Genomic DNA, 60,948 nt, shown 5'->3' on the forward strand with positions numbered 1-60,948 from the left:
GTCTATAATCTCAGCCTGTGAAAGCATGGACAGGACTCTGACACTGCTGTCACAGCAGAGTAAACTGAACCCATCAGTTTGACTTTGGCCTCCTTGGGTTTTTGAGACAGGGGACTGTTTGATTTTCACACCACAGCATCGCCTGGGCTCGGACGCGTCGGGTCTCCTTAGACTAATTTGCTGCTGTAATCCGCTGTCAGCGTGTTGCCCGAGGAGCAGAGCGGCTGTGCCTCACAACAGTGGATTAAAAAACTCGGGGAGGTGTGTGTGCCGAGTCCAAACACAGTCCACCACCCAAGTTGGGGAGAAAAACACACAGGTCGTCTGTTGACCGAGTGCCACTGAACGCCTCATGATTGGATCACAGCAGAGACCCATTGTTATGTCAAAATCTTAGACTGAAAAAAAAAAATAGGTCCAAATCAGATCACTTTGAGTTCATGAGTAGAGCTTGGTGTTGAGTGAGTGCGTTCCAGTACCAAAGAAAGTATGTATCAATATCTTTTTACAAATGTGTTTCATTTTACAAAAGAAACTAACGTTTTAAACACAAGAAGCAACCACTTTGTGCAAATAGAATACAGTCTAAAATTGGCACATTTTTGATTGAAGTCTGGAACTAGCAGATCAAAGTCAGTGCAAACATTTGGGTCTTGACAGTTTTCATACAGTGCTTCAGTCACATTTAGCTGAGTACCAAAAAAGTAAAGATGTTTGATACCCAGCTCGATTTTTGAGTCCAACAAATACAAAAAAAAAGGTGTAAAACTGTAATAACATGAAGCACTTTAAAGTTCTAAGTCTAATTTAGGAATGATGTCTAAAAATGAATTAAAAAAAAATGAAAAAAGGAAGATTAAAAAAGAATCCTACTATTTAGTTTGGGTTCAGGAACTTTGACCAACTCTAGATATGTTATTTTTTTTATCTCTCATTGAAATGGTTATATTTTTGGCTTTAAAACAAAATAATATCAGTCCATTTGTAGTGGATACATTTAATAAACTAACTAAACTAAGATCGCCACCCGTCATTGCCAGTGTTGTGACCAATTTGACCAAAATGTGCTATTTATTTATTTTTTTTTCATTTTATTTTTTTCGTGGTCTAAAGATTCAAAATGATTCAGAGACTCACAAGAAAAATGGCAACGAGTATCGGAAAGTCTGAACAAATGTGTAGAGCAGAAGTATCATTTTTCTGTTTAGCGTCTTGCGACCTCTCAGAGTAATCCTTTCGACTCCTTCTGGGGGTCCTCATCCATCGGTTGGGAACCACTATGGATCAGGTTTAGTTTTCAACAATCTTCACTAATGTGGAAGTTTTCAATAATTTGGCTAAAACCCCCCAAAATTGAGACTTGAAAAGCTAAAAGGAGATTTCACGTGAACGTTTAGAACATCTGATCTGAAAAAAAATTGTGTGATAAAAGATTCAACAAGAGAGCAAATGTGGTTATTTCAGCAGCTTGGATCAGGATTCAGATCCTGTTTATTTACCATCAATCTGTAAAAACAGACCAAACTCCTCATTATTTTACACCGAACCAAATCATAAAACCTGCTGATGCAGCTGAAGCTTTCCTCTGGCAGTGAGGCCTGCTTCAGGTGCACTTGCACCCGAGCGCCTCGACGAGGAATTGATCAGTATCGGCAGCCATATTGATGAGAAAGATATCTTGAGGAAACAATTAGGAGAGCAGTGTAATGATTAGAGAGATCATTACAGCCATTTAACCTCGCTGGCATCTGCTGATGAGATACAGACTGATCGCTGGGCCTCCTGGAGCTTTTTTTGTATGTTTTAATATGATATCACCTCTCCTCCTCCTCCTCCTGCTTCTTCTGTTGCCATAATGCCAATTTCTTTCTGAGTCCATCTTTTCTCATGAAATCACCCAACGTGAGGCACCTTTTCTCCTTGATTCAAAACTTGACGAAGCCTCTGCAGCATCACAGATGGACAAAATAAAACCGTGTAAATGTATTCAGGGTTGAATGTTGCAAAGAATTCAAGTTTGTGAACATTTAGGCTGTCCTCTCCTTTTTGGCAAATAACTCAAAAGAAAAGCAAAGAGTCATCTCTGTCTTCATCACCATGTCCAGGCGAAGGCTGGGGGGTGAGTGACTGAAGAGAAATGTGATTACAGACGTTAACGCAGCGCTAAAACGTTCAAAAACGCTTCCTCTTCTGGCTTCGGCCTCCATGTTGGACGCCGTCGAGCAGCTCTCGTCTTGCTGTTTTCTGCTCCGGGTCACTCACTTCCTCCTTCATGTTTCCTCTCCAAACCGCTCCTCCTCCGCCCACCCAACACCACCACCTCCACAGTCACATGACCCGGGCTGTGTCATCACTGTGACACACACACACACACACACACACACACACACACACACACACTGCTGCAGAGTAAAAAGCAGGGAGGATGGAGAAGATGAAGGGAAGGGACCGGATGTGGGCGGTGTGAGGAGGAGGAGGAGGAGGAGGGTGTATTGGAGCATCACAGAGGTGACGTCACATCACGACCTCCTTCCCAGCATCCCTCCTTCCCTCTTTCCCATCACACCCACAAACACATACACACACACACACACACACACACACACACACACACACACACACACACACACACACACACACACACACACACAGCAGCAGCATTTCACAGGCTTCTGTGAAACATGCAATATTCCTGAAGGTCTGTCGTTGGAAATGACCTCCTGACTCCACGAAAACATCGTCTTTTTTTTAGAGCCACGAGAAGAGGCCATTTGTATGTGTATGTATGTGTGTGTGTGTGTGTGTGTGTGTGTGTGTGTGTGTGTGTGTGTGTGTGTGTGTGCGCGCGTGCGCATGTTTGCATCCAGAATTCATGTGCATCCTCCACAGTCTGCAATGTCGGCTGTTAAAAGGTACAGTTGGAATTGCCACTGAGTGTTAGCTCAGCTGAGCTGGGTTAACGTTTTGAGGGTTGGGGGTGTGAGAGGGACTGCAGATGGTCCATATGATGTAGCACTCCCCCCTTCTCTTACTCCCCTACCTCCACACACACACATAGACACTCACTCCCCAAATCACACCATCATCACCGACCCCTCACCTCCTGCAAAATGTCACCGCCGCTGTGTTCGCCAGCCAGTTTGTTCTGCGGCAGAAACAAGAACGGGTGGCCACGTTTGACGCTCAAACCGGCAGAGCTGACAAATGGCTCCTTTACGACGACTTTAACGTGTGTGAGCGGGAGTTTACGTGCTTTTTTTGGGCTGCAATTTGTTCTTCCCTTTCGACACCAGCTACAGCCGTCTCTGAACCAGCCGCCATCATACCCTCATCACCCTTTTTATTGGTACCAAACAGCAGCCTGTACCCCCCCCCCCCCCACACACACACACACACACACACACACACACTGCACCACTGTTCAGTCCCAGCTGCAGACGCACAGCTGCGGTTCAGCAGGGGCGCGCTTACATCACCGCCTTCTCCCGGCCAATCATCTGCTTTGTTTATTTTAAGCAACACTCACTGTGTGGCCAGAGGAGGACATGTTGGAAGTTGCCATGTCTCCGTTATCATCAACAATTCCTACAACGAGGAGAGTCAACGCTTTAATAAAAAAACAATCATAAAGACACAGAAATAATTCTTTCCACACAGACAGTGAGTGTGCAGTCTTATGTTGTGGTGGAACATTTTGAACATTAGCACACACAGTAGCTAAGACTGGCCTGTGAGCAGCAGAAAGGCCAAACTGCGGTCAGTTCACTGCACTTTTTTCAATGATAATGTTTTTGTCTAAGGGAGTAAGGGTTCATAATAATGTTTAACTCTTTCAGTTAAGCACCTGTTTATCTTTTCTCAGACCTTGAATGTCGCTTGGCTTTTCGAGTGTAATGGTAGAGAATCAAGGCGACAATGAAGGACCTTTGTCTGAAAGATTATTGTCAACGTGCTGGTATTTTTACTTTCCGCCATTCTTTGTTTCATCTCGGGAACCAGAGTCTTTGAAATTGGTAAACCAGGATTGACAACATGTACATATACATGGTACAAACACACGGGTTCACTGTGGTGTGTGAATGTAAGTACTGTCTGCTATCTGCAGAAACAAGACAATTTACACACCACCCAGTTTTCTATAAAAGAGCTTTTATATTAGTGTTTTATAGTTACATACAGTATGTGTGCGTTTGTTTTTGTACTTCTGCTGTGTGTTATCTCATCCTGTCATATCATATCTTCTCATTCTTTTATTGTAGACATTGTGGACATGATAACTTTTTGACCACAACAGCAAAGCTTACTCCAGATGTGATGAAACATTGAGATATACTATATAGATTTTTTTTCTACCAGATATTAGAATCCTACTTTTGGCTTTCGACTTTTTAAACCATCGTAGAAGAATTACCTGCATGTAGAAGCATTTTGTTGGCTAGCCAAGCAACTTAAATGATATCTACTTTTTAAGAAGTGAACAGTGAGGTTGTAATCCCGCTTGTTCTGTGGGATCACAGAGTTGTGCAGAGCAGCTGCAGAGTTGCAGCTCCTCGTCTCTTTCAGCATTATTACCATAATTTGTGGTGGGAAAGGAATCGCTCATCAATCAGAAGTGTTGGGAAAAGTGACCACGCCAAAGACCCGGGGCCGCTGTTTGAGCAGCGGGCTCAGAGGGGTCAGCCGGGGTGCTCTGTGTTTGTGTATATGTGTGTTTTGTCATTAATCACTTTGGTTTGAAGAGAACGAGAGGCGTCACAGCCTTTATCCTCCCCTGCTCTTCACCCTCCTCCTTCACGGCCAGTGGCCTTCGCACCCCATCTGACCACCGCACAGAGGCCAAGGTCAGCTCCCCCCCCCCCCCAAACACCAGCTTCTCATCTCCCATCAGCCCTTTCCAGGAGCCACCCTTCACCCCCTCACTCAACCTCCCTCCCCGTCTCACATTCCCCCCACCGCGTCCCTTTTGTCCACCTGTTGTCCTGGAGACTCAATTGCCACTGAGACCACCCCTCTACTGTGTATGATGGCTGTGTGTGTGTGTGTGTGTGTGTGTGTGTGTGTCGGAGGTCAGAACAGAAGCTAAAATAACGGATAATCCCACAGAACACTGGTCAGGCCATTACAACATAAACAACAAACGTGAAGTAACGTCACAGAATTGAACATTATACACTCACAACATAATACACTGTCCCATGACATCCCACACAAGTAACTTCAAGTGACTACCAGAGAACATACCAGAGCTGTTACTTTAAATAAAACATTAAATGCCCCGATACCTCTTCAGTAAACTGACATCGCCGATTAATTCGCAGTAATATAAAATATGTCTTCGTAATACAAAGTGGAGCGAACTAGCCAACGTGTGATATGAAATTATCTGAGAAATAACATGTCGAAGCACTTTGAAATCAACAAAATAGTCATGGCTAATTATCATGGATAAAGGTAAGACAGCTGTCGTTAGACAATATTTAAGAGTATACAACTACAGTGGCAGTTCCGTGAAGCTGTACTTTGGCATTGGGGTGCATTGAGTTTAAAAGGATAATCCAGATTTTTTGAAGTGGGCTTGTATAAGGTGCTTATCCATAGACAGTGTGTTATGGTGTTCGACACAAACCAAGTTTGCAGAAACAAGCAGGAGTTCCGGCACGGAGGCTAAGCAATGTACTTTTGTGTTATAAAGGGCTAGTTCGGATTGCCAGACCTTCCTCCACAGCGCTGTGGAGGAGGGTCTGGCTAGTTCACACAGCATACCGGGATGAGAGAAAAACATGCTCTGGTTTATTGGCATTTCTTTAAACCAATCACAAGCGTCTTGGGCGGTGCTAAGCGTCGGACGGAGCAACGCTGCTGCTGCAATATAGCCTCGGGAAGGAACTTGTTTTGGTGGAACATGTGTACGTTCAAAAGTTGTTTTAGTCGTGCAACAGAAAACTCAGATTGGACAGATAGTCTAGCTAGCTGTCTGGATTTACCCTGCAGAGATCTGAGGAGTAACCATAGTCCTCATAAATCCACCGGAGTTTAAAATTACAACACAAAGAAAGCGGAAGGTAACGGACATCCAGCCGAAAAGAGCATGATCCGGCGGAATTTCCGTCACCAACGGAGCAATCCCAGAAGTGGAACATCGTGGATATAGACTACAAACAAGCTAATCAAACGTCAATGTGAGCCATAAATTGGGATTTCTGGATGGATTTCATTACATTTAGAAAGTTTTTGTGGGGTCAGTGGTTTTACAGCTCAGCCTCAGTGTTTGTTCTGGGGATGTAGTCGCTTCAGTTTATTTCAGATCATTAAAAGTCATAAAAAGATAAAAACATATTTTTGGCCTGGCATCGTCAGACTAATTCGCAAATGCATAATCTTGCAAAGTTGTCTGGGTCCCAGGCTATGACCTCACCCTCTAACAGATGACAACCGCTCTTCACACACCTGACCTGATTACCTGCCTACACACCTGCTCCTCAGCTAATCAGCTTCCCCAGTAGCCTATATATCCGGCCTCCCCTCAGGTCCATGTAAGATTGTCTAATGTGTGTATCGCCTCAGCATCCAGCCCTCCTGTTTGCTGTCTTTTTGGCCACTTTTCCCTGCCTACAGCCTCTTGCCATGTGCTTTGTTAGCCTGTTTTTTCAACTAACACACTAAAAGTGTTGCCTCTGAATCGAGCACTTGAGTCCACACTGAGGCTTTGCAACAATATCCACTCATGGCAACTAAAGCATGATTGACGCTTTTATGATACTCAAAACACTCAAAGGTTGGAAGAAAGAAAGATTGCAACAATTCTAACTGTTGTCGTAGTGGTGGATGAGCCTTTCATCGCAGACCTGCATTTAATGTTTTCCTGTTTACTTACCATAAGCACAATCTTTCAAGTGTTTTAAATGCCTAACCACAACCACAGTTTACTTGCCATAACCACAATGCTTCCCTAGCCTTAAAAATGGCACACTTGCCATGTGCAGATATTGTAGAAAGCAAGTCACTGAATGTAACCCACGGTTTTGTACTGTTGTCCAATATTGCCGTTGTTGTCTGGTGATGGCAAAAAGTCTACAAAAAATATAATGACATAGGTCGTTTATTCCTAGTCTCTAATACGACCCACGGGAGCATTTCATAAATTTGCGCCCATATCTGTGTCAGGAAATATGACCCACGGGAGCGTTTTCCGTCCTCTTATCTAATCCATAGTACGTAACGATCACGGTTTTAAACACATTAACGTTGTGAAACGGTTGCAGTAACTCCTTGGTTAAGTTTAGAAAAAGATTGTGGCTTGGGTTCAAATGTGACATAGAATGTGATGTAGCTCCGTTTGTTCCTTTTAGTTAAAAAAAACAACTACTCGGTATTTACTTTTATTTTCAAAAAAGCAAACATTTATTCGTATTTTCAGAGATTCTTTGCCACACTTGCAGCAGCATGGCTCTGTGAATGGCAATGTTGGTTTGTCGGCCAACAACTATGGGATAGATTGCCATTAAGATTTGTACAGACATTCATGATCTCAAGATAGATTTTCATATAACATCGTAGTTGCATTTCACCATACCAATATTGTAGTTTATAACTAAATACCTGCAAAACTAGTGCAAGTATTAGCATGCTAATAGGCTAAACTAAGATGGCAAACCTGGTAAATATTACCTGCTTAAAAAAGCAGAATGTTAGCATTGTCAGCATGTCAATTTGCGTATTACAAGATGGTGCATTACAAGCTGCACCAATGGTATAAAACGGTACACACTCCCTGTCTCCTAAACGTGCGTGGCCTCGTTTGAAAATGTCAAGAATGTCATGTGGATGAATGAAATGTTATATTTGCATACATTATTAATATTTCCTTTTGCTAACATTAAATATTGACACAGCTAAAGCCATATTGAGCATTACCAAAATTTGTTTTGTTACGGCGTTGGCGAACGTTAGAATGCGTCTGTTTACGTTCACTTATCCCGTGTGAATCAATACACTCAGGACCTGCCACTAGTCTCCTAAAAATGCGTGGCCGTGGAGAAACCCACATGACACAGACACAGGAAATTCCTCTAAGTTGGGGCGTCTCGCTTCTACAACGTTTCTCGGGCTGTGCCCTATAAGTTGCCACAGCCTCACAGAGCTGCTAGCATGGCTGTAGACTTTTAGTTTAATAAGCAGACAGGGTTGCAAATGCAGAACTCTCAAATTAAAATAAAACATCCAAAAAGCATCAACCTATTGCTGGAGCACCTGTTGTAATGGGGCCTCAATGTTGCATGCTATGGATTATAATGTTATGCTCTGTTATGCTATGCTAAGGGCCTCTGCACACATCCTTCTACACAACTTCTGCCTGTTGAGCTTTCACTCTGGTCATCCCTCCACCTCAGTCCCGTCCTCAGCTGCAGGAATGTGAGGCGAGAGCTGGGCCCGTCCCAACCGTCCCAAATGACTGCACACACAAAAAAGGATTTAACTCTTTGTCACGATTGTCCCCTCACACTCTGGCCTGCAAGGAAAAACAGCACAAGACTCCCTAAACCAACCCCCCTCCCTCCCCTCGCCACCCTCAACCCTGACCCACCCCCTCATTGTACCCACCCACCCCCTCCTCTCCTGCCCCTACCTTTCTCCTGACCCCGGCCGCGTGCATAAAAGACCCATCAGAAGTATCGCTGGCCACATTTACAAGTGAAAGAGGCCCAATAATGGAGCGGTTAGGGAGAAGAATGAGGAGACAGAGGGGCACTCACAGATGTGGAGGTAGGAGGGGAAATGGGGGATGAAGGAGCAGTGTCCCATTGTTGCCCCAATGAAGGGGAGGAAGAAGGGAGGGCTGGGAAGGGGTGAGGAGGTAGGAGGTGAAAGTGGCTTTTTACACACGATTTGTGATGGGGGAGCAGAGGGGAGAAAAGAGGGGGAAAGAGAGGGGATGAAGAGGAAAAGAGAGATGAAAGAGGGGGGGAAGTGAAACTACTGGAGAAGAAGAAGAAGATGAAGAAGAAGAAGAAGAAGAAGAAGAAGAAGAAGAAGAAGAAGAAGAAGAAGATGAAGAAGAAGATGAAGAAGAAGATGATGAAGAAGAATGTGAAAGGAAAGAAGAAAATAAAGTGGACAACCCTCCCTCAACTGTCCCTCTCTCTCTCTCTCTCTCTCTCTCTCTCTCTCTCTCTCCCTCTCTCTCTCTCTCTCTCCCTCTCCCTCTCTCTCTCTCTCTCTCTCTCTCCAATAAAAGAGGCTGCTCCAGCTGTTCCGCAGGGAGCGTGTGAAAACAGGCTCAGAGGTCATAAGAGGTGTGTGTGTGTGTGTGTGTGTGTGTGTGTGTGTGTGTGTGTGTGTGTGTGTGTGGGCGCGGTGGTCATCCCGGCATTATAATGTATGTATGTGTGTGTGTGTGTGTGTGTGTGTCTCATTGTCCAGGAGGATGGAGATTGCGATACAGCAGCTGGGGTGAAGAGGCCTCTAAGCTGACCTTCGAACCCCTCCTCTTCCTCACACAGCCTGTGGGTTGGGTTGGAGGGTGGGGGTAAATAAAGACATCACGGCAGGATCACGGAGAGATGTGGCATATATAGGAGGCAACGTTTCCGAAACGTTGGTTGTCACCTCCAGCAGGTAGCGAGTCAACATTTGGACGTCGACAAAGAAGAAGTAGTAGTAGTAGTAGTTGGTGATGTATAGTAACTTCAAAGGTGGTTAATGCCGGAAAGGTTTTGTTGATGTTTAGGGACGAACTTTAACTTTAAGGGACCAAACCAATGTGTTTTGGAGGGGAGCAAAAAGGTGACAGAAAATGATGAGAAAGAAAGAGATGATGGGAAACACAGATCTCTGGAAGGGCTGAACCTGGGATGTTGGTCAACGCCTTACATCTCTAGGCCATCCCCAAACCAGTGTTTCTGCATCATTAGCCTTTTTCCAGTAAGATTTACTCCACTTACTAGCTTTTTTCCAGAGCTTCATCAGCAGACTTTAACATTTCTGAAAGGAATAATGAGCAATAAAAGTAATAAGTAAAGTGTCACATCATCTCTGCTTTCTGTAGTATCTGCAGAGCGTTTCCCTAAACAGGCAGTGTATTATATAACTGGATTGGACCAGCACACTACCTAATCTTATGGATCAGGAGGAACGCAAAAATTGTTCAGAGAAAATTCCACCGTGACCCTTTAGGGCAGGGACGTCAAACTCAACTTCACTAAGGGCCACACTGGAAAATAAGAATCACATCAAGGGCCAGACATGTTTAGTTTATTGATGTGCTTTTATTTAATCGAAAAAGTCAAATATCTTTGACTGTGTTATTGCATGTGTCATATAGTCTTCTCACTTACAGTTTGGTCGACATAAAGTCCTAAAGAAGTCAAAGACAAAAACTTCGGCAAAAGTGACAACAACGTCGGAAAAAGTTACAAATCGTCAAAAAAAATGACAACAACGTCAGAAAGAAACGACAAAAACTAGGTGGGCGAAAATGTATTGTGAACCTAAATTGATATGCGGGCCGGATAATAATCTGCGAGGGGCCTGATTTGGCCCACGGGCCTTGAGTTTGACACGCAGCTAAAAAAAAAGAAAAACTAAACAAAAAACACCTAGATAATTTCAGAAACTGTTTATCGGTTTCTGCAGGTTTCATCACAAGTGGCCAAATCTCTCCCTGTTCCTAACCACTGAGGTTTCATCTTTCTGCAGCAATCAGACCTTTGAAGACAGTGGTGGAATGTAACTAAGTACATTTACTCAAGTACTCTACTTGCGTACAAATCTGAGGTACTTGTACTTTACTTGAGTATTTTCATTTAATATACCTTCTACTGCACTACATCTCAGAGGTAAATATTGTACTTTTTACTCCACTACATTTGGCTGACAGCTTTAGTTACTTTTCAGATGACAGTTTTTCATCCCCTTCATGTCCAGTGAAAACCGTGTCCATGTAACATCTCCAGATGTGTTGATGATGATGATAAACTGAAGGATGAAGGGTTCCTTTGTGTTGAGAAAATTCTCCTACTTCTTCTTCTTTTACTTATATATATATATATATAGATAGATATATATATATATCTATATCTATATATAGATATATATATATGTACTTTTGATATTTTATCAGGACCTAAAAGTGACATTGATGTCTGAAAAAATGGTGTAGTATTGATACATGTTGTTTTTACATATATATGTATCTTGCACAGAACAACATTTCAATATCAGCATGTCCAAAAAACACAGGAAAAGACTTTTTCAGAACCATCTTTATTCTGTGCAGACCAGCTGAAATGTCCTAACAACCCCCACTGTTCCCGCAATCCAAGTGGACTTCCAAGTGGACACACACACACACACACACACACACACACACACACAAACACATCAGTGGTATTGTCTAATGTATTGTAGTGGGCATACTGTACCACATATACTGTATATAAATATTTTTTCCTGGCTCAGAATGGGCCTTTGGAGGGGGGGTACACTTTTATGCACCAATTTATGGTGGGAATACCTTAATTTATCCTATGAGAAGGAAAACACAGATGACATTCAAAACATATCAAAAATATAATGGAATATAAAGCAGTAAGGGGGCTTTCACATCAAGGCCCTGTGCCTGGATCACAAAGGCCGACCCCAAAGCAATGAGGACAAAATAAAATAGGCTACTTATATTTGTCTTAAGTGGGCAGTGAAGGGAGGATACTGGAGTTAGTGTAGGCAGAGCATTTGGGCCCGGTCGCTACGGGGACACTACGCACTGCGCTCAGTGTGTCGATGAAAGATGAGAAAAGTCTCTCTGCATGTTCTGCAGTGTTAGTTTAGTTTGCTGTCACATTACTCGACCCCGTATTTGTTAATACAAATATCTGAAATGAAAGTTCTGTCACAAAACTATGTTGTTGCGTATCATTGCACATTTTTAAGTGGGTATATGGAAATCCTGGAGATTTCTTAGTAGGTATACTGTGTATACCTGGGTATCACGTAGACTACACCACTGACACACACACACACACACACACACACACACACACACACAATACTAAAGACCTCTGACACCTGTTCATTTCCGATGGAGAAACTATTAATTTCCTGCTGAAGGAGATAGTGGAGCTACGTCTCTGTCAGAGAGATCACATCTCCTCTGCTTCCTGTTCAGAGCTGACCAACAGCAGCTCCACTCATTCTCCATCAGTGACAGGTGGAAGAAAAACAACATGTATCAATACTACACCATTTTTTCAGACATCAATGTCACTTTTAGGTCCTGATAAAATATCAAAAGTCAGGCCGATGGAAAAGCTGGAAATGCTCAAGTGAAGTTCTAATACCTCAAAATTGTACATAAGTGAATGTATTTAGATACATTCCACCACTGGATTTGGTAATATAGGCCTGTACACCTTTATATGCTTTTTTCTTTTTTACATTGATCTTTGTGCAGTCCATATGTGCTGCATTTTAAACATAAAATCTGTGAGGCCACTATCTATATGTTGCTGAGACACCTCTCTGTGTTATCATTCATTTAGTAAGTAATCACAACCAAATATCCCACATTGGCTAAATAATGTTGAGTTAATGACTGAGAACAGCCATAAAAGAACATTTTCGCCATGTTTCTAATGTTGTAATTATAATTAAATGTTGTAATTATAAACCAGGCTATGAATGATACATAAATAACCCCCTCTGTAAGAACCTTCAGACTATAGATAGGAATGAAACTGTACGGTTTGGTGTCTGTTAGGGGTGTGAATCTTTACTGGTCTCACGATTGGATTACAATTATCCTGTCAATGATTCGAATCAATTTGATATCACAATGCATCACGATGCATCACCTCGTCAATATTATATATTGCTACACATGGTTTTCAACAAATTCAAACAGATATACACTTACCTAAAGGATTATTAGGAACACCTGTTCACTTTCTTGTTAATGCAATTATCTAATCAACCAATCACATGGCAGCTGCTTCAATGCATTTAGGGGTGTGGTCCAGGTCTAGACAATCTCCTGAACTCCAAACTGAATGTCAGAATGGGAAAGAAAGGTGATCTAAGCAACTTTGAGCGTGGCATGGCTGTTGGTGCCAGATGGGCTGGTTTGAGTATTTTCCAATCTGCTCAGTTACTGGGATTTTCACGCACAACCATTTCTAGGGTTTACAAAGAATGGTCTGGAAAAGGAAAAACATCCAGTATGCGGCAGTCCTGGGGGGCGAAAATGCCTTGTTGATTCTAGAGGTCAGAGGAGAATGGGCCGAGTGATTCATGCTGATAGAAAATCAACTTCGACTCAAATAAGCACTCGTTACAACCGAGGTATGCAGCAAAGCATTTGTGAAGCTACAACCACACACACGAGGCGGATGGGCTACACCAGCAGAAGACCCCCACTGGGTACCACTCATCTCCACTAAAAATAGGAAAATGAGGCTACAATTTGCACGAGCGCACCAAAATTGGACAGTTGAAGACTGGAAAAATGTTGCCTGGTCTGAGGAGTCTCGATTTCTGTTGAGACATTCAGATGGTAGAGTCAGACTTTGGCGTAAACAGAATGAGAACATGGATCCGTCATGCCTTGTTACCACTGGGCAGGCTGCTGGTGGTGGTGGTGTAATGGTGTGGGGGATCCCTTTCGCCTTCAGAACTGCCTTAATTCTTTGTGTCATTGATTCAACAAGGTGCTGGAAGCATTCTTTATAAATTTTGGCCCATATTGATATGATAGGGTCAAACACGGTATTAGTATGGTGTTCCTAATAATCCTTTAGGTGAGTGTATATGAACTTCCCTTTTTATTGCATCTGCTCCAAAAAAAAGACAATTCCTGAATGCAGCAAAGTCTGAACACAAGAGACAAAAGGCAAAAACAAAAAAGCAGCGAACGGAAAATCAACAAGTAACATCAGTAGGCAATAATGGATTATGGTCTGTCACTGCAACGATGCAGAATCGTCCAGGTCCGCATCGCGATGCAATGATTCATTTCAACACCCATAAGTGTCTGTAGGTGCTACTGAAGTAGCGCCCGGAATCTGAGAACAAACTCATTTTAAGAAAACAGCCTTTAAACTAATGGATTGTAAAATGGCATACATTTTTATTAGAAACCACAATTTCTAATAAAATCCTCAGCATGCTTTACCTTGTATCATATATAAATATATATACTTATATCCTATACCCTTAGGAGAAATCTACAGACACAAATAGACAAAGTGCAGTAAAATAAACACCTAAATGTGTATTTTGGATGTTTCCTTTCCACTACTCTAAAAGAAGATACGTTATGTAAGCAAAATAGACTGAAATCTAAAAATTAGGCATGGACCGATATGAGATTCTGACGGTATGATAACCTTCAGCAAAAATATCACGGTTTTACAATTACAACTATAAATGTATTCTTTTTTTAAATGTCTGGGTAAAAAACAACTTTTTTTTTCCATTGAACACAATGTATTTTATTTTGAAACACACTGCACAGTGGCAGGGAGATGGATTTCTAAACTGCACTTTCTGACCTTGAAGACTCATAAAAAACAGCTCATACTTTAGGAACGGTATGACAGAAAATGTAGTGGTTTTGAAACCGAGACTTTTTGAAACCGCAGTGTACCTTGAAACCGGTAACCGGCCCATGGCTACTAAAAATTGACCAGTGCGTTAAAAAAACAACGTGCCTGCCGTGTTTGGCCTTAAATGTTCTCATGTAATGTATGTGTTTTTGTTGCAATTTGCCAAGAAAGAAGTAGTCATCAATGTAAACAATGCAGGTTTTAAAATCTTTTCAAATGGCTTTGCAAATGTTTTGGAGGTGGATGAAATATGGAGAAATACTGTTACTATAGAAAAAGAGAACAAAGAAACCAAATGTATAAGATTACTTTAAAATGTGGTTTTAAAATGATCATTCCAACAAAGCAAAGTGCAGAGAAAATGTGTTCAAACAAAAATCACTAACGCAGCTGTTTTAGAGTGTAGACAGAAATGTTGTGTATTTAATGGATTTTTTTTTTTTCAATGTCTGAAAGAGAACAGAACAGTTTCGTTGTGCATTTAAATGCATTTATTGTTTTCATTACACTGTAGTACAAGAAGTTGTATTTGGCTTCAGTCACCAACATCCAGGCACTTCAATGGCTGACACAGGAACCTTAGTGGTCATGTAACAATAGAAGATGCCAGAATTGTCCAAAAAGACACAAACCACCCAACAAATTATGTCTGCTTCTGATTGTGATTGCTGTGGCTTAAAAGGAGAGATTATGTAGTGTATGTCTGATTACAACTGGTAATATTCTCCCTGTCTGGCCATAACAAAAACAACTGATACTTACATGGAGTCTGGTGGGAGTTTACAGGCTGTCTTCTCTGTGTACAATACAGGTTCAACAACGTTCAAGTCCCTGCAATTATTTAATTTAAAAAAAACAGAATAGAAAATAAAACAACTGAAACCAACAGCTGGCTGGAAGGAGCAAAAAACATTAAACTCATAAAACAGTAAAGATGGACTGTATGTTACAGACTTCTGATTATTATGGGTCAATATTAAGTATGTTACTGAGTCTTTGCTCCGATAAGATCATCCTCTTCATGTACTGCACTTGTAAATTCAATTAAGCATTATTTTCATGGCATTTAAATTGTCTTGCCTTGCTGCCGCAGATCTTCACACAGCCATCACGTAATACAACAAACCATTACAATGATTTCAAAAATTAAATCATGGCAATATTTCAGAATTAAAGTATGCATTTTGGCAGATGCAAACTGACTTCTCATCACACACTTTGCCTTCACAAAGGCAGAGTGAGACTATAATAATAATAATAATAATAATAATAATAATAATAATACATCAGGTCCATTTCATCCTCCAAAGAAGTAAATTGCACTTTGAGTGTGTTTGAAAACACACGCATAACTTTACAAAACATTTTACGGTAAAGAAACAAAATATAACTTAAACATAATTTTCTTGACAGTTCTCAACTGAATTAAAAAGCACTGAGCTGCAGGTGAACTCTGCATCACCTCTTCCACTCTTGGCAAAGTTAAGTATTTACTGCCCCCTGGTGGCCGAATGGTTGATGTGCTCTAAAACCATGACATCACTCACGCTGGACAGCAGCAAAGGAACAAAACTAGCTTCAAGTAAAATCCATTTTCTTTTTCAGATTTCTTCCTACATTTTTATTCAATAGACATGTCAGGATCTTGAGTCCCAATACAGCCTTCCAGAAGACAACGTACATTTTAAATACATAATGTATGTATACGATGCTGATAATTTAGAGGAAACCTAAACGTTGCTGAGTGAAGTCATGGAAGCTGATCATTTAATGATAATTGGGTTCTAATTAAGGAGTTTATTTGGTAGCAAAAGTTGTAATCATCGTATATTGTTTTATTATATATTTATTGGATTTGGTTGAATGCAAATGATGGCATGAGCCAAAACATCTGCCCTAAATGTCTTCCCTTAAAGCTCTGGTATATTTCTTAAATTTCTCAATCTCACATGGAATTACATAATCACTTAAAAACTTGTGAAAACTTGTATTTATGATTCTAGTGGTTGTTTTTTTTTACACTTTCACACACGTTGAGTGAGTTCATGAGTGCTCACTTGAGTGCTCGCTTACCAACTCTTTAAATAAAGCCAAATATGTATCCAAATCCAGCTAATATACCCATTTTCAAGCTCATGAAAAGTCAACATTTCGGAAATACAAGGTTGAGATTTCATCTCCCTGTTTAACTGCTGCATGCAGGAAATCTGAAAGCTCATTGTACCTGTAACTTTAGAGTTGATAAATTAACAGTAGAGTTGGGTTTGAGGTAGAGCGTGGCATGACTCCTGGTTTAGACACTGACTAACGTTTAGAGAATAAACTCATGTGCTCACAGTTAGTACCAAGGATGCCTTCATGGAACCTCTGCACTGACAGGACAAAGCTGCATTGAATTCGGGAGGCTGCGAGTTCAATTCCTCTTGATTCCAAGTGCAGGAGGCGTCCTTAATGCTGCTCTTACCTCCATGTGGAAGAAACAGCCTCGGGGATCTGTTTCTCTTCACTGACTCACCTCAGAAGGAGTTTCCCTTTTAGTCCTTGGAAAAAAAAAAATCAACAGTTCAGTCCCCCCCTCGGCTCACAGGAAGAGGTTGATTTTGGCGGGGACGGCCTTACAGCCGGTGCTGGAGAAGTATTGTCCCTGAGCGGGAGTGTAGATCATATCGCCCCCTACTGCCTCCACCACGTCACTGCGGCCGCAGATGCCCCGCTGGCAGAGCTGCGAGTGGACACAGCGCTCCACGTGGCGTCGGCTCAGCGGCAGGAATGGAACGTAGCGTGTGATGAGCTTCTGCTGGATGATGCTGGACTGGAAGAAGCCGCCTGGAGAGAGAAATTCACATCAGTTTCCTTTCGTCTGACAGTAATGTAACAGTAACTGGGAAAATGAGCTTGTTTGATTAACTGAACAAAGACGAGGAGCTGTTTCATCTCAGCGTGTCCAACATTCAGCTCATTGCTGTGCACTGAGGAGGCTTTAATCCTCTCCAAAACATTGTTATATTGTGTGTTGAAAAGCAGCAACTTTCTTCATAATTAGGATTAATTAGTGGCTCTATATAAGGAATTTCAAACATCACATGTAAATAACGGAGCTCTTACAATATTCTCTGAATAATCCTGACACAGTTATTAATTGGCCCATGTTTGTTTTTTCTCCAATATATATACTTTGTGAATGTACTGTACATAAATACACAATTTCTTTTGAATAGCTTTGCGCACTGTGTTCCACAGAGTAAGATGTACTGGTGACTGCACACAAAAACATAAGCCCAATTAAACCACAAATATTGGCAGAAGGAACGGCTGGTGAAGTGCTGAGCAACATGTGAATTTAAAAATAGGAAAATAAAGTGCCGTGTCAAATATACGGTCTGTACTTATCGCTGAATATTTTCAAGATAAATTACAAAAGACACTCACTTGTTGTGCTGTTGTAAACCGCCCGTGCGATGGCTTCCTCCAACTCGGCCAACTTGATCTCCTCCCTGTCCCGTCCGGCCTGCCGGCTCTCCAGAGCCAATTTTTTAATCACCTCTTCTCCTGTGGTGCTGCAGGGAAAACACACAAAACACATTCAGAGTCCACATTAACTGTTCAATGCTGCCATTTTTTATTTGAAAGTTGTGTTGAGAGTTTGAACCCCAAAAGTATATTCACTTTTGATAAAATTATCACACATTGAAAATATAGTTTCACATGGAGGCAGGTCTGTAGTACTTGAGTCCGGTCTCGGACTACAGTCCGGACTTGAGACGCTTTTGTTTAATTCAAAATCCATCTAGAATGGGCATCAAGACTGGTAGCCTTGTATATGCCTGGCTGCATCATATACCTCAATCATCAGGTATCAATTATTTTCATTTTGGCCACAGACACAATGTCATAAGTTCCAGAATGGGAACATTTCCATTTCATATTTTAACTATATATATAGTATAGCCTAATTTGATCATATAGTGTGTTACTCTGCACTTGCTTTTTGATTATTACAAATAATAAAGCAAAATGATCATCTCAAAGTAGAAGATATACTGTCTCTCACATCACATAAATTATGAACAGGTAAGTGAGTGGTCTTGAAGAGGATTCTTTTTTTTTTTTTCTGTCTCGGTATTGACCGTTTCTCTCTTAACGTGGACTTATGGAGGTGACAGGATAAGGACTACATTCTAAAAAAACTCTTGATTTATGTCATAGTTTTAATATTTACTTATTTAGGTTATCCTCTGTTTTCAAGTCATGGTGGCTGATACATTTTGGTTTGGTTTTTCCACAGGCGTGTTCAGACTGACATTAGAATTGCGTAAAGAAATTGAGTGTGTGTGCGTACCCGATGAAGATGTAGATAGCCTTGCGGTAGTTAGTGCGAAACACAATGTGGGAAGGACCCAGGAAGGGCTCCAATACGTCGATCAGACCCGGAGGCATCTTCTCCATCTCCTCGAAAAAGAAGACGGAGCGAGCGCACTCCGTCAAGTTCCCCTGCACCCAGCTCTTCAACTCCTTCTGCAAACCAAAGGAGGGGAATTCAGTCGTGACATGAGCTCCAAAGGATGCCAATAATTAGCACACTTCTCTTCCACCCACCACCGTTTTCTTTCTGCAAGTTAGCTAAATTAAGCATTAGGTAAAACGGAACAATTGCTGCATCTCATTTTATCTCCAGAAACATTTAATCTGTTCTTTGTCTCTCATTTTAGATTTAGTCACAAACTTAAACTCCTGCTTAAATCAAGATTAACATTGCCCTACATACTGATCCCTAACTTACCCTGTACTCCTTGACCCGGTCAGGTAAGGAGAAGTGCAGCGTGGGAACAAACTGGTGGACATACGGGCTGCTCATCGCCGAGCCGTACAGGTGATTTCCCAGCATGGAGCTGACGAGTGTCTTTCCTGTCCCAGAGGAGCCATGGAAGGACAGCACCAGGGGCCGCTCAGGGCTTTTATTTTGAAGGAACCTGGCCACCTCCTCTGACACAATTTCCTGGGCCAGATGTTGTCCGTAAACATTCTTGTAGAGATCCCACTCCAGGTCTGGTTGTCAGGAAATAAAGACACCTGTGATGTTAATGTTACCAACCATCCTCAACACCTATTTGACTGACTTGACTTAAAACTTGAGTCCCTTGTCAATCAAATTGGTTCAGGAACTAAGGAGCCACAGATACACTAAACACTCCAGTACAAGTAAAAGTTATGCATTCAAAACCTGACTTGAATATGTGTACTGTAAGTATTGTCAGCATAATGTAATTAAAGTACTTAAAGTAAAAGTATTGATTGTGCAGTAAAATGTTCCCTGCCAGTGTCCTCCTATCATATCTGATGTTTCTGGATTAATATTCCTGCTGCATTAATGTGTATGTTGTATTTTACTGCTGTAGATGATTAAGGTTGGGCTCATTTTAACTCCTTTACATACTGATGGGTAGTTTAATCTACAGCAATGTATCATCTTTTCTAAGATCATCATATGTTTGTCCTGTGAGAACCATGGTATCATGGTGTCAGAAAAACTGTTTTCAGCTCTGTGACGATGCATTTTCCAGCTGATCCAAGAGGCTTTTAAAAAATGTATTTAGCTTAAGAAGTGGGAGAATTTTCTCAACACATAAAGGAACACTTCATCCTTCAGTTCATCACAAACATTCAACATCAACACATATGGAGATACGTGGTTTTCACTTAAAAAAGTTATTAAAGCTGTCAGACAGAAAAAAAGTACAATATTTACACCTGAAATGTAGTGGAGTAGAAGTATAAAGGTGCATAAAAAGTATAAGTACCTTTGTTAAATTACACAATTTCCCAATGTATTGTTGTCAGTTTGTTTTAGTGATAGGCTCTAGTCTGTGTCTGTCTGCCTACCATGGAATAAAGTATACATTTAATTTAAAAATGTAATTCCATATACCAAATACTTTCCATGTAGCAACCACCACACATTGCTATTGTGTTAATTTCACATTTTTAAACTGCATATTAAGAAAAATACCCTATAGTTATAACTTGCAAAACAGTGATTTGTTCCAACCTCTTTAAACTGTATCTTCAATGTTTATTAGCAGAGAAGACTTCCTGTGTTTTGCTAGCTAGCATAACAGCCAACTAGCTAATCAGTGATTACAGTAACAGTATTAACTAGCTAGCTCTTCGTGAACATTGTAAAATAAAAAGACAGTTGGCTAACCCTTTCTGCACAAGAACAAGACATATTACATTTGTTTAAGTTATTGGACAAACTATATTGGCATACTTGTTTAGCTTTTTAGCCCAGCCGCTAGCTGGCTAACAATAAGTAGCAAACGTCAGTTAACGTTAGCTAGCTAGCTACGACATATGTCGTCTTACCTCTGATATTTGGCTTAAAGTCGCAGTCACAGCTTTCTGATATGCTGCAGTAAAGTTTCTGAAAAACGCCACAGACCGGATTAGAAAGACATAAAAACAGCACAGACAGGATGGCCAACATTTTGGCTGCCTGCTGGCAGATAGAAAAACCGAATGGACCTTCTCCTAAGGACAACCGGTCAGTTTGTAGTTTTTCTACTTCAAGGAAGGCGTCCGTGAACGCTTAACGAAGTGGCAGATGGGACAACATTTCCCAGAAAGCATCTGGCATGGGGCGAAGTGTTTGGGACCGTTTGGGACACGTTGGAGGATCACAGTCCAGAGCACAGTGGTAAACACAACATCTGGAAACATACTGACATTTTCTTTTATTGCTGTATATGCAGTATTTTATAAGAAATATATGCAAATTAGAATCTATTGAATTATACTGGACATACTGGTAGAATAGAATAGATTAGAAACGTTGCTGTAATAGCTGATTATGTTTCATTAGTAGGATTTCAGCAAATAATTCAAAAGAAAAAATATTTTAGACACTCGAAATAGACGTTGATATGTGTAATGAACTGCAATATATAAAAATAAACAACCTACAGTATAATAGAAAATAATAGAAAATATCATACAGTAGAGGGTGCTACAGTCAAGGGCGTAACTTTGGGTTCAACATTGGGGTTGAGATTTCCACTTTTGAGCAAAATTGAAACATTTTTAACACATCGAGACTTCATTTCCTGTATTATGGTGAATTTTTTCAGCAACTATTTTTCCCTTTTCTGCATCAATTTATGGTGCCAATGTCTTTATTTATGTAAAGGAAATTCTAATAGGTTTTTGGAGTGGGTTGCACTGGCCAGTTTTGATTACGCCTATGGCTACGGCTTAATGGCTTAATGTGGAAATGGGAGCATTTCCACATTAATACTACTGTAGTGCAATTAAGTTTATTTTTTAGAGAAAAACTTCACACAGGAAAAATGTAGCTTTTTATGATGGTTAGACAACCAACCAATTTAGAGCAGAGATCTTCAACAAGGGGTCTGGGACCTAGGGGCGATTCTAGGATCTGACCTTTGGGGGGGGCTCAGCCCCTAATGAAAAGTTGATAGCAGTTAAGCTAGGGGGGTCACCTAGCTTAGTCATGATTTTAAACCCTTAAATCATGACTTCTTGTGAGTTTTGGGGAAATAAATAGACAGATTGAGACATGCAATTATGACAAACTACCAACAGATTCAAGGCATCTGCTGTGAAAAAAGATGGCAACTACAAAGCATGATTATTGCAGCACACATACCCAGGGGCGTCGGACTGGGGGGGAAAAGGGGACTAAGTACCTAGGGCCCTCATGTGAGGAGGGCCCAAAAAGATGCTAGAATTAATAGCTGTGGATGCAGGGAGGGGCCCATAGAAAATGCCTTTCTACCAGGGCTGGACTGGCCATCTGGCATACCGGGCATTTTCCCGGTGGCACTTTTGAGCCGAATTGCCGATATAATTTATAGGCCTTGTTTTTTGTGGGCCGCCGGTCCATAAAGAACTGACAGCGGCCCATTGGTTAATTGTCTTTATTGGCACTGGCCTGACCCAATCATATCCAGGAACCCCCTTCCCCACTCCCGGCCCTGAGACATGAGCTGTAACAGTTATGCTTATGCTGGAAGTTGTAGCATCCACGTTAAAATGGACAAAGACCACCACAGTGCAAGGGAGATGCAGAGAAATTACGGGAGAAAAAGATTAAAAATCTACAGGCGGATGCCTCAAAATGTGCCAAAATTTCTGACATGTTTGGGGCTGTAGTAGCTGCTTCAACATCAGCATTACCTGAAGTAGAGGAAGGGCCATGGGAGCGAGTGAGGAAAAGATGGAAGAGAGAGTAGTTGACGATGTGGTAAGGAGTTGGCACATTAACAGGGACTCTCAGGAAGGGAGGGAGGCTGTATGTGTGTGTGTGTGTGTGTGTGTGTGTGTGCGCGCGTTATGTGCGCCTCACATCATAACAACAACAAGCAGTTTGGCTGTAACATTAAAGTTAGTGGCTGTCAGGTAACCTAACTGCTTAAGATTACATTGAATATGCTAGCGGTTGGCCTGTTGGGCAGCTGAAAACTCTGTGATCTATAAAATCAGTGTTGATACAAACATCAGTGTTCCTTGAATTGCTTAATTAGCTTCTCTTGTATTGGTGCTCTTTTCCAGGGCATATACTACTCTCAGCTTTATTGTAGCTTTTGGAAAGGGTTATGGTTATTGTATTTAGCAGACACTTTTGTCCAAATCGACAAAATATGAATCTTACAATAGTTAAAATTAATAGTAAACAGTTTAAAAGTTGCTAAGCCAATATTAAGCAAAATAGTATTAATAACAATAATGGAAATGCAATATCAAATATCAATAATAATAATAATAATAATAATAATAATAAACAAATACCATAAATATACAAATCATAACTCTAAGAATTAATTAATTATTTAAGTGTAAGACCAACAGATAAGTCTTGAGACCCCTCTTGAAGGATCCAAAACTGTCATATAAACGCAGAACACTAGGCGACTCATATCATAGAATGCACGCATATTTTAAGAGGACTGTCTGCAGGGAATGTGTCTGACCAATCGCGGTAGGTGTTGGCCGCCTGGGCCAAAAATGCCAGGGCCGATTTTTTGTCCCAGTCCAGCCCTGCTTTCTACAGGGTCCAAAATTTGGAGCTACGACCCTTGCACATACAGTACCTTGAACTGGTAAAATAAGCCTTAACATATTTTTAGACAGGATTATTCATGTTTTTTCTGCTGTTAATTTTCAACTTTTTCATTTACATCATTGATAGAAACTGATATGGTTATACAGCTGAATGATGAATAATCTAATCTAATAATGCCTCCGAACCAGATGGGGAAAATCCAACATCTCTTTTTCTTAAGAGCCTAGTCCTCCATGAAATACATATGTAAATATAATGTGAATATTTTAAGTGTTTTAAATGTTTTTACCCATACAATATATGTCCACTTTCTCACCTGGTTCTTCCAGGTCCCTCTCTTTGTCCACTCTCTCTCCATCCTGCTCTCTCTCTCTCTCTATCCCCCTCCCTCCGTCATATCACTGACAATCACATACAAAACATTTTGTAATCAACTAGGAAATAATCAAATAAAAGAGAAAACAAAAAACACAGTAGTCCTACTATATATATGTCCTAGCCATTTTCTCACCTTGTTCATCTTGCTCTCTCTGCCCTTCTCCCTCTCTATTCTCCTCACTCCTTTGTGCTGTCAACCAGAAGGCAAATGTAATCGACTAAGACCACTGAAGACCATGCCTCCCTAAACAGAATCACATTTTGATTACCCATCACCTGTGGTCACCATTGTAGGTCCCTGAAATACCATTTTGATAGTGACAGAAATTCCGCCACTATAGAAGGCAAACAATTGGCATGAGGTTTTATTAACCTTACCATGGCCACAGAATTTATAGTTTAGCTACCTCTTATTTTACCACTACTCCTCTGTCTACCATTGTGCACAGCAATACTTTAAATGTAATTTTCTTATTAAAAAATGTGCTGGGGGATCTCAGTCTCTTTCTCTCCCTCTCTCTCTCTCTCTCACACACACACACACACACATTCTCTCTCTTTCTCAATCTTTCTCACTCTCACTGATCTTATTATTTTTGTTTTGATGATATATGATGTAATTAATTATTCTAGATCTCCCCTCTCAGATTGCACAGGAGTTCGAGGTCCTTCATAAAGAGGCATCAGACAAAATGTTTGTGACCTGGAGGAGGTTCAGCGAGAAGCTTCTTCATGTGGCCCAGTGGGGAGGAGGGGAAGCTCCACGTGCAGACACAGTCTTTGTCACAAGGTATAACATATAACATAAACATACCCTAAGATTTGAATATTTGGATTTGTGCATTTTTTGAGCCATAAGCTACTCATACAATAAACTATGATAATACTTAAGTCAAACCATTTTCTTTCTTTACAGGCTCCAAAGACTACATTGCCCTGATGGTTCTGCCAAGCCTGATGCCACCTGCAGTCTTCAGGATGGGCCTGAAAGACCGTGAGGACTACAGTGTCTGACGCCATGAAGGCCTTCATCGATCTTAAGCCTGTGAGTATTCTTAGACTCACACAGCCCCTTAGATCTAGTGATGCAGGTCTTGTAATTGTAAAATCTGTTAGAAAACATTAGCTGTCAGCTGGTCAGAGTCTTTGTCATTCAAATACTTGATTTGTGGAAAATTATTATTTGCAGGTCGGAACAAACATGGTGGAGTACCTTCAGGCAGCAGACCAGAACAGGCCGTAGCCCTACACCCTGGTGTTGGGAGGAGAGGAGTGCTGCTCACAGACATTCACCGTTCTCAGTGGGCCAGCCCTGGAGCAGGACAGCGTTGTCCAAGCTGTACATGTTTGTTTCAAAAGTTTTTATGTGTTCGATATCAATTTCCCAAAGCAATGTTTCTCTGCTTGGCAGTTCCTCCAGGAGGCTGTCTATGGAATGGGAGGGAAATATATAGCAAGTAACACTGAGATTTTATGGCTTGCATACTTCAGGTGTTCATCTGTTATTTGGTCAAGACCACACGCTTTGTTCACTGCCAATTTCTCAATATCATGACACACTTCATCAGGTCTAATGACCACAACAATTATTAATGACATCACCAACATGATATTCAACACTCTCAACACAGTTAAAAATCTCTCTAAAATGTTTCCCCCACATAACATAAAATACTTATTTTATTCCTTTTCTCCAACATTGTGTCATGCTTAGAAACTTAACCTAATAACATAAACTTATATATGGATAAAATGCATTTAGATTCAGATTTAGATTGATTTAATTGTTTTTTCATCATACTTAAATCATGCTTCTTATTGATTGCATGCCGGATCGGATGTGGGACTGTGGGAGAACCGGAGACACCCGGAGAAAACCCAAGCTAACACGGGGAGAACATGCAAACTCTAAGAAGATAAGGAACAACTCCTCACACAGGAAGAAGAAATCTGGGGAGAGATCACCTCTCTACAGATGGTTGGGAGAATAATGGACGGATGGGGTATTAGCAGTAGCAATATGTAGAGAGATCACCTCTCTACAGATGTCTACAGACTAATAGAAATACAGATAATAAGGATGGGGAGTTGAGGGTTGGTGGGATAGTTCGGAGAATAAATATGGTGGCAAATTGTCCTCCAGTTTATTTGAACATCCGGAGGAATCTTTTCCAGAGAGAAGTGTTTTTCGGCTTAGTGTTGCCTTTTTGTTGGCTTATTGTTGGCTCCCCTTGGTCGTCAATCTCGTATTTCACACACTCTCCAGGTTGCCAAGTGTCTGGGCCAGTTTAGCCTTCAGCGCGTTGTTCTCCTCTCTCTGCTCGGCCAGGTAGACTTCCGTTTCCTTCTGGCTTTCCTTTTGCCTTTGAAGAGCCTCCTCCATCTGCTCCAATTTACGGAGAGTCTCGGCTTCAGAGACCCTCTTAGACAGAATCTGGACCACCAGGTCACTGATCTTTTCAACGTTTTCCACGGTCACTTCCAGCCCTTTATTTAGCTCCTTCACTTCAGCTCTCAAAGCTTTGTTCTCCTCTTTTAGCTTATTGTTCTCCTCCTTGTCGCAGCTTGCCTGCTGGAGGGAAGATCTTAAAGTTTCATTCTCCTCCTTTAGGTTATTTGTCTGCTCCATCTTTTCGCAGCTTGCCTGCTGGAGGGAAGATCTTAAGGCTTCGTTCTCCTCCTTTAGTGTGTTGATCTCCTCCGTCTGATGGCTGCTGAGCTGCTGAGGCTGGAGCTCCGGGACGACAGTCATGGCGTGCTGGGAGGAAGCCTCCACCTCATCACAGGCCTGAGTGGTGTGTGGCGCTGTGCAGATATTTTTCTGCTGCATAAGACAGCTCATAAAATCACTTGCTTCATCCATACTTGCCTTAGCTTCACTCGAAAGTGCTTCTGAAAGTTGGCGGAACTGTGGTGCTGTCCAGTGAGGTTTCCAATAATCACCAACCCTCCCGGAGTGTTCTTTTGGAGAGGTTGGTGGTGGTGGTGTCCAAAGTTTTTTCTGTTGAACTGGGCCCCGTTTATAATCATTGGCTTCAACCTTACCAGCCCAAACCCTAGCCAAGTGTTTTTGCTTAGGCATACGGTGAGGTTGTGTTGCCTTCCAAAGAGTTTTTCTCAGGACAGGGCCCCTTGTCAGGTCGCTGGCCTCACCAGCCTGCTGTGCTGCACCTGAAGGTGGTGATACACTCTCAGGTGTAGCTGCAGCCTGCTGTGGAGCACCCTTCTGTCGAGAAACCTTCTGTGAAGCATCTTTAGGAGTACGGTAGGGTGGTGGGGCTTTCCAAAGTGTTTTCCTCTGGACAGGACCCCTTATCATTTCAGAGGCCTCACAAACCTGCTGTGCAGCACCTGAAGGTGTATTCGCTTGTAGTGATACACGCTCGGGTGTAGCAGAAGCCTGCTGTGGAGCCACCTTGATGGTAATTTCCTGCTGTAGATCCTTCCATCTAACAACCTTCACAGGTTTTGTTGTAGCTCCCTTTAGTGGCACGTCTTTTGGTGTAACGTTAGTAGTATTAAGTTTTGTAGAAGCTACCTTCTGGGGAACATCTTTTGGTGCAGCACCAGCTTCCTTTTTTGCCTGCTGGAGGGAAGCTCTTAAAACTTCGTTCTCCTCCTTGAGTTTTCAGATCTCCATCTTATCGCTGCTGAGGCTGAAGCTCCGGGACAACAGTCATGGCGTGCTGGGAGGAAGCCTTCACCTCATCACAGGCCTGAGTGGTGTCGTGTGGCGCTGTGCAGATATTTTTCTGCTGCATTAGTCTGCTTATAAAATCAGTGGCTTTGTCCCTACCTGCCTTAACTCCAGTCAAAGGTGCCCCTAAAATTTGGCGGAACAGTGGTGCTGTCCAGTGTGGTTTCCAATAATGATTTGGTTTGCCATCCCAAACCTTCCCGGAGTATTCTCTCTGAGGAGGTGGCTGTGGTGTCCAGAGTTTTTTCTGTTGAACTGGGCCCCGTTTATAATCATCGGCTTCAACCTTACCAGACAGAGAAATGAGACACAGCCTTACTGTGTGCTCCTTCACAGATACAGTACATTTGTGATCACACCATCTTGCACCAAAACAATTCCGTTTGCTACCTCAAATATCACCACCGCAAAGAACATTTAAAAAATCCCATGTTTCTTTCATTCATCCGATAAACTGGCTAGACAGTGAGGTAAACTGCTTTATTTCCATTTCATATTTCAGATCAATTTTAGACATTAATACTATGTAAAGTAATAGAAATAATCTGTGCCTGTGTGCTGCACTCATGTGGTTAGAATCAGTTCACCTTTAGCTCAATCACTTCCACTTCACATAGTGGTAATCTCAACCCAGATTACATTAAATACTCACTTTAAATTAGAAAATCCTAATGATTAACACATTATGATAAACATTATACAATAAACTGGAAATGTAGATACAATGTTATTCTGTTATTGGGTTGTACAATATGACATACAGTTTTAGATTTAGGGAAGGTCCAGCCTTCAAGCAGACATAAAAACATTGCTATACATTAAGCTAACAGACTGAGAGGCACGGCCTCATCACAAAAGATGTTTCCACGAAAACAGAAAACAACTTCCTGTTTTTTTCTGCAGAACAAAAGCACTGTACCATGACAGAACCTGGCACAGTACTGCATATTTACACAGATATCTTTCGTTCACATTTTTGGTTCCTTGTTGGATACATTGAGTCCTCTGCAATTGGCACTTTGAAACACTAAAGTTGTGTTAAGAATTAAAAATACAGTTTTAGAAAAGAAAGCACCAAAGCAGGAGCTGTGATGCCGTCCAAGTCGACTGTACATTTTGTAGCTTCTTGGTTTGCATCTTCTGTCCTCCAGGGTGCTGTACTACTTCATACTTCCAGTGCCTCCACCATCATCTGCATCTAGGTGTTTCTGAGCTCATCCCGGATAAACTAAGTCATTCAAAACAGGTCTTGGGTCAGCACGGTCGGACAGGCGGCTCCAGCCTGTTGGACAAGGCTGTCAGCACCTGGTCAAACTTGGCGTATCGCAGAGCCTGGCTCTCCTCGGCTCCCCTGCTCCCCCACAGCAGCCTCATCTGGAAGTCAGTCAGGAAGAGCTCCAGGATCTCTGCCTGCTCCTGGAATCCTGCAACATCAACATCACCTTATTAGTGGACCAACAGCAGAGTTCACAATTTGCTCATAAAAACCAGATATTTTTTTCCACTTTCACCTCCATTTTTAAAATCTTTTTCTTCAAATAATAATAAATTCAGAAAAAAACACAACTGGGAAAAAGGCATCTTACTCTATAACTGGGCTGAACTTAAATACACTACAGCAGTTCAAACATGGTTCAAAATAGTTATTTATTTCTAGCCTACAGGTAGAGAAGCGTCATCATTTTGCATGAGCACTAAGATGATGATAATGCTTTGGTGCTTATGATTTCAGTTAAATGAACTGAATGATTGAATTGCAGAGAATTTTACCAATCAAACGATGTACAACATGTCCATATTGACAAAAGTTTTGAACTTTTGTGTTTAAATACTTATTATGTAACATGTCATAACTCACGCACCACCGGCGACCCGGTGGATGTTAACAGGTTTAAAGGAAGATGTGTTTTACGAATGGACCGTGCAGTGGAGGAACCCTTACCTCTCCCGTCATTAAGGCTCTTCATGAACGGCCTCAGAGTTTTCTCGTAGAGAATAGCCCCCTCTGTGTGTCGCTGTCGTAACGCCGTCCAGGTCTGCTCCAGACGAGACACCTTAGAGAAAGTAAAACATCACCATTAAAACCTGGCAGTAAGGAGTGAGGCCCCCCTGGTGCCCCCAGAAGAACCAGGGATTTACACTCGAGTCCGAAATTATGAGAATGAATGAAAGTGTAAAACTGAGACTGTACAGAGGATAGACCCTTTGATTTAGGTTACAACACGGCATGTGTGAAGTTTGTCCTAAAAACAGAAAAGTTGTCTCTCCATTTTTCAAACATCCAACAGTTTGGTTTTCTTTTTGGGAGAAATGAAAATGTTCCTCCTGAAGCAAAATATGATTTTTGTTGTCATTATAATGCCTGGTGAATATGAGGATATGATTGTGATATATGAGCTAAACTCCTGCAGGTTCCAAACCATGGCGATCATGCTGGCTGTGGATGTGTTGGGCTGCACAGGGACGACTGAGGAGCGGGCCGGCCTGCTACATAAAATCATCCAAATCGCAGATGAGCTCAAGAGCACCATGGGCAACATGTTCGGGTTCGCTGCCGTCATGAGAGCTCTAGAGCTGCCGTAGGTACATATGCGTCACTTAGACTGGAGTCTAACCCACTGTCCATAAAAAACAATTAGCACGGCTGTACTTTGATAATACTGCAGCATGGCCATATTAACTTTGATTGACGTTATAAATTCTAAATAATTTATAGGTACGTCCTCTGTTCTCTATGTCAAAGTTAACATGACCTGGTAAGTTAGAAAAGGTATCATAAATGCCTTATCGTTATTTTTAGTAGGCCAAAGATCGTTGGCGGCAATAAAGAAACACCCTTCTGATTGAGTATTCTGATTGAGAACTACTGGTTGGACTAGGTTGTCTGGGTTAGGGTGCCCAGGATTTCTGAATTCTTTCTCACCTCTCCAGTAGGTCCAGTCTTAACTGTGTGCCATGCGGTAACATAAGCAGCTCCATCCCAGAACTAACTCCCATCATCCTTTGCACCTCCGGGGTCACCTCCAGAATTCTGGCCACCTGAGAAACACAGACATAGTTTTATTGATCTACTCCTGACTGTGCGTCTTTATATGTGGCTGGGTGATTTAAAGTGCCCATATTATGAAAAAATCACTTTTTCTGGGATTTGGGGTGTTCTGTTGTGTCTCTGGTGCTTCCACACACATACAAACTTTGAAAAAAATCCATCCATGCTGTTTAAAGTGAGATACGGTTTCTGAATGTGTCCTGCCTTCAGTCTCTGGGTGAGCTGTTCAAAATCGGCACGGCTTGTGACGTCACAAGCCGAAACGAGCAGGCAAACCGCAACCATTAGCTCGTAGCGTTAGCATGCTAACGCTAGCATGCTAACGCTAGCATGCTACCTCGTTCTCAGTAGCAAAGCACTGCTACAACACACACAAGTTCACCATAATCTACAAAAGAACTACTTACATGTGCGCCCTCATTTAGAAGTCTCCCAGCTAATCCTGCCTTGTAACTGACCGAAGTTGTAGAAACAGCCTTTCTTTTACTGTCTATGGAGCTAGCTAGCTGACATGATCTACATCTGAGCTACTGGGCATGTGCAGTGCAATCAAAGATAGTACAGAAGAAGAAGAAGAAGAAGAAAAGAGGTCTCACTCTGTAGCTAAAACAGAGACCAGGTGAAAAGAGGATCTGCAGCAGTGAGAGAGAGCGGTGCAGCACAACAAAAATATGGTGTTTTTTGAAAATTAAACCATGTAAACCTATTCTGGTACAACCTTAAAATACAATTATGAACCTGAAAATGAGCATAATATGGCTGCTTTAATGCACTTCATGTGTAGCCCTATATATGTGTGTGATGTGTTTGATTTTGGTTTTCTTTAGTTAGGGTTGATTTTATGAGCAAGACAATGCACTCTGAGATATCAGCCCATATTCATGTTTGACTCTGAACACCTCGTCATGCGTTATCACTTAATCTGTGTAAAGAAAAACATTGTAAATTATTAATACAAATGTGCATTAAAACACAACATTGGCACGTTATCATCTTATAGTTAGACGAACAGTTCCCAATCTACACACCAGCAGATACTGAGCAACATAAGCATTTATTTAAAGTGATGTTTGTGTCCACCTGATGAATGTCCAGTAGAGCTCTCCTTTTAGCTCTGTTTTGATTTCCGCCAACTCCTGAGGAAAATACATGTCTCTTCAGTTGCTTAAAGTTCTGCTTTCTTCACTAGTTGGTTTCTAACACAACTAGAGAGCTTTTCCCCTGACAACAGCTGTTGCATCTGGAAATGATAAAAGCGGTGAGATGCAATCAAAGCAGTTATGTTGTGGGCCATAAAGTGAGGTTAAAGGACCTGACACACCAACCGGACGGCTGACAGTCGGCAGAAAAGGCAGTCGGACTGATCAGTCGGCTTCCCGAGGTCCAAAAAGTGCCTTGGAACACATCGAAGCGACGTCGACTTGAGCGTACATTCTGCGTGTGCGCGAGACGTAAAACAAAAAATGAAAACCGTAAATGACGAACGCGTCACATGGGTCTGGCTTCTCCAGATAACCGATAATGGCGGCTTGTTCGAAATACGATATTGTATTTTACGAAAATAGTGGTAGGCCATACAGTTGTTGAATCTGTCTTCATTTCAGATCGACAAAGGTCAGTTTAAAAGATTTTCGTCAGATTTTGAGAGACGTTCGTCACTCATCCCGCTCGCCATTTCCGGGTTAGCACTCCACCAATCAGATTGGTCATTGACTCCGCCTGCCCACCCTCCGACCCAGCAAGTCAGGTCGGCCAAAATGAAGGCCGACGGCACGGAACACACCAAACAGACTCGAGTCACCGACCGCGCCAGACTGTCCAACGGCCGATTATCGTGTTGGTGTGTCAGAGCCTTAAGAGACTAAAGTATTCGGTATAGTTGAGGAGAACTGTTGAGTTGGATGATAACACAACAGGCAAACCTTTTCACATTATAAATAGTAATTTTAGCCATTGTTATTCTAAAAAATATTGATTACAGCAGCTTTAAACAGTACCATGCAGTCAGCCTTGGTGATCTGTTTGGCCGCTGTCCTGGGGTCGACCTCCGCCAGCAGCTCCTTCACCCTCCGCAGGATGCCCACTTCCAAAGGCTTATTCTCCTTGGGCATCAGCGGCGACAGATACCTGCTCGGTTTGAAAGATGAGACCGCCTCCACCACTGGCGAGAAGTATACGTTCCCGTCCTCCAACCTCAGCTGATCGATGCCCACTGACCCTTCCTCCACCCGCAGCCTCTCTACGTAGCTCTGGGGGCCAGGGTACAGCTCTGTGTAGCAGCTTCCACCTGCATCAGAGGACGGGGAGTCCTGGTTCAGAAGAGGTTGGGGTCTGTTGTTACACTGTCTGCGGAGGGTGCTTTTAGGAGAGGGCAGGGGTCGGGTGTTATCAAAGCGCCTGGAGAGGGACGGGGATGGAGCCACGCTGGCTGCCCGGCTACTGCTAGGGCTTCTAGACTGTGGAGCTGGAGACGGAAGAAAAGAGGGAAAAGGAGACATTTTATGAACTCTATAATGTGTTTCAGTCCCTTTTTACGCTGTCGACCCATCAAATGATTAAGGTTTTAGTTTTTTTAAATGCAATTTACAGACAATCAGAAAAACACAAAGTATATCTCCAGCCTGATATACTCTATTTGAGGCTAGAGTGTATATGACATCTAGAGTCTAAGGTAGAGTTGACTTGTTTCAAAAGGTAGATTGTTTTTTTCCCTGACAAAATCCTTCACCTTCTGTGTGAAGCATATTTGTTTTAGGTCATTTGTCTCACAAAAAAACATTGGCTGTATTAAAGGTACATGTAGTTCATGCATGAGCACAATGTTTGGTTACATGCTATGATAACCTTCAAGGTTCAACACACTGACTTAACAACCATGACTAAGAATACGTTATCTACTGCATGTAGATGTTAAGATTATTTAATTTCATCTTCCTTCTGTTCACATTTTATTTCACTTGTTTGTTCAGTTCTTTTGTTAGATTTGTATTATCTTTTTTTTTTCTTTGTTCTTAACACCTTCAATGTCTTATGTTAGCTGTATAATATTAGTATATTAATATGATATTAGTATTGCTGCCTCTGTGTTTTTTATAAGAATTTTCTCTAATCATGAATACCTAAAGATCAGTGCTCAACAAAATAAAAAGGAAAAGGAAAAATTCAAACTCTTTACAGAAAAGACAAAGCGTAGGAAATGTAAATTAATAAGCATTAAAACAAACAAAATACATCTCTTGAGTCCTCAAATCAGGATAGTTTGCCTTTGTTCTATTTAACCAGTGCAACAATATCACTCTTATCTCGGTACTACATCTTATGGTCAATGTCCGAGTCACGCCCCCCCCCCCCCTCCCTTTCGTTTCAGCTCTCTTGTATAACTAACCTCCAACTGCTGCATACCACACACCCTCCGAACTTTATTCCTGTTCAGTGTTTACACCCTCCTAACTGTCAGAGGTGGACGACAGTCAGTCAGTGATCCGTCTACTGTGAGAGAGGCTGGACGTACAAATAACAAGCTCATGTTGACACGTGAAATCTGTTGACTAGGAAGCTCGTGGTAAGTGTTGAGATCAAAGAATCAAGACCAGTGAAAGAGTTGTACAAGCTGACATAGGGTGGTGGAATGTTGATATAAAGCTAAAAAAAATATTTTACTGACTTTTCAGTGCAGTTGTTTTTGTTTTCATGTTGGATGATGTCATTATTCTACGTGCAAGTTACTGTGATTTATATGTGCATGCATTGAGTGTGAAGCAAAAATACTTGCAGATGGATGCTACGGTCTCAAAGACTAGTGAGTTCCAGATGTTTCCTATTGACAAGTTCAACAAAAGTACTCCACTTTATGAATGATTTGAACAACCTGGGTTCAGACAATGCTAATTCACAACTATGGTATTCCTAAAGTTCATCTTATAGATTGTAAGAAAATGAACAGACTCATGGCTGCAAGAAAACTCAGACTCAAAAAACAAAATGTTCTACTGTATGCAACTACAGCAAGAACATTGAGGAATTATTTGGGAAACAGAAGCGTATCAGCTTACAAAATGGCCTCAGGTTTCCTGCAGAAATGTCATTGTCAGACTTTTTCTTTCTTTATTCAGAGAACATGCACTTGTACAATATGTATTAGTGGTAGTCTTTTGTTATTTAATGCATTGCTCTCAACTTCCAGGTCTCCAAAATGTTATTTACACATAAAAAGTTATAAATAGTAAATAGTTTTAATTATAGCTTAGAAATGAGCCCATATCTGCATGGCCGGGTGGGTAGAGCAGGTACACATATACTGAGAGGTTTATGCCTCGACGCATGTCTTCCCCCTCTCTCTCTCTCTCTCCCCCCTTTCTCACCTAACTGTTCTATCAAATAAAAGTGGAAAAGCCCAAAAAATAATCTAGTCTGGTCTCAAGGTACTGTAGTTTTATTAACCTTTACCCAGGTGTATAAATTATTTATTGTTTATATAGTTATGTATTTTATTTTGAATTCACATGTGCCATAAATGTATATTAATAATAATAATAAAAAATAATATATTATATTATTATATATTAGTATTATTATTATTATTATTATTATTAGTAGTAGTAGTAGTAGTAGTAGTATTAGTAGCACATAACTTTTTACTTTTGTGAACCTGAGATAAAATTATATTTGCTCACAAAAAATGTAACATGTTTGAAACACTCTGTGAAGCTAAAGTTGAACATTTGTGGTTCTTATTCTTGTTAGCACCATATGTGAGAGCTTGTTTGACCTTGTAAATACAAAAGGCAGCTGCTATTAAATCCCCTTCATAGTTCAACACCTATTATACTGAGCAACACAAGTACATGAACGCAAAGCTGTGAAACCTGAGAGAGGAAACATCTACCAAATCCAAATAGCTTTTGTAAATATCTTGGGAATTAGGGGCAGGATTTCCACACTGTATGGTTGTGTAATCAGGGAATTGAGAATTGTGTAGGTCTTGGAGCAGTGAGCGTACGTTTGCTGACAATCATTTGTGGAAAGCCTTGTAAGGATGTGTACTGTATTTGGGCTGTACTATTGAAACTTTGCTCTCAGCTGTGAGTAGGTGATATTTGTTCATCACTGAGCCAGCAAATGTTGCTGTTGTAGTAAACATGACAATGTCAATATCCAACCATATGCACTGGTGCTATATTGCATTGTCTAACACACTATAGTCTTAGTCCCAGAGCCAATTGGCAAGACTCAGAGGACATTTGGCTTGTATCTTAATGAATTTAACTAAGAAATTATTATTGAAAAGTAATTTAACCCTTGTGTTGTCTTCACGTCAACCATGCAACTTTTTGTTTTTCGGGGTCAAATTTTTTTCAACTTTTTGGTTGTCTTTTACGACACTTTTCTTGCTTTCCCCGATGTTTTTGAAGCTTTTTCCGCCATTTTTGTCACTTTTTTCAACATTCTTTTATCAAATATTTTCTTAAAATGCTATAAAATTGAAAAAAACACCAAATTCAATGAAAGCATTGAACTGATCATTTGTTTTACTTGTGAAGAGCATTGTATGGAATCATGCACGTTATTTCTGTCAACAATTTGGTTTAAAGAAACCCAAATTTCTGATAAACTTTTTGAAAATGGGTCAAATTCAACCCAAGGACAAACAGGAGGGTTAAAGTAAACAGGTGATTGACAGTTATCTCCTTTGATAAGACATCAGCATGAACCTCTTAAGATCAAATGACACTTTCCTATTCCCAAGGCCGCAAGAGTTCTTCTGACGTAAATTTCATAATTTGTCCACGAAGGTCTATGATGTGGACCTCTGAGTGGACGTCTAAAATGCAGCCCATAAGGCCCATTAGGGCATGCACGCAATCTATGCATGTGAGGACACATGTATAAACAGAACTGCATGTGTTCTGTCTATATCTATTTTAAAAAGGACGTTTACACTTGATTAGATAAGTCCCCCTTTCCTTTGACTAACATCATCTTATCTTAAATAAACACAAGAAAGGTGCCTTTTTTGGAAACCCTAATTTTTCCTGCGTCCCAACTTCTCCTAAACTGTCCACCAAAATTAGTTGGAATTGATCTAAAGAGACTAAAAAGAAATTGTTACCTCTGTGATACTAACATTACATATGCCTTTTCTGTTCTTTTAAAGTTTGGACTATAAGCAGTCTTCTTGGATGTGACTGTACTCCTGCAAAATGTTAGCCTTTAAAAGAACATCTAGTAAGTAAATGCTTTTAAGACTAAAATGAGAGAAAATAGAACTACGTATTGCAGATGTAAAATTAAACATGGTTCTGCAATTTGCATGGTGCTTCTAATGTAATGCTCTTTCATATTAGGTAATCTAATCTACAGCTGCAGTTCTAAATCAGGTTCAGGACCTCTGCAACACTGCAAGACATGTCATTTTATAAACCACTAATCAGAGATTGCAAATGAGTCCAACTTCCAGGTGACAAGCTTGTTTGATCCCAGTTTCAAGGAGCTGAGGGATCCTGAACCTTAACCACACCCAGACCTGTAGATAAGAGTACATCAGAGTGTCTTTACAAGCATCAGGAGTTTTATGAGAAGTCACATCTTTTCTAAGCTACCAACCAAAATGTGTGAATGAGTCTAGCTTCCAGTGGCCCGATTCAATCATTGCTCAGTAGTTGTTTTCCAGACTAAAACCTTTGTCTCTCAGTATTATATCATATATGCTATAATATATCATATACTACTCTGAGAGGACTGCAAATAGTCAGCAGAAACATTTCTAAAACTATGAAGAAGCTGAAATTAGATAACAATTCTATATTTTAAAGTTATTTATTTAAGTTATTTGTTAAGTCAATGCATGCTCTTGACCTCAAGAAATGTAAAGCCTTGTTGAGAGAGACAGATCTAACATCCTCACATCTCTTGTCAGAATTTCTTTCAGAGATGTACCAACCGATCTTGGTGGCACTTGCAGTGCTGCTCTGCTCTTCACCCTCGGTTAATGGAGGGAAAGTCTTGGTGTTCCCAGTGGATGGAAGTCACTGGGTCAACATGAAAGTCCTCATCGAGGAGCTTCACTCCAGAGGCCATGAAATCACAGTGATACAGCCATCAGACAGCTGGTACATCAAGCCAGAGTCCCCTCACTACAAGTCCATCACTATAAATTCCTCTGCTGGTTTTGATGAAGAACTCTTTGGGTCATTTGTAATTACGATGATTAACATGCGGCGGGAAGGTGCTTCACTTATGGCCCGTATATCTATGGAATATGGACTGTTGAAGCAGTTCTATCAGATGAATAAACAAGTGATTCAGATGATGCGGGAGATGTTTGAGAATAAAAAACTGATGCAGAGCCTGCATGATGCCAAATATGATCTGGTTCTGACGGACCCGGCGATTGGTGGTGGAGTGCTTTTAGCTCACCGTTTGGGTCTTCCACTTGTCTTAAATGTGAGGTGGACTATTCAGGGTGAGGGGCATCATGCAATTGCTCCTTCACCACTCTCCTACATCCCAATACCAATGTCAGAGCTGACTGACAAGATGACGTTTCCCCAGCGGATCAAAAACTTATTTTACTTTGCTTTCACATGTTTTCAAACTTGGTATGTCACAGAATCAAACTACAAACCGTTTGTACATCATTACTTTGGAAATGATGTACATTACATGGAGCTGTTTCAGGCAGCAGACATCTGGCTGATGAGAAATGATTTTACTTTTGAGTTTCCACGTCCCACAATGCCAAACATCATCTACATGTCAGGATTTCAGTGCAAACCCTCCAAGCCACTGTCTAAAGAACTAGAGGACTTTGTCCAGAGCTCTGGTGAACATGGGGTCATCGTTATGACATTGGGAACCCTGGTAGCAAAACTTCCTGAGGACATCACTGAGGACATTGCAGCTGCTTTCGCCCAACTTCCTCAAAAGGTGATCTGGAGACACAAAGGCAAAAGACCATCCACCCTCGGCAACAACACCTTACTCTTGGACTGGCTGCCTCAAAACGACCTCCTGGGCCACCCCAAGACCAGAGTGTTTGTGGCCCACGGAGGCACCAATGGAATACAGGAGGCCATCTACCACGGTGTCCCCCTGGTTGGCCTTCCCCTCATGTTCGACCAGCATGACAACTTCTTCAGGATGAAAGTAAGAGGTGTGGCCAAAAACCTGGATATTGCAACTGTGAACAAAGATAACTTCCTGGAGGCACTGAAGGAGGTACTCTATGACCCAAGCTACAGACAGAAGATGAAGGCGCTCTCCAACCTGCAGAGAGACCAGCCCATGAAACCACTGGACCGGGCCATGTTCTGGATTGAGTTTGTCATGAGGCACAAAGGAGCGGCACATCTAAGGACGGAGTCTTACAAGATGTCAGTGATCCAGTACCACTCAATTGATGTGGTGGTGTTTTTGCTGGCAGTTATTTTGCTAGTATTTACTGTTTTTGTTTCTGCAGTAAAGTTTCTTTTGCGAAAAATGTTTTCTAGAAGCAAAGTCAAAAAGGAATGAGGAATGTGCCGCGGGATAATTGTTTAACATTTTCTGGATCCTGATTTATTTTAAAGACATTTTTGTTTGTTTTTGTTTTGTTTGTTTGCATTTTTAATTTAGCAGAATATCTAAAAAATCTGTAAATATTTTGGTGAAAAATTAGACCTGGAGTCAAGCGATCAGTTTTTTGTCCATATCCAGCAATGTTTAAGGATTTCCTGCAGGTTTTATGAAGAAAAAAAAGTATTCTCATAAACTATTGCACTTATTGAAACGCAATAGGCTTAATTTTTTATAAAAACTGGCACATGTAGCTAGTGATAGTTCATCACTAGGGCTGGGGGATGATTCAATATTGTATATGATTTTTGGTGATGATATGATGTCATGTTTTCTTTTCACTAATTTCTGTTGTCCACATAATGATGTTGAGCAAGCTGTAAGTGAAAACTTACAATATGTGTAAAAGGAAAACCATAATTAACCACTTTAAGAGTTTGGTCTGGTGTACTGCGTAACAATGGAACACAGTTTATTGCTTCACAAAAAATGTGATTAACGTTTATGTACTTTTCTATATCATTATCATACATCACAAGTCTGCAAATATGTAATGAAAAACTTGCATCCTGGACCATACATATATGCAGTAATATATACACACAGGACCATATATATACAAACATAATGACTCACTGTGTTACTATACAAAAATATGGTGTACAATAAATAAAAATGTTGAAACAATCCTTAATAATATAATGATTACAACTTAATCGGCTAACCGTTTGAATCATGCTTGCTTTTGCAGAAGTGAATATAGATGCAGGTTAAAAGAAATACAGAACCTTTAGTTTTCCACAATGAAATATTTAACTAGGTAATTCAAACAAATAATTAAATAAATACATTTCATGTTTAGTTTACCCAACCAGCAATTAATGCTGTCAACTTTATGAAGTTATGTATTAAACATCTTGGTTAGAATTTTCACTATTCAAGATCTATTTTCTGCTTTAAAAAAATAAAACAACGTTCCGTACAACTGTTTGTAATATAGAGATTAGGCATGGGCCGGTTACCGGTTTCAAGGTATTCCGCAGTTTTAAAAAGTCACGGTTTCAAAACCAGCTAAATTTTCTGTCATACCATTCCTAATAATAAAAATTATAATAAGTTTATTTGATATAGCACCTTTTACAGTCAAAGTCACAAAGGCCTTCACATAAACATTTGTAAAAAGGCAGTAGGATCCAACAGAAAATAAGCAAGGTAAAAATAATTGAAAGACCAATAAAAATCATTTAAAAGATTAAAACCCAAAACCCAAAGTTACAAACATGAGTCAAAAGCGAATTTAAACAAGTGCCTCTTAAGCTGCTTTTTAAAAGCATCAACAGAGACTGCAGAACGTAAGACAATTGGAAGGGCATTCCACAGGTTTGGAGCCACCGCTTCAAAGGAAAGGTCACCTTTAGTTTTTAAGAGAGTGCATGGGACCACCAGTAATCCCTGGTTAGAAGACCTAAGGGACCTGTTAGTAGTGTACGGATGGAGCAGGTCCGAGATATAAACAGGTGCCTGACCATGCAATGCTTTATAAGTCAGAACAAGAACTTTAAATTGGATTCTGAACTTGATCTAAGGTATGAGCTGTTTTTCAGTTTTTTCCAATTTAACATTGGCTTTTAATTTGGATTTAATATTTGGCTTTTCGATTTCAATTTAACATTTGATTTTCATTTGGATTTAATATTTGGCTTTTGAATTTCCATTTAACATTGGCTTTTCATTTGACACATTTCAATGTAAATAAGGAGGGGTGGCCCAAAGGCTGGTGGGAGGGTCTGAAACGAAAGGGGTGCAGAGGCACCTTATGACCAGCAGGGGGAGCTGACTGCTGGGGAGCACACTGTTGAGCATCTGTCTGCATCTTGGCCACAAGGCTGGCTTATCCTCTTATTTCATGTGATAGAAACTGATGATGTAGGCTAAACACAAACCACATTTCATGCAACAGTGAACACAAAACACAAAACTACATGAAAACAGTGAAGTTTTCATGTAGATACTATAATTGGGCCCGTGTTAGTGAGGACTAGATTAGGACTGTATTTAAAGCTGATTCTGGTTTCCAACTTCGCCCCAGGTGTGTCTGTTTAAAACATGGACGGAGACAACTTCTCTCTTTTGATGTTTTATTTAATTAAGCAATAGTACAAACATGGGTGTGGGTAGCTCTGCTACGTGTGTTTGTGTGTTGTCAGATCTCGAGGAGACACACACACACGCACACACACAATCTCAACCGGGTAGTCACTGCGACCTCTCCTTTTTCTTTCTCTCACTTTTTTCTCCGGGTGGTGCGCGCAGTGTGAGGTGCGTGTCCGCGCTATTCTCCGACACGTACTCACAACAATCACTCCTGATTGACGGCCTTTTGTACAGCCCGTGTACTTTTTCGTTCATTTGATTTCCGATTTTGAAACGATAAAAATAATTTTAAAAATGGGTCATTTTAAACCTTGTTAATATTGATGACAATGTGTTCAAACGGAAAACGAGCCATATTTCAGGAAATAAACTTGTCCATGATTCTATTGAGAGACTTCCAGCTGACAGCGGTGTCTGTGAGCATCACTGGCCGGCCAGCAGGGAGGCGATCCCGGCTGCCACCAGCTGGCTGTCCCGTCAGACTGAAGCTTCTGACAACATTGGAGAAAATGTGCAGTTGGCCATCAATGTTTGTAAAACTGCCCATATTCAAACTCTACACAGTTAATTGCTCACATAAAAAAGTCTCAATAGTGAATTTAGTGGTGAAATAGCAGACAAAAATTGTAAAAAGTTTCCAGTTGTTTGCTGCTGCTGCTACGGCAAACTCCGGATCTAGAATATAGAATTGATTGCTTTTTTTTTATAATTTCCATCTACTATTTCACACACGTTTTCCATTTGAACACATTGTCATCAATATTAACAAGGTTTAAAATGACCCATTTTTCAAATTTGGATATCATTTCAAAATCGTATATCAAATGAACGAAAAAGTAGCCTACACAGGCTGTACAAAAGGCCATCAATCAGGAGTGATTGTTGTGAGTACATGTCAGAGAATAGCGTGGACACGCACCTCACACCGTGCGCACCACCCAGAGAAAAAAGTGAGAGAAAGAAAAAGGAGAGGTCGCAGTTCGGACAATGACTACCCGGTTGAGATTGTGTGTGTGTGTGTGTGTGTGTGTGTGTGTGTGTGTGTGTGTGTGTGTGTGTGTGTGTGTCCTCAAGATCTGACAACACACAAACACACGTAGCAGAGCTACCCACACCCATATTTGTATTGTTGCTTAATTAAATAAAACATCAAAAGAGAGAAGTTGTCTCCGTCCGTGTTTTAAACAGACACACCTGGGGCGAAGTTGGAAATCAGAATCAGCTTTAAATACAGTCCTAATCTAGTCCTCACTAACACGGGCCCAATTATAGTAACTACATGAAAACTTCACTGTTGTTGCATGAAATGTGGTTTGTGTTTAGCCTACATCATCAGTTTCTATCATGTGAAATAAGAGCTAAGCCAGCCTGGTGGCCAAGCTGCAGACAGATGCTCAACAGTGTGCTCACCAGCAGTCAGCTCCCCCTGCTGTTCATAAAGTGCCTCTGCACCCCTTTCGTTTCAGACCCTCCCACCAGCCTTTGGGCCACGCCTCCTCATTTACATCGACATGTGTCAAGTCCAAATGAAAAGCCAATGTTAAATTGAAATTCAAAAGCCAAATATTAAATCCAAATGGAAAAGCCAATGTTAAATTGAAATTGAAAAGCCAAATATTAAATCCAAATGGAAAAGCCAAATGGAAAATTAAAAAAAAATAATAATATTTTTAATTTGATCTTGCTTCATTTTCTCTTTGGACTTTCAATTTCTCTTTGGACTTTCAATTTGAATTATGAATAAATATTTCCTCCATACAGATTAGACTAGGTCAAGCCTCGCTTTATCAGTTATCCTGGATTTATATATTCTGCTTTTGTGAAACAGGCCCCAGGTTGATTGGTCGCAATGGTTTCAATCACGGTCAGGGTACTAAAGTATAATCCGTTTTTCGTTTTAAACCAAAAATGAAAAAACGAAAAAACGGGTTGATGTTTCGTTTTTGGTTTCAAACCAAAATGGAAAAACAAAACTATGAGCTCCGTTTTCTCGTTTTTCCAATGTCCATACAAATTAAAAATTAACTGGAAAACTGCTCGTTTTTCAACTGTTGTTTTTTTGTTATTTATGTTTCCGTTTTAACCCAAGAGCGAGAATATGGGCTCATTTTTATAATGTGCATAATCATTGAAAATCTGATGGAACACAGGTCTCGTTTATAATGTTATTTTGGTCTTACGTGTTAAGTCAAAAGTTGACTAAAACCAATGTGCTCTGGACAGGAAGTAACATTAACATGTCAAAATAAAAGTATGAGAGCTGTAATAACCAGAACAATGTACTTTAGCTTTTGCCTGTAGCTTGTCAGATTAAGCTACAGTTAATTATTTAGGGTTATATAAAGTATTTAATTGAGCAACATTCATTAATAGCCACAAAGGGAGTAAGAATGGATATTGTTTTAAAATAGAAATAGGATTATAATAAGTTTTAAATCACATTTTAAATAAAATCTGTATTCCCCTATGTGTGGCGTTATTGACTACTTTTATTCTAATCTTACACCAGCCAGTAAAAAAAGGCAAAAAATATAAGGGCTTTTTTAAATTGCTCTGCAGAATATTGTATGTGACATGGTTGACGACAGTAGCTGCCAATGAACATGTCAATGTGATGAAGAACATAAATTAACAAGTTAATGTGTACTGGAGAGTCTCTCATTCTGGTCTGGTCTCCTCAGGCCCTGCAGACTGGACCAGAGTTTATGGTGAGCATGGTAGACCTTACTGCTGGGCCTGTGCCTGGATCACCCAGCTCGTTAGATGTTCACTGCTCATACTAAGGCCTTGAAACAGTAGTTGGCCAATATTGGATAATAAAATATAATACATGATAGGTATTGTGGGGTTGAATTACAATAAGGAATGGTCAATGGTAAGCACTGTGGCCTCACAGCAAGAAGGTACTGGGTTGGAACCCTGGTAAGCAATATAAATATGTACTGCCATTGTATTGTTGGAGCAGCAGCAGATGGCACAGAATCATGCAAACGTTTAATGTTACAACCGAGATAACTCTCTCTCTCTCTCTCTCTCTCTCTCTCTCTCTCTCTCTCTCTCTCTCTCTCTCTCTCTCTCTCTCTCTCTCAGAACATACACTTCCACAAAGGCTGGTGCATATTTATCATATATTGTATGGTGCTGTGGACTCAAGTGGAAAATCTGAATCAGAAAAGTGGCCTACTGTAATATTCTAGCAGTAAACCACAAGTGTGGTCCAGTCTGCAGGGCCTGAGGATACCAGGATGAGAGAAGCAACATGGCAGCTTCCTCACTAATATGATGAGAGGTTTGCAATGTGGCCCAGTTGTATCTGCAAGAGTTCTTCATCACACTCAAAACTAATGGCAGTTAAGTTGGTCAACCATGTCACATGAATATTCTGTAGAGTTGCAATAAAAATAAGCCTTTTCATTTAAGTGGTCAAGTGGTTTAGCCCTTGTGTTGTCTTATAAATTGGGTCATTATAAATGTTATTGGCATAACAAAATTGACCATTTCATAAAGCATGAAGTAATTAATCACTCAATTCTGGGTTACCCCTTTTATCCAACTTCATTCCACTCATTAGTTTTACACTTATTTTTTGCATTCATGGTCAACAGACCTCATTTACATGAATTATACCTAATTTCTAAGTAAAATGAGGATATACGATTAGTTGTTTTGGATTATAACAGACTGGTATATTCAATTCAATTTTATTTATAGTATCAAATCATAACAAGAGTTATCTCAAGACACTTTACAGATAGAGTAGGTCTAGACCACACTCTATAATTTACAAAGACCCAACAATTCCAGTAATTCCCCCAAGAGCAAGCATAAATGTGTAAATGCGACAGTGGTGAGGAAAAACTCCTTTTTTAGGAAGAAACCTTGGACAGACCCAGGCTCTTGGTGTGTGTGTGTGTGTGTGTGTGTGTGTGTGTGTGTGTGTGTGTGTGTGTGTGTGTGTATGCACATACTTGTAAATATGCACGTGTGTCCTGTGTGTTCATCTTCTGTAAAGCTCAATAGTGCCCTATTGCACTACCAGGTCAAAATTCGCCCAGAAAGACCATAACTGCTATAAAATTGAATAAAACACCCAACATTTTATGAAAGTTGTGAATATTAATTTACTTGCGAAGAGCATGGAAGGGAACAATGCATGTTATTTTTTTTAATTTGGTTGAAAGAAAACCATATTTTGGGCGCCTGGTTAGCTCACCTGGTAGAGCGGGCGCCCACGTATAGAGGTTTACTCCTCGACGCAGCGGGTTCGACTCCGACTTGCGGCCCTTTGCTGCATGTCATTCTCCCCTTTCAAATCTAAGCTGTCCTATACAAATAAAGGCCTAAAATGCCCCCAAAAAAATCTTAAAAAAGAAAGAAACACATATTTCTTATAAGAAACTTTGAAAACACGACACATTTAACCCGAAGACAACACAAGTGTTAGATGCCTTTTTACTGGCTGGTGTAAGATTAGAGTAACTAGTCAATAACTGCCACACATAGGCTAATAATAGATGAATGTAGATTTTATGTGATTTTTAAATTATTATTAAATAATTAAATACTTTATATAACCCTAAATAGCTAACTTTAGCCTAATCTGACAAGCTACAGGCAAACAATGTTTTCATGAAGTGCCTCGTTCTTCTGGCAGTTATTACAGCTCTCATACTTTTATTTTGACACGTCAATGTTACTTCCTGTCCAGAGCACATTGGTTTTAGTCAACTTTTGACTTAACACGTAAGACCAAAATAACATTATAAACGAGGCCTGTGTTCCATCAGATTTTCAATGATTATGCACATTATAAAAATGAACATGAATAACAAAAAAACAACAGTTGAAAAATGAGCAGTTTTCCAGTTAATTTTTAATTTCTATGGACATTGGAAAAACGAGAAAACGGAGCTCATAGTTTTGTTTTTCCGTTTTTGGTTTGAAACCAAAAATGAAACATCGACCCGTTTTTTCGTTTTTTTGTTTTTGGTTTAAAACGAAAAACGGATTATACTTTAGTACCCTGACTTTTTTTTTTAAAGTGGCTTTTTTGTTCTAAAAAGCCTTTTAAAATGTCAATGACGTCATACACATATACGGCCAGAGATTGTGCTTTACGGCGAGCTCTGAGTCGCTTCCTTTTTTCTCTCGAGGCATCGACAACACAGCTGACAGGTTAGACTCTCCCTGTCAATACACGTGCTAGAAAGAGGTTTACTAATGTTTTAAAGACCACGCCGAAATATTCACTCTGGCATTCTGGTTCGGATGCCGTCAAGCGGGATCTCCGATCGTAATCAGTCCTTCACTGACCAATCAGCATTCATTAGCAGAATGCTAGCGTGTTATGGGCAACAACGACTCAACCTGTAACAAATCGAAAGGGCATAAGTACTCGTTCATTCAACTTTCGACCTATAATCCATGTTGAACTTGCAAAAACTACAATCAAATCTGAGATTTCTCATCGACAATCAGGCAAAAGAGACAAATTTAGCCGTCTAGCTCCATAGGGTCCCATTCATTTTGCACTGGACCGTGATCACCCCCAGTGGAACTCTGGTGGAACTGCAACCAAAGTAGGTACAATGGGGCTTAATAGGGAGTGGAACGGCTTTCCGTAGACGGGCTTTGGTGACGGTGATGCTGTGTGGGTGTCTGTGCCTGTCCTTCGGGCGCCTCCGGGTAACGTTGCCCAACTCTCGGGCGGGTTACATATATTTCAGTATATTCAAGTAAAAGCATCTCCGCTTGTCCCGTGCGAATGCCCCACACGAAACTCAGATGTGAGGGGGTACTTCCTAAATCACACGCGGTCCCAAAATGATTCTAATCCCGTGCGAATAGGGTTTATATGAATTTGCACTATAACGTTAGCTATATCAGGCTTTGACTTTAAGCTAACATTACCATTATATGCGCATCGATTAGCAATAACATCACATATGGTTAAAAACAGATCACCGGCGAGACCGTTGTGCATACCTACTGTATACGACTGTAACGTTAAATATATATATTTGAATCCGTTTATACGGTCTGGTCTGCATAACGTTATTAGTTAGCCCGCTAGCTTGGTTAGCAAGGTGCAATCTAGCTAGCTAACTGATATCAATTGGGATGCTAACGTTGGCTAACGAAAAACAGTATTAAAACAAAATGTAACGTTACTTACCGGAAAAACTGAACTGCCGACTCCTTTGAGTGTCTTGTCGTACAACCGAACGTTGAACAAGACATTATTAGGCGACCAAGTGTCACAGTCACGAAGACGAAAGCTGGTCAACCTCCAAAGTGAAGTTTACGTGCCATGGATAAGCTTTGCTAAACCTCTGTCATGATTGACAGGCTGCGAACTGTCAATCACATCATAGCCACGCCCTAAAACACCCTCTGCTTTATCGCCGATTTTAAAATCAACGAGACCATAATTCAAAAAATTAACATCATTCTGTGTTGCACAAGACTTAAAACTAGCGATTGAGAATATAAACTCTTAATTGAAATGTTTACTGAGGTAATAAATCAAGTGAGAAGTGGGTCATTTCGCCATAGACTTTTATAGAAACGGACCTCCTTTTTGCAACCGCACGTGTCGCCCCCTGCTGGAATTCAGATAGAATGCAGGTTTAAGGCACTTCCGCATTTGCCGCATTTTGCTGAACCGGATGCTCTGTCCACTAATATATACAGTCTATGGTACCGACAGTATCCTCGGTAAAACAGTATTATCTTGCGCATGTGCAGAACGGATCGTGCAGGCAGAACGGATCGTGTACCGACAGAAGTTACCAGAGGAGCATCTCGCTGCAGTCTGCGGGAAGGCGGGGCTTGATATCAAGTCCCGCCCACATCCAAGTCAGTTTTTTTTTTTTTAAACCTACGTCGTCTCCCCATACGCTCGAACGGACCAAGACGGTAGCAAAGCTGATATCCTCTTGTTTCACATTAGATGACAGAAACTGATGTAAGCTAAACACAAACGACATTTCATGCAACAACAGTGAACTGTAATTGGGCCCGTGTACTTTTTCGTTCATTTGATTTCCGACTTTGAAACGAAAAGAGTGGTTCGGAAATAACGTAAGACTGCTCCGGTGAAAGCCTTGTTTTCATGAGCTTCTGGGGCTAGCTAGCTCGGAAGCTACATCTGATGGCAGGCAGGTTGCTAATTAGCCAATGCTAAAAAGTATGGAAGTAGCCTACTAGTTTCCCCTGCTTTCTAGCAATATTCCTCAGTATTTGTCTTTTGGTGTAGTTTGCTAACATGCTCGTAGACATGTAAATGAACTGTTTGCGTGCTAGCTAAGTCAACGGTCAACACCTTTTATATTGTAATGTGAAAGCTCAGGCTGCGTTAGCTTCAGCTAAACCACAGCCGCTTTAACCCGTTAAAATGCAACTTCAACCCTCGGATATAACGGTAATCACGTAGCGATTTTACTGTATCTAAACATCTGTATGTGTATTCGACCTTTTGAAATACTTAGATTAGGTGTGTCAAGGCCGTTTCACATTGTACGCGGCATGCGCTGCGCTCGCCGCTAGGTTGTCCTATTCCCAACTATATTTATTGTGCTCGCCGCCGGGCTCAGCGCAAATTTACGTCATACATGCGCCAATATTTGAATGCACGTCACGTCTGCGTCCAGTGTTTACATCAGACGTGCAGTAGGCTACATGCAACATTGTGTAGGATACACAGTAGTGATTTGGTGGAGATTGTCGATCCGTTCTGCACATGCGCAAGATAATACTGTTTTACGTATCCATACGACCTGCACGATCTGTTCCACGCTAGCCTATGGCTAGCCTCCACCGGGAAGCTAACGTTAGTTTAGCTAACAGCTAATTCGGCTAACCGCTAGCTGACAGCTAGATTCAGTCTAAAATAACGTTAACTCAAACGTAATGGGAAAAGCAGGCTACAGCTAAATTAAGACTTCACAGTAATAACAATAAAGACAAGTATTGAGTGATTGTATTTTAAATGAGCACAAGTAAAGTAGAACTGACGTAACAGCTGTTATATATGTTAGGTGTTTGTTATATATGTCAACGTTTATTTTCAAGTTTTATTTTGAGGGTCTTTTAAAGTTATTACATGCTGTCTCAGCTAGCAGTTAGCCGAATTAGCTGTTAGCTAAACTAACGTTAGCTTGGCTGTCGACCGGAAGCGTGGAACAGATCGTGCAGTGTCGTAAATCCTCGTACAACCGCGCATGCGCGAACATTTTGCGCATGTGCAGAACGGATCGTGCAGGCAGAACGGATCGTGTACTGACAGAGATGATGTTTCTGTCTTTGAAACATACGAAAGCCTTGTTCCGTTTGTGGATCCACGTGTGTTCGGTGTTTACTTTTTTTCTTTTTATTCAGACACATCACAGCGGACCGCGGCCGCTCTTGCGCATGCCGCGGTCAAAGTTGAACCATGTTGAACTTTGACCGCGGCACGCGCAAGAGCGGCCAGCCGCAAAATGCCGCTTGCGCTGCGCTTTGCTCAGCGCAGCGGCAGACCAGTTCTTTTGCGCGCATGCCATTGACAATAATGGGTTTCATAGCGCAGCGCTGCCGTTTGCGCGTACAATGTGAATGGCCCTTTACTGTGCAGGTAATATCCGAGGAGCATCTGGCATGATTGTGAGTTCTACTGAACCAGACTGAGAGACCATTTAAAGACTCAGGAACCCTTTGCAGGTGTTTTGGATTAATTAGCTGATTAGAGTGGGACACTTTGAGCCTAAAATATTGAACCTTTTCACAATATTCAAATTTTCTGAGGTTTTTCATAAACTGTAAGCCATAGTCATCAAAATTATAACAAATACAGGCTTGAAATATCTCGCTTTGCATGTAATAAGTCTATATAATTAGTTCTACCTGTTAAGTTGAATTACTGAAATAAATGAACTTTTGCACAATATTCTAATTTTTCGAGTTTCACCTGTATGCTTCTGGTTCACCTGTTAATTGTTAAAGCAAAATCGCCCCTTTGTACATTTGGTTGTGACTGAATTCTTGCTGTTAATATGAAAGTCCATAACGAAACAACACACCATTCTACTTTTGAGGGCTAAATTAAATGAAATATGGCTTGTTTTCCGTTTAAAATGACCCATTTTTCAAATTTGGATATCATTTAAAAATCAGAAATCAGTAGTAACTACATGAAAACTTCACTGTTGCATGAAATATCGTTTGTGTTTAGCCTACATCATCAGTTTCTATCTAATGTGAATCAAGCGGCTATATCAGCTTCTACCAGGCTGTCTTTTTTTTTTTTTTTTGTCTTCAAAAAACTTTATTATTCAAGTACAGATCCATAACACATTGAAAACATTAAATGCATACATACGTACAAAAAGGGGCGCATTAAATTAACATTAAAGAGGTTGTAAGGCATTGTAAATGTTCAGAGTCCGGATGGCTTTCTTATTTGTCAGTCCTTTTTTAAAGTTTTAAAATATAATTTCATGTCATTTTTAAATTGGTGACTAGCCTATTCGGTTTTCTTTCAGATCATTTACATTTATAGATATAACATTTTCAAATAAAATTAAAAGATTCAAAATAAAAAACATGGCATTTATCCAAATAATTTTCTTCATAGTAAAAAAATTCTACCAGGCTGTCTTGGTCCGTTCGAGCGTACGGGGAATGCCGTAAGCAAAAAAAAAATGGCTGACTTGGATGTGGGCGGGGCTTGATGTCAAGAGCCTTCCTGCAGACTGCAGCGAGATATACTTGAGTTACCAACCAATGCATCCTCGGTAAAATGGGCGTGTCAAGAACATTTCCGGGAATCTTAACTGTTCTTGGTGAAATGCGAACTTGTGTATTGGGACAGTACTTTGGCAACACGAGATGACGTTTCACAGGGACACAAGAACACAAGTCAATAGAAGAACACAGATTGAGAAACGCCCTCAGTCTCTCTGGACCAATCAGGAAGTAACTGCATGCTATACAGGAAGGGTGTTTGCCCTCTTGACACTCCTTACTCTTTCTAGCCGGAGGCACATTTCCGTTCTGGGTCCTTTCGCGTCCGCGGTGCAGTCACGGTAATTCAACGGTATGTCAGTTGTAACGGTAATCACGTAATGCAGTGTTGCTAATTTCTTTGTTACCTATAGGCCTTGTTTGTGTTAGGATGGCATTACAGCGTGCATTGTCTTTTGCAGTGTCTCCCTGTCACAAACCCGATCCTTCCTGTAACGGAACCGGGTTGAGTTTTGCTGCAGGTAGGTTGGTCAAATCTTTCTCCTCTTTGGATATTTTTCTGACTGAGTGTTTAAGTAATCGGCCGTTTTATTGTAGGCTCCGTGTAGCTGTACTATCGGCACTATTGGTGCCAAACTCCCCGACGGGTATGTATGTTTACCAGTTGGGATTGCGTGTATATTTTGTTTAATCATAAACTGTTGATGACTGAATTTGATTTGTTTGTGTGCGCCAGGGTTGTAAACTGCTTCGCTTGCGCTGGTATCTGCACTAGCCCCTCCATTCCTTGCCACGCTGCTGTTTTGTCTCAACCGACTTCTGTTTCAACCATAGACTGTTCCACGGGTTGTAGCTACATGAGCTCTCCAGGCTTTGCACGCCTCTACGCGCCTTTCAGCGCCAGGATCTGGTGCCCAACTGGGTGTCCGACAGGGCTGTATTTGAGTGATAATGACACGGACGATAGCTTTGCATTTCTTTGGCTTGCCCGTGCTTATTAATGTGTGTGGAGATTGGGGTCTATGTCTATGGGTTTATTTGTTAAATTATGATTAAGTGATTTTTGGTTAATTTATATTTCTTTTAAGTTCTGATAAAAAGACTTTAATTTCTGTTGAAACTTTATGATTTATCTGTTAATCTTGGTTATTTTTGTTTGGCTCTAGGCAGCTAGGATTAAGTGATTTTTGGTTCATTTCTATTTCTTTTGTTTAAGTTGTGATAAAGACTTTCATTTTTGTTGAAACCTTTATGGTTTATTAATTTTTGTTATTTTTGTTAGGCTCTAGGCAGCTATTAATTCACTTTTGCTGCCTAGATTTGCCTTAGATTGAAGTTGTTTTTCATTTATTTTTGGTTTATTGATTTATTCCCCATAATTGAATGTTCTTTCCCCCACAGTTGCTGAGTGCCGAAGGTGGTGGTGTCGCTGTCCCCGGTGGTGGTGTCTCCTCCTGTGTGCTGTGTTTTCCCCCTTTGGTTTATTTTGAGTGTTTTGTCGCCGTGTGTGTGTGAGTGTTCACGTGTGACTGGGGTGATCCTTCCCTGAAAACCCACACCCCTTGACCCTGTGCCTCCACTGGTAAGGCCTCAGCACTTATTTCCCCTATTTAGTGTGTATGGTATTTTAAATGGTATTTTATACTTGATGTTTTTTTTTTTTAGTAATTGTATTAATAAAATTATTGTCTTTAACGGAACTACGTCTCTGGCTTCGTGGATAAGTCGAACCTGTGTGCTTTTTGTATTTTGGTGGTTTAACTATCGAGCTAGTCAAATCCTATTCTCGGGGTGAAATTCCCCGGGTGGCGTTGTTGGTGTCTTCCTTGGGTCTGGGCGTTGAGCGGCCAAAAAGGCGCTCCACACCAAAAAGTCCCACTTGCCACATTAGCAGAATATCTAAAAAAATCTGTAAATATTTTACAGTACAAATATTTTAAAAAAATTAGACCTGGAGTCAAGCGATCAGTTTTTAGTCCATATCCAGCAATGTTTAAGGATTTCCTGCAGGTTTTATGAAGAAAAAAAAGTATTCTCATAAACTATTGCACTTATTGAAACGCAATAGGCTTAATTTTTTTTTTTTTTATAAAAACTGGCACATGTAGCTTGTGATAGTTCATCACTAGGGCTGGGGGATGATTCAATATTGTATATGATTTTTGGTGATATGATGTCATGTATTCTTTTCACTAATTTCTGTTGTCCACATAATGATGTTGAGCAAGCTGTAAGTGAAAACTTACAATATGTGTAAAAGGAAAACCATAATTAACCACTTTAAGAGTTTGGTCTGGTGTACTGCGTAACAATGGAACACAGTTTATTGCTTCACAAAAAATGTGATTAACGTTTATGTACTTTTCTATATCATTATCATACATCACAAGTCTGCAAATATGTAATGAAAAACTTGCATCCTGGACCATACATATATGCAGTAATATATACACACAGGACCATATATATACAAACATAATGACTCACTGTGTTACTATACAAAAATATGGTGTACAATAAATAAAAATGTTGAAACAATCCTTAATAATATAATGATTACAACTTAATCGGCTAACCGTTTGAATCATGCTTGCTTTTGCAGAAGTGAATATAGATGCAGGTTAAAAGAAATACAGAACCTTTAGTTTTCCACAATGAAATATTTAACTAGGTAATTCAAACAAATAATTAAATAAATACATTTCATGTTTAGTTTACCCAACCAGCAATTAATGCTGTCAACTTTATGAAGTTATGTATTAAACATCTTTGTTAGAATTTTCACTATTCAAGATCTATTTTCTGCTTTAAAAAAATAAAACAACGTTCCGTACAACTGTTTGTAATATAGAGATTAGGCATGGGCCGGTTACCGGTTTCAAGGTATTCCGCAGTTTTAAAAAGTCACGGTTTCAAAACCAGCTAAATTTTCTGTCATACCATTCCTAATAATAAAAATTATAATAAGTTTATTTGATATAGCACCTTTTACAGTCAAAGTTACAAAGGCCTTCACATAAACATTTGTAAAAAGGCAGTAGGATCCAACAGAAAATAAGCAAGGTAAAAATAATTGAAAGACCAATAAAAATCATTTAAAAGATTAAAACCCAAAACCCAAAGTTACAAACATGAGTCAAAAGCGAATTTAAACAAGTGCCTCTTAAGCTGCTTTTTAAAAGCATCAACAGAGACTGCAGAACGTAAGACAATTGGAAGGGCATTCCACAGGTTTGGAGCCACCGCTTCAAAGGAAAGGTCACCTTTAGTTTTTAAGAGAGTGCATGGGACCACCAGTAATCCCTGGTTAGAAGACCTAAGGGACCTGTTAGTAGTGTACGGATGGAGCAGGTCCGAGATATAAACAGGTGCCTGACCATGCAATGCTTTATAAGTCAGAACAAGAACTTTAAATTGGATTCTGAACTTGATCTAAGGTATGAGCTGTTTTTCAGTCTTCAATGACAGAAAGTACACTTTAGAAATCCCTGTCCCTGCCAGTGTGCAGTGTGTTAAAAAATAAAATACATTGTGTTCAATGGGAAAAAAGTCGGGGAAAAATGTTCAAAGTTGTTTTTTACCCAGACATTTAAAAATAATACATTTTAAAGATGTAATTGCAATACTGCAATACCGTGAAAACTGATATTTTTGCTGAAGGTTATCATACTGTCAGAATCGTATACCGGCCCATGCCTAAAAGAGATGTTCATAGGCACAAACCTTTCTAAAACTATGAGGTAGCTGAAATTAGACACCTCAGTTCTCTATTTGTCAGTTCTTTATGTTCAGTTGTTTGTTAGATTGACACATATTCTTGAACTCAAGAACTGTAAAGCCTTGTTTAAAGAGACAGATATAACATTGTTGCATCTCTTGTCAGAATCTCTTTCAGAAATGTACCCAGTGATCTTGGTGGGACTTGCAGTGCTACTCTGTTCTTCACCCTTGACAAATGGAGGGAAAGTCTTGGTGTTTCCCTTTGATGGAAGCCACTGGCTTAACATGAAAGCCCTCGTTGAGGAGCTTGACTCCAGAGGCCATGAAATCACAGTGATACGGCCATCAGACAGCTGGTACATCAAGCCAGAGTCCCCTCACTACAAGTCCATCACTATAAATTCCTCTGCTGGTTTTGCTGAAGAACGCTTTGGGTCATTTGCAATCACATTGATGAACATGCAGCGGGAAGGTGCTTCACTTTGGACTCGTTTATCGCTGGAGTTTGAAATATTGGCACAGTTCTATCAGTTGCATGAGCAGGTGATTCGGATGATGCGGGAGATATTTGAGAATAAAAAGCTGATGCAGAGCCTGCGTGATGCCAAATATGATTTGGTTCTAACAGACCCTGTGATTGGTGCAGGGGTGCTTCTGGGTCACCGTTTGGGTCTTCCACTTGTCTTAAATGTGAGGTGGACTGTTCATGGTGAGGGACATCATACAATTGCTCCTTCTCCACTGGCATATGTCCCAATAGCCATGTCTCAGCTGACTGACAAGATGACATTTCTCCAGCGGGTCAAAAACTTACTTTGCTATGTCTTCACACTGTTTCAAATTTGGTATGTCACAGACCCGAATTACAAACCGTTTGTACATCATTACTTTGGAAATGATGTACATTACATGGAGCTGTTTCAGGCAGCAGACATCTGGCTGATGAGAAATGATTTTACTTTTGAGTTTCCACGTCCCACAATGCCAAACATCATCTACATGTCAGGATTTCAGTGCAAACCCTCCAAGCCACTGTCTAAAGAACTAGAGGACTTTGTCCAGAGCTCTGGTGAACATGGGGTCATCGTTATGACATTGGGAACCCTGGTAGCAAAACTTCCTGAGGACATCACTGAGGACATTGCAGCTGCTTTCGCCCAACTTCCTCAAAAGGTGATCTGGAGACACAAAGGCAAAAGACCATCCACCCTCGGCAACAACACCTTACTCTTGGACTGGCTGCCTCAAAACGACCTCCTGGGCCACCCCAAGACTAGAGTGTTTGTGGCCCACGGAGGCACCAATGGAATACAGGAGGCCATCTACCATGGTGTCCCCCTGGTCGGCCTTCCCCTCATGTTCGACCAGCATGACAACTTCTTCAGGATGAAAGTAAGAGGTGTGGCCAAAAACCTGGACATTGCAACTGTGAACAAAGATAACTTCCTGGAGGCACTGAAGGAGGTACTCTATGACCCAAGCTACAGACAGAAGATGAAGGCGCTCTCCAACCTGCAGAGAGACCAGCCCATGAAACCACTGGACCGGGCCATGTTCTGGATTGAGTTTGTTATGAGGCACAAAGGAGCGGCACATCTAAGGACGGAGTCTTACAAGATGTCAATGATCCAGTACCACTCAATTGATGTGGTGGTGTTTTTGCTGGCAGTTATTTTGCTAGTATTTACTGTTTTTGTTTCTGCAGTAAAGTTTTTTTTGGGAAAAGTGTTTTTTAAAAACAAAGTCAAAAAAGAATGATCAATGCGCAGCAGGATACTGGTGTCACATTCTCTGGATCCTGATTTATTGTAAAATAATAACAAAACAATAGCACTAAAATTAAACAGTAAACTGTTTTGTTAGTATACTGAGCAGGTTACAACATTCATACACTGGTAAATTGTAAAGAGGTCATGTTTCTGTTCTGTTCATAGGGGTATTTTTTTTATTCTCATAAACTACTGCACTTATTTGAATGCAATGAAATAAGATATCTATCACTAGGGCTGGGCCATTATTCAATATTACGTATGACTTTAGTAATAATATGATGTTGTCATGTTATTGTTTCACAAATTTGTTTTCCAAATAATCATTTTGAGCAGGCTGTAAATAAAAACTCAAAAGAGATATGCAAAACTTTACTTTTGCATACATTTAAGGATTTCATAAATGCATTATCATGTGCCACCAGTTTGTAAATATATAATGAAAGACTTCTTTGTTTACTGTAAGGCCATTAAGGTACAATGACTAGAACATTTTGTGTAAGTGATTAATCATGGGTATTCTCTGTTAGTACTGTTCTGTTTCTTGAAGCAGGTTAAAAAAATTCATAGATCATTTCTATCATTCTCTGACTTGAAAACAATTATTCATGCATTTATTTCCTAAAGAAAAATACTATTGGATTTCACTTTATCCCTGCGTAAACAATAAAGCATTGTCACCCATTCAAATTATACAAAATGCTGCAGCCAGGCTGTTAACTAGATCAGACAAAAGAGATCACGTAACCCCCATTTTAGCCTCCCTGTGTGGGCTTTTAGTTAACTTTAGGATTTATTTTAAGGTTTTAATTATTACTAATTTTTAGCACAACATGGTCTAGCCCCAGCTTACTGTACATCTGTGAACTTGTATGCCCCTATCTAACTGCATGCACTCTCAGATCGTACAACAAAACAACAAAGCTCTGCTAACAGTCCCCCGATCAAGACCTAAAATTAAGGAGATTGTGCTTTCGCTGTCAGAGCCCTAAAACTCTGGAACAGTCTAGGCATTGGCCGGTATACGATTCTGACGGTATAACCTTCAGCAAAAATATCACGGTTACCGGTATTGCGGTATTGCAATTACAGCTTTAAAATGTATAATTTGAACACAATGTTTTTTTTTATTTTTAAACACTGCTCACTGGCAGGGAGAAGGATTACTAAACTGCAGTTTTGCTCCTTGACCACTCATTAAAAACAGCTCATACCTTAGGAACGGTATGACAGAAAATGTTAGTGGTTTTGAAACCTTGACTTTTTCAAACCGCGGTATGCCTTGAAAAGGGTAACCGGCCCATGGCTAGAACAGTCTTCCTGTTTAAATTAATCTTGAAACCTTACTGATTTCTTTTAGATTGTAACTGAATAACTTGTTTTTCTAAACTTGCTTTGTAGTAATAACTTGTCTTTTTTGTATATTTGATGTGTTATTATTTTGTATTTGTATACATTTGTATTTGTATGTATTTGTGAAGCACTTTGTAACCCCGTGAGCACATCATTGTTATGAACATTATGTTATTATATTATGATATATTTTGACATTTCTGTACTGCTGTATCTTTGCTGTTACTTATCACCCGACAAATACGTACAGCGGAACAACTGTGATTATTGATTAACTAAAATCATCAATCATTGAGTCAGTCAAGCTCTACATCCAAAACATTTGACTATAATCCAACCACCTGGTCAGCAACCAGTGATTTGTGTGTTTGTGAGTAAGAAAGATTTCTAAAAAATCTCTAGATAATTGACAATGCAGTTTTATGAAAAGTTACACCTTGAGTCAAGTTAATAGTTTTAGCCCATATCCAGGAATGTTTTGAAGGATTGGATTGAAGAAATTTGATTTAAAAAAAACTGGCACATGAATCTTGTGATTGTCTATAGGGCTGGTTGAAGATTCAATATTACTAATGTATTTTAGTGGTGTGTTGTCATGTTATATATATATATAAATAAATAAATAAATGGTGACATTACATTACTGTTCTGTTCCTTGAAGCATGTGTTATTACCAACTACCAAAGCCTAGCAGCTTATTGGTATTTTCTTACACTACTTATATAGCTGAATTAGTTTTGGGTAATTGTAAACAGATAGCACTTGCAGGACAATGCCATTGTGTTTGAAGTTTCTGTTTATTTCTTACATTCCTTTACTATTTTACATCTCAGTAGTGTTTTTTTAAGAGCATGTTTGGCAAGTGGCCTATATTTGAGAGCTGAGAGCCGTGTAGAGACACAGGAAACCTTGAGACAGAGAGGTTTAACAACAAAGGTCCCCAGCCAAAATCAAACCATGGATGTTGCTGTTATGTGGTATGCGGCACATAAGTAAACCTAACAAAACTCTCTCAAATTAACTGACTTGGGAAAAATGGCACATTTTGAATTTGAATTTGACTCCTGCATCCAGTTAGCTCTGTTAGGGTTAATGATTTAACTATTTTAAGGGTTCACATGTAGGACAGAGCATCGAAACAAAGAGGAGAAAGAGTTTAGTATTAAACTCACTGTTGCACAGAGTAGAGAGAGAGGATTCTCCAGCAGTCATCAGAGGCCGGTCGTCCTGCTCCCTGTGTACATCTGCCTCCCTGTGGTGCAGAAAGGAAGGAATTCATGGAGACACACAGATGACCATACAGGAAACAGTATCTTATTTTGAATTTGTTTACTTTCTCAGACTAAGAAAATTATATAAAAAGGGAGGTATGTCTGTGTTTCATGTTGCTGCTAAATAAAGTTTTGTCACAGAAGAGTTGCACTTGGAATGAATATAACTTATCAGCCTTTATCCCAAAAAAAACTAAGACACATACATTATGCATTTGCCCAAACTAAGTTCAGTTAGGGAGTACAGTCACACGAAGGAAATTCATTCTTTATACTTAATTCTTGCTATACTTTTAAGTAAGTGTAAGTTTAAGTTGTTTTTTCATTTTCTTTTTGGCCTTTTTTACATGCAGACTTGAAGAAAGTCATCAGTCAGACAGTCCATAAAAAAGCCTTCTATCATTGCATGATGGTTGATTTTATTAGGCATGTTTCCATCCATCTGTTTCAGCGCTTATCTACAATTTGTGCATAGAAATACCTGAGTGAAAATGCCCGGAGAAAAAAAGCTGAAATGTTGCAAGTTTCTACTTGACCATGGTGAAAAAGACAGCATATTGAATAGGAGAAGATGCAATAAAAGCTGTCTATTTTAGACCTCCACTCCACCAGCCAGAAAAATACAAAATACAAAAACAGCATGTTGGGGGTGTTTGTAACCTCAATGCCCTCAGTTTGATTCCAAGCAGTGCTCTGGTGCTGGATAAATTATATAATCTTGTTATATTCTCTTAAATATATCCGCATTAGGGTAATTGACCGAAACATGCACTAATTAAAGACTCGTGCAACAAATGGAACAATGCAACTATGGAAACAGACTGTTGTTTCTAAGATTTGAACTCTGACGGTTCTAGAGGGGGGCCAGTGCCCCTTCAATATTAAGCCTGGACCCCCCTCTGGCCCCCCTAACTGTGACAAATATTTTCGATCTCGGCCAACATTACTGTCTTTAAAAGGCGAAGAGGGCTTAGTTTTAAAGCTGAAGGTATTAGTCTTATATGATTAGAAGACCTAAGGAATCTGTGCATACCAACCATATCATACTGGCTTGTCGGGCTAAATAACACTTCAAAGTTAGGAGGATTTGTTGCTTTTCTCTGTTTTATATAATTAGAAAATTGTATATTTTGGGGGTTGGACTGTTAAGCATTTTCATTTCTTTTCGTTATTTTCTCTTTTAGTAAAAGCAGCGTGGCCTAGTGGTCAAAGATAAAAACAAATTAATGGCAACATCTGTCTTTTTCTTTCTGAAATCCTTTGTTTCATGTCACTCTCTACAGTGAACTTTCTAATAAAGGAAAAATGTCAATAAATATCAAGCAAATATAAATACATTAGAAATCTCCTGTGACCCACGCTGTGTTACTAAAAAACTTATTTCTCGTAGTTTGTGCTCCTCTGAATAACACAAAACAAATGGAAATTGGATTTTTTTGTATATTCTCAGTGAAACCTTACCTTCTGGGACAGACACTCATCTCTGCTCACGCTAGAATAGAATAGAATAGATTAGAAACGTTGCTGTAATAGCTGATTATGTTTCATTAGTAGGATTTCACTCAAAAAAAGGACACTCAAAATAGACATTGATAAGCTACAGTA

General features: G+C 40.3%; 4 protein-coding genes and 1 long non-coding RNA gene across 6 annotated transcripts; 3 read left to right on the forward strand and 2 right to left on the reverse strand.

The window, feature by feature from the left end:
- Positions 1–15,070: 15,070 nt before the first annotated feature.
- tor2a (torsin family 2, member A) lies at positions 15,071–21,166 on the reverse strand. Its single transcript, XM_031305658.2, has 5 exons — positions 20,961–21,166; positions 19,378–19,643; positions 18,937–19,112; positions 18,027–18,154; positions 15,071–17,423 (listed from the first exon to the last, which is right to left on the reverse strand). Exons 1-5 carry the CDS (start codon positions 21,079–21,081, stop codon positions 17,179–17,181), a joined length of 936 nt encoding a protein of 311 aa, XP_031161518.1. The 5' UTR covers positions 21,082–21,166; the 3' UTR covers positions 15,071–17,178.
- A 3,513-nt stretch (positions 21,167–24,679) lies between these two features.
- Positions 24,680–25,286, forward strand: LOC116054350. Its single transcript, XR_004106047.2, has 3 exons — positions 24,680–24,844; positions 24,971–25,099; positions 25,244–25,286. It is a non-coding gene; the product is annotated as an uncharacterized LOC116054350 (long non-coding RNA).
- Positions 25,287–30,580: 5,294 nt separating this feature from the next.
- LOC116053841 (SH2 domain-containing protein 3C-like) lies at positions 30,581–59,383 on the reverse strand. The gene is made up of 3 exons (XM_031304989.2): positions 59,245–59,383; positions 32,798–33,264; positions 30,581–30,790 (listed from the first exon to the last, which is right to left on the reverse strand). Exons 1-3 carry the CDS (start codon positions 59,282–59,284, stop codon positions 30,671–30,673), a joined length of 627 nt encoding a protein of 208 aa, XP_031160849.1. The 5' UTR covers positions 59,285–59,383; the 3' UTR covers positions 30,581–30,670.
- LOC116053836 (UDP-glucuronosyltransferase 2A2-like) lies at positions 34,177–39,791 on the forward strand. Its single transcript, XM_035997128.1, has 2 exons — positions 34,177–34,362; positions 37,717–39,791. Exon 2 carries the CDS (start codon positions 37,731–37,733, stop codon positions 39,309–39,311), a length of 1,581 nt encoding a protein of 526 aa, XP_035853021.1. The 5' UTR covers positions 34,177–34,362; positions 37,717–37,730; the 3' UTR covers positions 39,312–39,791.
- On the forward strand, positions 34,253–57,762 carry LOC116053839 (UDP-glucuronosyltransferase 2B31-like). 2 transcript variants are annotated; one of them, XM_035997134.1, is made up of 2 exons: positions 34,253–34,362; positions 55,114–57,762. In XM_035997134.1, the coding sequence occupies exon 2, from the start codon at positions 55,128–55,130 to the stop codon at positions 56,706–56,708; it is 1,581 nt and encodes a 526-aa protein (XP_035853027.1). In that variant the 5' UTR covers positions 34,253–34,362; positions 55,114–55,127; the 3' UTR covers positions 56,709–57,762. The 2 variants fall into 2 exon arrangements, with proteins under 2 accessions (XP_035853027.1, XP_035853032.1); XM_035997139.1 differs by lacking the exon at positions 34,253–34,362 and adding an exon at positions 52,648–52,812.
- Positions 59,384–60,948: the final 1,565 nt, after the last annotated feature.

The sequence above is a fragment of the Sander lucioperca genome, chromosome 2, assembly GCF_008315115.2.
Source record: "Sander lucioperca isolate FBNREF2018 chromosome 2, SLUC_FBN_1.2, whole genome shotgun sequence".
Taxonomy (NCBI): Eukaryota; Metazoa; Chordata; class Actinopteri; order Perciformes; family Percidae; genus Sander; species Sander lucioperca.

What these genes read in the sequence shown, in the direction of transcription:
- tor2a (XM_031305658.2), bottom strand. Translation starts at nt 21,081, where the DNA reads ATGTTGGCCATCCTGTCTGTGCTGTTTTTATGTCTTTCTAATCCGGTC. An exon ending in CTTTAAGCCAAATATCAGAG is followed by an intron (nt 19,644 to 20,960) that starts GTAAGACGACAT and finishes CCTGACAACCAG; the next exon opens with ACCTGGAGTGGGATCTCTAC. An exon ending in GGTTTACAACAGCACAACAA is followed by an intron (nt 17,424 to 18,026) that starts GTGAGTGTCTTT and finishes TTCTCTCTCCAG; the next exon opens with GCGGCTTCTTCCAGTCCAGC.
- LOC116053836 (XM_035997128.1), top strand. Translation starts at nt 37,731, where the DNA reads ATGTACCAACCGATCTTGGTGGCACTTGCAGTGCTGCTCTGCTCTTCA.
- LOC116053839 (XM_035997134.1), top strand. Translation starts at nt 55,128, where the DNA reads ATGTACCCAGTGATCTTGGTGGGACTTGCAGTGCTACTCTGTTCTTCA.
- LOC116053841 (XM_031304989.2), bottom strand. Translation starts at nt 59,284, where the DNA reads ATGACTGCTGGAGAATCCTCTCTCTCTACTCTGTGCAACA. An exon ending in TCTCTCTACTCTGTGCAACA is followed by an intron (nt 33,265 to 59,244) that starts GTGAGTTTAATA and finishes TTCCGTCTCCAG; the next exon opens with CTCCACAGTCTAGAAGCCCT. An exon ending in TCACCAAGGCTGACTGCATG is followed by an intron (nt 30,791 to 32,797) that starts GTACTGTTTAAA and finishes TGTGTTTCTCAG; the next exon opens with GTGGCCAGAATTCTGGAGGT.